The sequence below is a fragment of the Mesoplodon bidens genome, assembly GCF_964165515.1.
Source record: "Mesoplodon bidens genome assembly, chromosome: 2".
Lineage (NCBI taxonomy): Eukaryota > Metazoa > Chordata > Mammalia > Artiodactyla > Ziphiidae > Mesoplodon > Mesoplodon bidens.
In genome coordinates, this window is record NC_138177.1 from 168,221,634 (window position 1) to 168,292,704 (window position 71,071).

At 51.3% G+C, this 71,071-nt stretch overlaps 1 protein-coding gene across 1 annotated transcript; it reads left to right on the forward strand.

Moving 5' to 3' along the window:
- Nucleotides 1-7,375: 7,375 nt before the first annotated feature.
- On the forward strand, nucleotides 7,376-52,961 carry MYOM3 (myomesin 3; the record flags this gene model as incomplete). Its single annotated transcript, XM_081224899.1, has 36 exons — nucleotides 7,376-7,536; nucleotides 7,828-7,908; nucleotides 8,631-8,790; nucleotides 9,495-9,652; nucleotides 13,295-13,390; nucleotides 15,010-15,098; nucleotides 16,812-16,856; nucleotides 17,335-17,475; nucleotides 18,974-19,135; nucleotides 19,767-19,908; nucleotides 20,846-21,045; nucleotides 21,732-21,785; nucleotides 22,170-22,297; nucleotides 25,283-25,466; nucleotides 27,990-28,164; nucleotides 30,376-30,497; nucleotides 30,895-31,082; nucleotides 31,317-31,443; nucleotides 32,548-32,726; nucleotides 36,008-36,122; nucleotides 37,256-37,412; nucleotides 38,116-38,225; nucleotides 39,889-39,933; nucleotides 40,635-40,771; nucleotides 42,138-42,282; nucleotides 42,426-42,485; nucleotides 42,876-42,943; nucleotides 44,018-44,128; nucleotides 46,100-46,187; nucleotides 46,703-46,741; nucleotides 46,988-47,096; nucleotides 48,241-48,404; nucleotides 48,628-48,664; nucleotides 48,841-48,863; nucleotides 50,472-50,527; nucleotides 51,563-52,961. The coding sequence occupies 36 exons, from the start codon at nucleotides 7,376-7,378 to the stop codon at nucleotides 51,821-51,823; spliced, it is 4,317 nt and encodes a 1,438-aa protein (XP_081081025.1). The 3' UTR covers nucleotides 51,824-52,961.
- Between the last annotated feature and the right edge of the window lie 18,110 nt (nucleotides 52,962-71,071).

The following is a 71,071-nucleotide window of genomic DNA, read 5'->3' on the forward strand; positions in this document are numbered from 1 at the left end:
CTGGCTTCCCAGGCAGGCAGCTCAGGCTACCAGCTAGGGGACAGGGTGTCCAAGGCCCCGGAGCTGGGCTGGGACGTTGGCATTCCTGAGGGTCCTAGGCTTTGACTCTACCACCAGGACTCTCCACAGCCTTGCCCCACGTAGTCCAGAGAAAAGTGAGTCTGCAAGGTGTCACCTGCCTCCAAGGCAGGCGGAGCCCAGCCCAGGAGCAAACGAATAGTAGTGCAGCAGTGGCTGCACTAGGAGAAGTCAGAGGAGGAGGAACTCAACCCCGCTGCTGGGAAGGTCCTGCCCTCGATGGCTCATTCTTCCATTCACCTGCCCTGATAGGCCGCTTTACTGATATTTTGCAAAGGAGGAAAATGTGGCTCAGAGGGGTTTCTTGCCCAAGATGGTTTCCTAAACTTGCCTCACCATGAGAATCGCCTGAGGAGCTTACTGAAAATACAGCTTCCTCAGCCCTAGCCCAGACCTGCTGAATCCATAGAGACTGGGGAATCCAGATTCTCAGTAAACTCCTTTGATGATTCCTCTTAGGCAAGTGGAGGGAACCATGCTCTTATACCAATAGTTTTCCTATCCGTTGGCCTCAAATCATCCCCCTAGAGCCACCCCCATCTCCTCCCCTGTATGGGAGCTGGGGAGCTGCAACAACAAGGGGTGGTATTTCAACCTGGGATGGCTACAGATCCCTGGCCTCCCAAACCCCCGGCCCCAAGAGCACACAGGGGTTGCCTGAATTTCCACCCAGAGAATAGGGCCATCAGGGACGAGGGTTCCTCCAGAGTCCTGGAGGGCAAGGCTGGATCCCTCTGTGCCCATCCCCAGTCTGAGTGTCAGCCTGGACAGAGGGACACAGCTCTGAGACCCCATCCCCACACCCTCAGCCCCTCAACTGATTTTCCCTTCCCACTCTAAGGAGGAAGGGGCATAAGGAAGATGCGTTTTTGACCTGCTCATATGAGAAGAACAGTAACTGGAATTAACTGAAGTGTGAGAGCAGCAGAGGGAGGGAAGGGAGACTAAAGCCGGGAGAAAGGAGGTAGTGGGAGAACGCATTGGACCAGACAGTTCTCCACCTGACCACCAGGTGGAGCCATCAGCCAAAGACAGTTTGGTTGCTGTCAGACAATGGTGTGGAGGTTCAGGATGGTGGGCAGGTGGAATAGAGTTCAAATGACCGTCTGTAATATTCAGAAGTCCAGGGAGGGCAACGAAAGGGAAAAGGAGGGGAGAAAGAATGAAATATTTAAGAAGTACTAGCCATGAGTTAAGTACTATACCCGGCATTTCATGCATTTTAACCTCATTTGAATCTCATAAACATTCTGCAAGATAGGTATTCATTCGTTCATTTTTGACAAGCATACACGGGGAATTCCCTGGCGGCCCAGTGGTTAGGACTCCGCACTTCCACTGCAGGGGGCACGCACGGGTTCCATCCCTGGTTGGGGCACTAAGATACTGCATGGTGTGACAAGAAAGAAAGAAAGAGAGAGAGAGAGAGAGAGAGGGAGGGAGGGAAGGAGGGAGGGAGGGAGAGAGAGAGAAAGAAAGAAAGGAAGGAAGGAAGCAAGCAAGCAAGCAAGCAAGCATATATCAAGGACCCAGTTGTATGCCAGGCACTGTTCCTGGGGCTAAGGGTACAGTGAACAAGACAGGCAGGCAAGTTCCCTGTTGTCTTAGAACTTGTATACAATTTGCAGATAAAGAAACAGCCCAGAAAGGAGGCCAAGATCCCCCCATTAGTACAGGTGCCAGAGGTGGGGATTTTTTTTTTTTTTTTAATCTGGCTGTGCCAGGTCTTAGTTGCAGCACGCGGGATCTTCGTTGCAGCATTCAGTCTCTTAGTTGTGACATGCGAGATCTAGTTCCCCAACCAGGGATCGAACCCAGGCCCCCTGCATTGGGTGCGCAGATTCTTAACCACTGGACCACCAGGGAAGTCCTGAGGTTGGGATTTAAACCAAGGTTCCTAGAGCTCCAAGTCTGACCTCTGCTCAGCCTCATGGCCTGAGGGCTAGCTGTGCTCTCACTAAGGCACATCAGGAGGAGGGAGGGCATCATTGGCTTAGGGTACATGGAGTACATGGGAATCCCACACCCAGAAGGAGGGGTAGAGAAAACTCTCAGCACGCCTAGAGTCGTGCAGTCATTGGTGGAGCTCTCACTTAGCTAATATTGCTGGGTGCCAGACATTGTGCCACAGGCTCCACATTCCCTAATTGAATCTTTGCAATCAGACTGCAAGGCAGGCATCATTGACCCCACTGCACAGGTGATAAAACCAAAATGGCTAAGTGACTTGCCCGAGGTCATAGAGCCAGTAAGTGGGGGCACCTCCATCAGGCTGCTTTGGGGGAAAGGGGTTATAGAACCAGTTTAAATGTCTGTCTTGTGCTGGATTGGAAGCCCACACCCCTTGGCTGTAAAACAGATTCACACTCACTCCTCATAATGAATGTATAAATGTGGGTCTTGGAAATCCCTTCCTAGGTTGGGTCAGTATAAAATGGGAGAGAGGGCTTCCCTGGTGGCGCAGTGGTTAAGAATCTGCCTGCCAATGCAGGGGACATGGGTTCAAGCCCTGGTCCGGGAAGATCCCACATGCCACAGAACAACTAAGCCCATGCGCCACAACTACTAAGCCTACGCTCTAGAGTCTGCGAGCCACAACTACTGAGCCCGTGTGCCACAACTACTGAAGCCCATGTGCCTAGAGCCCATGCTCCGCAATAAGAGGAGCCACTGCAATGAGAAGCCTGCGTACCACAACAAAGAGTAGCACCTGACTCGCCGCAACTAGAGAAAAGCCCGTGTGCAACAATGAAGACCCAATGCAGCCAAAAACAAATAAATTTATAAATTAAAAAAAAAAAGGGAGAGAGCCATCAAATGTCCTCCGCCCAAAGATGCTCTTAACGCTGCAGCCAGGGAGGAAGGGAGATGCTTAGGAAGGGGGTTTCAAATAGGGCAGGAGACTGAGATTTTTTTTTATTTTAATATTTTTATTGCGGTATATTTGATGTACAATATTACATAAGTTTCAGGTGTACAACATAGTGATTCACAACTATAAAGGTTATATTCCATTTATAGTTATTATAAAATATTGCATATTCCCTGTGTTATACAATATACCTTTGTAGCTTATTTATTTTATACACAGTAGTTTTTACCTCTTACTCCCCTACCTTTATCTTACCCCTCCCCCCTTCTCTCTCCCCACTGGTAACCACTAGTTTGTTCTCTAAATGTGTGAGTCTTGTTTCTTTTTTGTTATATTCACTAGTTTGTTTTATTTTTTAGATTCCACATATAAGTGATATCATTCAGTATTTTTCTTTCTCTGTCTGACTTATTTCACTTAGCATAATGCCCTCCAAGTCCATCCATGTTGCTGCAAATGGCAAAATTTCATTCTTTGTTATGGCTGAGTAGTATTCCATTGTATGTATACACCACATCTTCTTTATCCTGTCATCTGTTGATGGACACTTAGGTTGCTCCCATATCTTGGCAATTGTAAATAATGCTTCTATGAACACTGGGGTGCATGTATCTTTTCGAATTAATGTTTTCATTTTTAAAATATATTCCCAGGAGTGGAATTGCTGGATCATATGGTAGTTCTATTGAATTTTTCGAGGAACCTCCATACAGTTTTCCATAGTGGCGGCACCAATTTGCATTCTTACCAGTAGTGCACGAGGGTTCCTTTTTAGCAGACTGAGATTTTGTCTGAAGAGCTCCCTTGTGTATTCTCTCCCCAACACCCTCTCCTGAGGGGTCCCCAAGGCACTAGGAAGAATGACAGGCACAGTGCTGCTGGGCCCCCTGAGGCTCCAGGAGGAGGCCCGGAGGGAAGCTGTGTCTCTGCACTGGGGCACAGCCTCCCCCAAACCTGCTCAGCCCCCAAGACCTGGCTCAGGTGTGTCTTCCTCATCACGTCCTATTGTAACTGCCTGTCTCCCCATCTAGATTAGGGCTTATTTCCTAACGTCAGAGGCACCTTATCTTTTCCCTTCTGCATCCTCAGTGCCCACCAGGCCTAGGTATGAATGAACATGAGGGGAAAAAATTGAGATGGGAGCAGGGCGAGCAAAGGTGGGGAAGAAAGTTCCCACAGTGGCCACTCGGGAAGCCTGAGGACTTTGGACAGTGAAGGAGGAAAAGGCTTCCCCTCCTGTCCTGCCTGTGCCACACCCCTGCACACACCCTGGTACATACCCCACTGTGGCCGGGCGGGGCTGGTCAGTAGCTGCTGGAGGGGGCTACGTAGAGAGATGAGAAGAAACCCACTTCCATTTTCGCCAGTGATAACTTATGAGCACTAAAGACTCATGTTTAGGTCACATCCCCTCCAGGTCTTCACAAAGTCTGGGGGCCCAGCCTCACGATCTCCATTTTCAGAAGGGGAATCAGATGAGAGAAGCTGAGGGTCTTCCCCAAAGCACCTGTCACGGTGGTGGGCGGGGCGGGGGGAGGTAGAATTCAGATCAGAGCTCCCAGCAGCTGAGAAAACCTCCCCTGATCTGTTTTCCATACAACCAGGCCTGAGCTATGAGCTCCTTTCCACTGCAGTGGTGGGGCTAGAGTTGGATTGGAAGGGATGGAGCCGAGGGGAGGAGCTGTCTTTGGGAGGGGGTGGGGGTGGGGACAGCTCCACCTGTTGCTGCCGTCTTGGCAATGCTGGACCCAGGGAACGGCCCCTCCCTCTGTCGACTCCCCCCCACCCCATAGTTCTCATCCATTGTCATCACACTGTTTCAGCGCTGCTATATTTAAGGCCCGTGCAGGCTCCAAGATCACATTCTTCTCCCGGTCCCCGCTGAGTCCAGGGCAAGAAGAAATCAAGGACCCTCTCATCCTCTGGAATCTTCTCCCCAGAGACACCTAAACGGGCACGGCTGCTTCTGTGAGTCACCTCCAGGGATCGGGTGGGGAGGGAGACCTCCAGATAATGAGACCCTCAGCTTTCCATTGGCAAGTGGAGTGTGTGTGTGTGTGTGTGTGTGTGTGTGTGTGTGTGTGTTGGGAAAGGATCCTGGGAGACTGGGAAAGCAAAAGTATACATGTGCTTAGGTATCACCCCAAGTGGAAATGAGAGGGGATTCTAGAAAAAAATCTCTGCCCCATCACACTGTTCTGTGTGGCCCCGGGTCTTCTGAGCTGAGCCTTCTGTGATGTGAAAGCTACAAGACACACACACACACACACACACACACACACACACACACACACACACACACACACACACACACACACACACACACACACACACACACACACACACACACACACACACACACACACACACCATTTGGGAATGCCCTGAGAAGTGGAGGCTTTTCTGCAGGAATCAGGCATCAGCAGGGACTGGGGTGGGCTGGCAGGTCCAGCAAACCTAGAGCAGTCCTGGTGGAGCCCTGCTTGGCCGGCCCAGCAGGCAGGGGATGAGAGCAAGCCCAGAGGGCCCGCATGGCAAGGCGGGGAGGACGTTCACCCAGCCTGGGCTCACTGGTACGAAACCGAGGCCAGCACTCCAGCCTCGGAAGCTGGTGGGGAGCATTCAGAGCACATCCCAGCCTGGGCAGGCTGTGTCTCCGCTCCCGCCCACAGGACCCAGCTTTCTGCCATCAGGGCTCTGAGTCACTGTGGCTTGGTGCGTGTCTCTTCCACTCCTGAGGAATAGGAGAGGCTTCCTTGCCCCTTCTCACTGAGGGATGCTGTCAGGGGACCGGGCCGGGCAGGGCTGGGGGTGGGCGGCAGACAGACTGAGGCTTGGGAGGAAAGTGGAGTGGGTGGGGCAAGCCACACAGCAGGACCCCTGGCCTGTGGCCTTGCACCCTCCGGGGAGGGCAAGGGGGACGATTTCCCTTCCAGGCCCACCACACACTGCTGACCCCTCCTCAGCAGGCGCACACAGCACTCTGGAGACAGGACTGGGAAGCTGCGAGCTCCTCCTTGCTGCCTAATCCTTAGCCTCAGTCATTGCTTTAAAAAGAATCGATGGCTCATCCACTAAAGCCAGGGGTCTGGTTGCAGGCGGCCCTGGAGGTCAGGGATGAGCGCCAGGCCCGCCCTGCCGCGCTAATTAGGAACAGAGCATTGGGGGAAGGGAGCCAGCTGCTGATGCCAGGGAACGTTAACCCTCAGCTGCTGGGGCCGGGGCCATGTGTCCCAGGAAAGCCGGGGGCCTCCCTGCGCAGGGTGGTACCCAGCGGCTCTCTCCTTGGGCTGTGAGGATGAAGGAACAGAATGGGCAGGCCAGTCATTCTCTGGGTGCAGGCAGACCCTCCTCCTCAGGAGGAGCCGGATGGGAAGCCCAAGGGGTGACTGTCCCGCTGTGTTCAGCCGAGGTCACTGTAGGAGCCCAGAGAAGCCTCACGGGCAGCCCTTGGCCCCGGCGGACACTGCAGTGACCCACTCTGCCTGGGGTGTCCTTTGTGGACGCCCAAGGGGAGCAAACTTTTAGGAACCGGAAGGATCAAATCCCAATAAAATTGACCCTTGGCAGCCCGAGCCCCCTGACACCCCAAAACAGGCCCTTTTAGTCCAAGGATCTCTGATGAGGTCAGCGGGCCCACCTCCCACATCATGGACTTAGAGAAATGGTCCCCCACGGGAGAGTTCCCACCCAGGTCAGAACACAGTCCTTGCATACACACTCCACCACGGCCAGCAGGCCCCGAGGGAGAGGCACGGACAGGGCAGAGCCGGACCTCATAGAAGCGGACAGGAGAGGGCTGAGGGGGTGGGCCCCCCTTCTGCTTCCGCCTTCATGCCCAGGGTCTACATCAGGGCCTCCCAGGTCAGAGGCCTGGCCCCGAATTCCCACCTGGAGAAGGATTGGAAGCCATTCCAGGGGTTCCACCAGGAATCCTAGAGCTTCAGCATCAGAGGGCCCTCAGAGGCCTGGTGGTGACACCGCACCCCAGATCTGGGAAAGAATGTAGTGCAAGAACCCAGAGCTAGCTAGCTGGGGGTCCCCCACTCTCCTCACCTGCCTCTCCATGTCCTGGACATCAGAGCGCTCAATCCCTCACCGCCTGGGAAGCTGAGACCCGGAGAAGGGAGGGCCTTGCCCAGGTCATGTGGTGGGGCGGGGAGGGGGCAGGTGCCACTGGAAGCCAGGGGCCGCTGGGGCAGCACATGGAGTGGTGGACAAGCCAGGCTGAGAGCACAAAGCCTGCCTCTGTCACCTGGGGCGGGTCCCCCCCATCGGGCCTGAGCTCCCCTGTCTGCCCATGGGAGAGAGAACCCCTACCAGCAAACCTCCAGAGATGCTGGCGGACCCCACGGGGAAGGTGTGGGTGGACACCTGGTGGAGTGACCGTGTACCCTGGCTCGGCAGGTTGTCGCTCTTGCAGCCATGACTCTGCCTCAGAGCTCGGGAGGTATGGGGGAGCCCCGGGCACCCCAGGCCGTGGCGGTGCACAGGCTGGAGCACCGCCGGGAAGAAGAGCAGAAAGCGGAACAGAAGCACAGCCTGCAGATGGGCTCCTCCACGCGGAAACGGACCTTCCGCAGCAGGTGGGAGCCTCGGGGACCCGCCCCAGCCCCTGCCCTTCCCCCAGGGCCCTCGGTCTGACGGGGAGGCACAGCCCTGCTCTCTGGAGGCCCCAGTCTGCGGGGGGAGGCATAGCCTTGACCTCTGTGTACTTCAGTTTGAGGAGACAGGCACAGCCCTGCTTTCTGAGAGCGCGGTGTGAGCAACGAGGCACAGCTGTGCCTGCTAGCACCCTGAGGTAGGAAGATGGATTCCCCCAGCCAGACCCCCAGCCAAACCTGCAGGAGCCATGAACTCTCTTTTCCCGGAGGCAGCGAGGAAGAGTATCAGTTCAGCGCAGCAGACTACGCCCTCGCAGCAGCCCTGGCTCTGACGGCCTCCTCAGAGACATCGTGGTAAGTCAGGTGACCTTGCCAGAGAGCCCTGGGCTGGGAAGAGGTCATCCTGTCCAGTCCTCTGCCTCCCCACTGGGCTCCCACACTCAGCTTAAAGAACCTGCCCGAAGTTACACATCTAGAGTAAGCGGCTAGTCAGAGGTTTAAGCCCGGGCTGACTGACCACAAAGCCCAATGCACCACCCTCTGGATGAGCCCTCAGGCAGTAGTGAGGGAACATTCCCGAGGGAGAGGCTGGTGGGGGTCTGTACTTCACCTACCGGCTTCCATGGCGGGGAAGGAGGCCGGGGATGGGGAAAGGAGGAGCAAGGAAAGCAGCCCAAATTTTGGACACAAGGCCTGAGATGGGAAGGCCTCTGAGCCTGAGAGCATCAGGAGGCCTGGGTCCTGGTCCTGGCTGGCCTGGAGCAGGTTACCTAACCTCAGGTCCCTACCCTGTAGAATGGGGAGACTAAGACCTGTCCACCTGCTTGTAGTGAAAACAAGAAGAACAATGGTTTGTGAAAGAGCCTTACGAACTGTATCAATAATATTCATTACGCACCTTCTAAAAGCTGGACCCACTCAGGGTATTTTGGAGGCAAGAGAGGATTAAAAGTTGCCTTTGTCCTCAAGAAGCTTTAAGTGTGGCCTGCAGTGCTGGGCGTGGGGAAGGCAGGGCCGGGGCGTCCCCACATCACCACCCCCAGGGTCTCCACCCCTGATGGCCTCCGTCACCGCAGGGAGGCCCAGCTGAGGCGCCAGACCAGCACCGTGCAGCTGGAGGAGCGAGGGCAGAAGCGGGTGGGCTTCGGCAATGAGTGGGAGAAGACGGAGATCGCCTTCCTACGGACCCAGTGGCTGCTGCGCCAGAGGCGAGACCGGAAGGCGCTGAGATGGCGGGTGAGAGGGATGGGCTGGGGCCTCCAGGGCCCTGGAAACTGCGACCCATCACACGCCATCCAACTCGACCTACCCCCTTCTCGAGAAGAGCTGGACATCCCAGTGCCCCTACCCTCTAGCTGCGTGACCTTGGTCAAGCAATAATTCTAACTGAGCCTTGGTTTTCTCATCTGTAAAATGGGTGTGTGTGGTACCATTGCTTGGTGTCGAGGTGGGAAGTAAATGAGATCAGGCTGGTAAAGTTACTTTCCCAGTGCCTAGAACACAGAAGACCTTCAGGGAAGGCTACTCCTGACAAATGTCAGGGATCTGAAGCCACTTCCATACCCCCTCCCTGGGCAGGACAACAATAGCTGTAATACTTACATGGGTGTTATCAGTGCCTATGTTTTTCACATATTAACTCGTTTAATCCTCACTGCAACCCCACAGGAGGGTGGGGGAATATTATTATCATCCCCATTTTATAGATAAGGAAATGGAGGACTGGCCTATGGTCTCACAGCTAGTAAGTGGCAGCGTTTGGCCTTGACCCCACGCCCTGCCCTCTGTGGCACGCTGCCTCTCAGCCGCTGGGGTGGGGGGTGCTCTAGCCCATGTGGGCCCGACTCCAGAGCCTGGGTGTCGGGGGAAAGCTAACAGCAAAGACGGGGGAGAGGTGGTGCCCCGGCTCATAGAAGTCACAGGCCCCCTCCTGCCTCCAGACAGAGAAGAAGGTCCGGGAAGCCAAGGAGCTGAGGGAGCTGTGTTCTGGACGCGGGCCCTGGTTCTGGATCCCGCTGCGCTCCCACGCTGTCTGGGAGCACGCCACAGTCCTACTGACCTGCACCGTCCAGGCCTCGCCTCCACCCCAGGTCACCTGGTAAGCCCCCGGGGGGCAGGAGAGAAGGGGTCCTTGCCCTGCCCCCACGCTCTGGGCCTCTGGGGGTTCCCTGAGTGTGAGGTCCTTACACCCAACACCTCCCTTCCAGGGGCCCGGCCCCTCCGCTAGAAGTTCCTGCCGCCTTAGAAAAGCTGCAGACCCACAGACCCTAAGCTCTGCCCGCCCCAAACAGAGCAGCAGCTGCTGGGGAGGCTCAAGAGGGGTTATTCTTAGCTGCCTCCCAGCCAGCCTGGAGCTAGAAGTCTGGGCCGCCCGGGGAGCCAGCGCTTGTAAAAATATGATTCTGGTGGCATGTGAAGGCAGCTGCTCTGAGCTGGACATCTCTGGGGCTGCAGGAAGATGGGGGTAGGCAGGGAGGGCGGGGGCCCTGCAGTGAGAAGGAGCCCAGGCCTCGCGCTCTCTCTGCCAACGTGGTGTGTGGTCTCAACTATGCCTCTTAACCTCTCTGGTCCTGCCTCCATTTCCTGTTCTGTAAAATGGGTTGAAGACCTCCTGTCCGGCTTGCACGTGGTGAGGATTTAATGCCACGACAACGCGGAAGCCCTCAGAACTTGAAAGGTGCTGGGAAAGCAGGAGGTGCCATTCCTGGGAATGAACCCGTAACAGAACCACAGAGTCGAAGCCTCGCTGGCGAAGGCAGGCAGAGGCCGGAGCCTCCTGAATGCGCCTGGTGGAGGTGGGGGTGGAGAGTAGGAGAGAGTAGGAAAGTGATCCTTACAGTTGGTTTTTCTTTTTTTTTTTTCCTTAAAGCATATATAATGCCTCAGAAGTCAGAGAAAGAAAAAGAGCTTAGGCCAAGAGCAATCAAGAAAAGTGTTCTGAGGGAGGTGGCCTTGGGGCTGGTCATTGCCAGATGGCATTCATTCAAATTCCTTGGGGACCAAGGCAGTGCGGTAGGAAGACCGCTCCCAACAGCCAGCCTGGGCTAAGTGGGGGTCAGCTGCTCAGCTGGCCTGGCCTGGCAGCCAAGCCCTGCCCTGCCCTGGCACTGAGGCCCACATCTAAGCCATTCCATGGGTGCCCCTTGGGAGGGAGTCTTGTTTCCACCCTTGCCAGCAAGGTTGCCACAACCAGGAGCTGAACATTCCTTGTAAGTGGCAGAGGCCAAGGCCAGGCCCACCTCCAGCCAGAGGGACTCAGGTGGCCCCCGGGGCTCCTGGCTTTGGGATCTGGTTTCCCATCATCAATCACCTCCGGCAGGGCCACATATCCTCCTGGGATTGGCCTCCAGAGCTCTGCCCAGGCCCTGGTAGAGACCCAGCCCCCCGGTCAGCAGGAAGATGCTGGCTGCCCAGGCTTGTCAGGCGAGTCCATTCATTCACCAATTATTGAGCACTTCCTGAATTCAGGGGCAACTTCAGGGCGAGTTAGGCAAGGCCCAGGCTGGCTATGTTTATACTGCAGAAGTGGGTCCTGGCCACAATTCATTAATGTCAGAATCACTCTCCCAGGCCAAGTAGCCTTCAAAAGTAAAATCTCACACCAAAATATGGGGAATTCCCTGGTGGTCCAGTGGTTAGGACTCGGCGCTTTCACTGCCAGGGGCATAGTTTCGATCCCTGGTGGGGGAACTAAGATCCCACAAGCCACATGGCCAAAAAATTAAAAATTAAAAAAATAAAGGGGGGGAGGGGGTAAAAAACACCAGAATATGTAGGGGAAAAATAAACCTAGAAAAATAATAAAAATCTCACTCTTTTATGTGGGCCTCTCTGGGCCAGGCTCTAGGCTGGGTGCCTCGCCTTAGCTGTCTCACTTAATGCTGTTTTATGATTGGCTGCCATTCAGCCTCATCCTTCAAGGGCCTGCCGTACAGGCAGGAGACTGAAGCCCAGAGCGGGGCAAAATGAGACCTCAGGTCTCTGGCTGCCCAGGTTGTGCCCAGAGCTGCAGCTGCTGCTTTTTCTGGGAAAGGCAGAAAGCTGGCCAGGCCGAGTTGTCTGGAATGTTCCTGACAGCTGGCGGGTGGGGGGGCTGACCTTGGCCCCCAGGCCTGGGAGATGTGGAAAGATTGGGCACGCAGATTAGGCACCATCCTCCCCACAGGAGACTTAGTTGGGCTCCTTTCAGAAGAGGTCACAGCCTGGGGGCTGTGTAGTGGTGCGTGGGCACAGCACTGTTTGGTTGCCATGGAGACAAACGTGGGGGGGTCTGTCCAAGGAAGGTGATGTACTGAGGTTGGGGTGCCCTCTCTTGGCCAAGGCCTACTCTTTGAACTCAACCACCCCTGATCCTGTCTTTTCATGCAAAGTTCTCATGGACACAGAGGCCCAGAGAGGGGGACTGATTTGCCCAAGGTCACACAGCAAGCTAATTTTCACAGACATTCACTCGCCAGCCCCGACTCCTCAGGCCTCCAGAACATACTCCAGTGGGCTGTGGACAGACACAAGGCCACCTCATTGTCCAGTGCCTGTGGCAGAGAATGGCAGAGAAAACCAGACCCCAGAGTTCACAGGAAACAAAAGGAAGTATCCAGGGTATAGCAGGGCAGGGCGATCTGCGGGGCCATGCTCGGGAGTCACCTGGGAAATTTTAAAAATTACTGATACCCAGGTCCCATGCCCAGAAACTCTGATTTCATTGATCTGGGCTTCAGACTGGGCATGGAGATTTCTTTAAAGGCTTAAATAAGATAGATCTTTTTTCTCTTTCATGTAAATGTCTGATGTAGACAGGGTAGGGCTGCTATGGCAACTCCACCCACAGATTCCTCAGGGACGCAGGCCTGTTCCCTCACACTGCTTCAGGGCACAGGCCTTCCTGGTTCGAGATGCAGCCCTCATGGCCATATTCTTGCCGCAGAATGGAGGGAAAGATGATGGGAAAAGGGGTAAAGGATGTCATCAGAAGCTTGTACTTACTTTCTGCTGACAAGACTTAGTTTAGTCACATGGCCACACCTAGCAGAAAGAGAGGCTAAGAAACATGTTATATTTACTTTAGAATAAGAGGGAGAATGGTTACTGGAGAACAATGAGCAGTTTCTGGTGCAAATTCTCAAAGGCTTACGTTCGGACTCTGAGCATGGAGATTGTTAAAGCTTCCTCTAGTGATTTTAACAAGAACTGAGATCAAGAACTGCTGTCTTGGGGTTGACGAGAAGGTAGGGATGGGGAACTTTCCTTGGTACCCCCTTCAGAGAGGAAGGAAAAGCTGGGGCCTGGTCCTTGGGGGGTACCACTGGTAGGGGGAGGGGCAGATACCCCTAATTACAGCTCCCTCTTCTCACCCTCCAGAAGAGAATGAACACTTAAGCATCTACAGCAGGGGTTCCCAACCCCTGAACCATCCCCTTCCCCACCCCTCCCAGTCTGTGGAAAAATTGTCTTCCACGAAACCGGTCCCTGGTGCCAAAAAGGTTGGGGACCAGTGATATGTACAGCCTTCAAGCTTTACATATCTTATCCCATTTAATCATCACAACAACCCTACAAGGTCAGTGAAATTATTATTCCCATTTCACAGATGAGGAAAACTGAGGTTCAGAGCAGTGAAAGTGCTGCCCTGGGTCACACAGGTAAGCAGCACAAAGCCGAGGTTGGAATCCAGGTCTGAGAGGCTCAGGATCCTTCCCACATGGAATCACACTGCCTTCCACAAACCACTGTGTCTCTACAGGTACAAAAATGACATGCGAATTGATCTCCGCCTCTTCCCTGCTGGAAAGTACCGAATCACCAATAACTATGGGCTGCTGACACTGGAGATTAGGAGGTAGGACCATGAGCCCTAGAGACCCACGGCCCCCAGTCCTAGCACTACCACGACCAGAGCAATGAGTCCAGACCCTCCCTCGGAGCTATGAACCAAGTCAGCCTCGTCTTCAGAAGTATCTGGGGTGCTTGTTAAAGTACTGATTTGTGGGATGAATATGCCCCTTTTGCCCCCAGAGAGTCAGATTAAATAGGTCTGGAGTGGGGCCCAGGCATTTGTATTTAACAGACACCCCCATGTGATTCTAAAGCCTTGGAATACACGGTGAGAAATCTGGACTCAGAGGCTAGCAGCAAGGACTGAATGAATGCTGAGCTAGGCATGCGGGGACAGCTCGTTGCTGGAGGAGAGAAAACACACATATACACACACACACACACAAAAGGGGAAGCAGCTGGAAGGAGAGAGGTAGGTAGGCCTTTCAGGAGGTGGTGAGTCTTAAGCATGGTTTTAAAAGAAGAGGCAGGATGTATGGAGGGAGAATATGAGCACAATCTGCCCCAAAGCGTGCATTATGCGTATGAGCTGCCAGGTGTTGAATTCCTCCGGGTGCTAAGCCCTGTGCTTGCTGCTTTACACGTATGGTTGATAATGCCCACCACCATTCTCAACAATGCAGGGAAGCATTGTTCTGTCCGTGTTACAGATGAGAAAACTGAGGCTCTGAAAGATTAAGTGTCTTGCGCAGCCTGTACAGGGCAGGGCCTGGGTTTGAGTCAGTTCTCTCCATCTGGGTTCTTTCCAATACACCAAACCCTCCACCTCAAGCAACTCGGGCTTCAGAGACACAAATATGAACAGGACCCTCGAGAAGCAAAGTGAGGCTACATGGACATAAATACCTGACCATCCAAGGCTACAAAGAGAGGTGCCCCGTGGCCTGCACAGTCAGGGAGAGCATGCAGGGCTGGGCAGCCTGGAGGGACACATGGAACCGGCCCTTGAAACGAGAGGGATTCCTGCCCCGAGCAGCCAGGGGCGGTGAGGGGGCACCAAGGGGCCTCTCTGCTTGCTGATGGGGCTGGATGTGTGACTTGTGTCCTACCATCTACCCTCTTTGTCACCATGGTGCCCTGGGATGGAGCTGGCCCAAGCTTCCACTGGGAACAAGACAAGGCTGCCCTGGCTGGTGGTGAAAACCAGGCCGACGGTTGAGAGCCCCTGGGCATCCGGCCCAGTTCTGGCACAGACTGGCAGTGTACCTGGGGCAACTCTGGCTCCAGGGTTCTGCTCTGGAGGTGTTGATAGGGCCAGAGGCCGTGCCTGGGGGAGGGCTCGTCACCTCGGTTGAATTCCAGTTGCTCTGGGACTCTGGACAAGTCACTTAGCTTAAGTGTTCTGATAACAATCATATTTTCAAAGCACTTTCACCTGAGATGACTTAGGCTGCTGTTACGTCCCGAGATTTTCAGAGGAGGACTTGGAGGCGTGGAGAGGGACAGTGGCAGCCCAAAGGCCCCCAGCTTCTCAGAGGCAGGCCCTGACCTAGAGCCTAAAGTCCTCCCCCAGGCCTTCCTGTTAACCCCCGCCTTCCCCCCACAACCCACCTGCACGGGGACTTGAGTTTCCCATGGAGCTCAGCCATCTCGGAGGGGAACATCTCCCTCCCTCCTTTTCAGATGCACCATTGAGGATGCAGCCACCTACACAGTGATGGTCAAGAACGCCTACGGCCAGGCCTCCTCCTTCGCCAAAGTCCTTGTCCGCAGTGAGTCCGGCCGTCACCAACAGGCCAGAAAGCCCACAGCAAACCCCAGATGAGCAGATGAGGACATGAGTCTGCGTCAGACTCGGGGAGGGACCCCCAGCCCAGGGGTATTTGGTCTGGGATCAGGTGACCAGGGCAGCCACCGGGATTCCCGCTCCCTGGGGCCTTCAGAGCAAGTGAGAGTCTCCGCCCTCAGACTGTACAACCTACATCCCTGTTCAAGGGGACCCCACCTGCCTGTCCCCAAAGAGTATGCTCATCCCACGGAGCTGGGCTTGGGTCCAGATCCAGCTCAGGGCCTCTGGGAGGGCGGTCTGGCTACCAGCGGTCCTCAGGGGCAAAGGCCGAGTCCTACCAGGTCCCCTCCTGACCCCCACTGCCCCTTTTGGCTTCCGGTGCATATTCCCCAGTTGGCTCAGGTCCCTCCTGGAGGGACACATGAGGCAGAGGAGACACTCAGGACTCTGCCGGGCCCCCGTCCACATGCTGCCTCTGGCGCTGACTGGCCGTGTGAGCCTGGCTGCCATCTCACTTACTGACCTCCCCACCTGCAAAGGGGGAATCCTACCGCCTTCCTCAGATACTCCTGTGGATTAAATGAGATGGTTTAGGTAAAACTTGGCTGGATCAGGCTCTTGGGGGAAGGCTAACCCTCCCTCCCCCGACCCCATGGCCAGGGCCGAGCCCAGCCCAGAAGGCCACACCTTTGAGCCCAAGGCTTTGCCCTCAGGGCCCTGAGAGAGAAGCTTCACGTGTGTTGGTTCATGCAAACACACACACACACACACACACACACACACACACACACACTGAGCAGCAGACAGGCCGGAGTCTAGTCCCCACCTCCCAGCCTCTCATCGGACCTTCTTAAACTGTCCTTCACAGCCTCTCCACCCCTCTGCCCTGTTCCCCAAATCACTCTTGGTAGGCAGCTATCCCCGCTGCCAGGCCAGGCTCTCTGGGTGGAATCTGAGCCGTCCCTATAGGCAGTGCCCAGAGTCAATTGCAAGGTCAGGCATCGGGCCCTTGGCCCCTGCCTTCCTCTGTCCGCCCATCCTTCCCATCATTTCATCCACATCCCCATCCCTCCTCCATCAAGGCCATCCCAGGGACCAGTGTCATGTCCTGGCTTCAGGCTGCTGGGGTGCTCGCTAGGTGATTATGCCTCAGTTTCCTCATTTGTATGAGAGAATAATAATGACAGCAACAGACAAGGCTGCTGTGGATTAAACGAGTTAATAAGCGGCACGTGGTACACGCTATGTGAATAAAAACTGTTCTCACTATCCCCTGGTGCTCCGTGTCCACACCACCTTGGACTTCACCCTGAAGCCTCCCGGAGGCTCTCTTAGCGCTGCCCTGGACCCACCAGAAATCCCAGTCTGACCAGGCTCCACCTGTAGGACTGTGATTCTGGCGGTGGATTTGGGTAAAGGAAGGAAACCACCGTTTATTGAGCACTGACTGTATGCCAGGCCCCTGCTGAGGGCTTTGTTCATGTGAACTCATGTATTCAGAACCCCACCACCACCACCATCAGGGAGGAATCAGGAAGGAACTGAGGCACAGAAAGGCTAGGGAACTTTCCCCAAGCTGAAGGGGGAGCCACTGCCAGATCAGGATTCAAACCCGTGACCAAAGGCCATGCCTCCAAAATCCAGTAGGAACGTGGGCTCTGAGCCTTCTCCAACTCCATTTGCTCTGGATTTTCAGCTTACCTGGGGAAGGATGCTGGCTTCGATTCAGAGATCTTTAAAAGTAAGGAGGCTGGGGGAAGGATGGGCCTTCAGGGAGGAGGGTGTCTGGGGCTCCTCATCAGGGCCCCCAACAGTCCCCTTTAGAATATAGCCATCCGCTGCCCACAAAGGGATGTCCACGTGTGGTTTGCCTATAAACTGTTAATACCTGTAGACTGGTTTCTGGGGTCCCTAGGCACCCCAGAGCTGCCTCCAGCTGCTGCACTCTCAGTGGCCAAAACTGAACGAGAAAGGCAAATCCAAAAAGACAAACCAGTATTTGCCATTTCAGCTCATCTGGTCCCCTCTAGAGAAATCCCTTCCCCACCCCTGGCCCCCAGGATCAGGCCCCCTCTTCTCCTTGTTAATACCACCTGCAAAGCTGTGAATCCTGACCCGAGGAGTGGGGACACCCCAGAAGGGTCCCCACTTGCATCTAAGCCCCAGGCTAGGCTGGCAGCCTCAGAAGACTTCTGCCCTAAATTTCTGTTCCCACCCAGGACTGATGTTTGGCCGCAACGTGGAATTCACATCGGTGCTGAAACCGGTCTTCGCCCGTGAGAAGGAATCCTTCTCCCTGTCCTGCCTATTTTCTGAAGATGTATTAGACGCCGAGCAGAACATCCAGTGGTTCCGAGATGGTGAGGACCCCTAGTCCTGGCCCCTAACCTGCAGAGGCAGAGGTGGAAGCCAGAGAGGGACTAGAGCCCTGGCTCCATCCCCACCCCTGGGACCCCCGGTGGAGAGAGGAACTCAGCTATGCCCGCCCCCTAACTGGTACAAGCTGGGCGATGGGTGCCGATGAGGTAGACGGAAGCAGAGCACAGCCAGGTGGGTTCAGATCAAGTCACCCTGCAAAGTGTCACCGAGCGCCCGTGGTACCAGGCCCTGTGCTGGGTGCCGGGGCAGGGTTAGGAACAGACATGCATGAGCTCAAGGGGCTCTCCATCCGGGAGGAAGCAGGAAGCCAAAACACAATTGCACACGGCCCGTTGAGAGCCTGTGGCTGGCCAGGCACCAGCCCAGCCCTTTACATCTATGCGCTTGACATCAGCACCCTAGGGGTAGGTGATGACATTTGAAGCAACAAGAACAGAGACCAAGGCCAGGAGCAGGTCATCCTGAGGAGGGTCAGGGCAGGTTGTGACAATTGCCTCGGGCTTTTCAGAGTCAGGGTTGTAGCTGCAGGTACATAACTGCTACTCGTGAGCTCGAAGATGCGGGGGGTGGGGGGTCATGGGCCAGGGCTGGGGAAGGCCGGTCAGCCAGGGAGGAGAGGAAGAGCTGGACCTCCTGCCCCATTCGTGACCAGGCCTGCAGCCAAGGGCCAGGAGCACAGCCCCCTGACACCCCAGAGCTTGAGCCTAGGGAAGCTGCCCCTGCTGGGGGCTGGAGTGGAGGAGTGGAAAAGCCACGAACCCTGAGAAACAGCTGCGATAACAGGCCAAGAGGTTTCCCGAACCTGCAGGTCTTCCAGAACAGAGGTGCTGACAGGAGGGAGGGGCCTTTGCGTGGCACGAAGAGCAGGATGGTGCAACAGCAGGACCGCAGGGCGAGGCCCTGGAGCCCCAGAGCCCCTTCCCCTTCCCCTCACTAAGGTCCCGCCTGCCCAGTCCCCACCCACCTCACTGACACCCCAACTTTTTCAGTCAGTCCCCTACCCCTTTCCTGAGTCCCCATCCCCCCCAACAGGCCCCCCTCCCTCCATTAAGCTCACACCCCCTGCCCACCGAGCCCCACCTCCTTTCTCGAGCCCCCAGCATCCCAAAGAGCCCCTGACCCTCACACAGGGCCCCATCTCTCTTGTTCCCACTTCTTCACAGGGCCTCCGACTCCTTACTGAGCCGCTCACCCAGCCGCTGACCACTTCCCTGAGCCCTCATTACCTCACTGAAGCCCCAGCCCCTTCCCTGGGCCCGACCCTGCCACCCCCCGCCCGCCTCAAGCCTTCTGCAGAGGAGAGTTCAGAGGCCACCTTGGCAGAGTCTTGGAGGTCACCACCCCCTCCCCAACTGCCCAGCAGAGCCTCAGGCTCTAGCCAGGCCAAGCTCACCTCTGCCTAGACCCCCAGAGCATCTGTGGGTTCCCAGGTGAGGCCCAGATTCCCCACGAGCTCACCCTGGACCCCTCCCTCTGCAGGGAGGCTGCTGAAGTCCTCCAGTCGCCGGCAGATCCTCTACGCAGACCGCCAGGCGTCCCTGAAGGTGTCCTGCGCCTACAAGGAGGACGAGGGTCTCTACGCGGTCCAGGTGCCCTCGCCCTTTGGGCTCCGGGAGCAGAGCGCCTATGTGTTTGTGAGAGGTGAGGGCGGCGAGGGGCCGGGGCTCTGCCTTGACGGATGTGCTGCGGGACATTTGGGCGAGTCCCTGCTCCTCGAGGCCTCGGTTTCCATGCTATATATCGGGGGTGCTGGGGTAGAGTCTCTCTAAGAATCCCTGTGCATCCCATGACCCTCCAAAGGGACACAGCCTGAGAGTCTCAGACGCGGAGACAGCTGGAGAGGGAGGGCTGATCGTGGGCTGGGATCATTCTAGTCCTGGTTGATTTCTGTCTCCTGGCTTGGCCACTTCACTAGCTGGGTGATTTTGGGTAATTCACTTCTCCTCTATGAGACTCAGTTTTCCCACCTGCAAGATGCGGGGTTGCGCCGGGACTCAGAGATTAATTATGCCAGTTGTTCAGGTGTGTGGCGTAGAATGGGCCCCTAATAAACGGTACTCCTACCCCCTACCCCCTACCCCCAGATGCTGTTGTTTGAAAGGAAGAGGCTGTTATTCAGGTCCTGCTCCTCGAGATCAAACTGAGCCCCTGGGGGGTGGTGAATGAGAAGAGGATGAGGGGTGAGAATGGGAGGGGGTCTGTCGCCAAGTGGACATTGACTGGAAGAGCCTCCCCCCACTCTCTTCCCACCCCCGCCCACCCCGGGCTTCAGATGCTGCAGCTGAGAAGCCCGGGGCTCCAGGGTCCCCCCTGAATGTTCGATGCCTGAACGTGAACAGGGACTGCCTCATCCTGATGTGGACCCCGCCCAGCGACACCCGTGGCCACCCCATCACCAGCTACTCCATTGAGCTGTGAGTCGGTCTCTTCTTCAGTGGCAGAGCCCATGGGGGTAGATGGCTCTGTGAGGGTAAGCGTGGGGGCCACAGGAAAGAGGGACCCCCATGCCTGTCCTTGGAACAGGGCAGGAGGTAAATGTGTTATTTAGGGGCAATAGAAGGGTGTCCGCCCCTGGAGTCAGCCGCTGCCCTCTAGACCCTTTACAGCAGGAGCTGCCACTGGGAGGGGCAAACATCAGTGCTTGAAACCTGAGCACATGTGGATGCTGTCCTCCCTGAGTGACGGAGACAGAGTAGCACTGACGCGGAAGGGAGGGGGCACACCAGGAAAGGGAAGGCCTAGAACATCCCACCTCCTCCACCTGCCGCCGGCTCCGAGGCCCTAGCTGGAGGTAACCCAATCCAGCCACTCGAATCCTTACAGCAATACCTATCTAAGGGGGAGGGGGACTCTCTAGTGCCCCATTCTACAGATGAGGAAACTGAGGTACACGGCCCCATCCAGCCAGTACTGAGGACAGTGGCACCCAGCGGGGTGCAGAGACCCCAGACTCCGAGGGTCACTCTGGAAGGCACTCCGACAGGGAGCGGACAGCCCTCTGGGGAAAGGCTAACTCACCCACTCACAAGCCACGTGACCTTGGGCAAGTCATCTCACTCTCTAAACGCGGATCCCATCAGGATGAAACGAGATAACAGGTATGGAGGGACACAGCACAGCTCCAGGCACACAGGAAAGCTCCATGAAAGGCACTAGCTATTTTGATTAGCATCGTGCTTGGTGGAGGATGGTGAGAAGGCCTCCTGGGGCCCGAGGTTGGAGCCAGGCTTTTAAATGGAGAGAGATGAGCTGGGCCGGCAGCCCAGGGCGGGGGAAGGGCCCTGGAAGAGGCTCACACTGGGAAGATGTGACTCATGGGCAGGGGCTGCAGCCGGGGCCTCTCTCCCACAGGTGCCAGGGCGAGTCCGAACAATGGGTGCCCTGCCACCAGGCCCCCGGCGGGACCTGTCGGTACCCAATCCAAGGCCTCATCGAGGGCCAGAGCTATCGGTTCCGGGTGAGAGCCATCAGCAGAGCGGGCAGCAGCATCCCCTCCAAGGCTTCAGAACCGGTTGCCATGGGCGACCCTGAGGAAGCCCGGAAGAAGACAGGTGGGCACAGAGGCCCTGCAGGGACATTCCAGAGCATCAGTCAGGGCATACTCAGGACTGCCTCACGCAGGAGACAGGCGCACAGCCCCCATGCCAAGCCCTGATGCAGGAGGGGAGACACAGCCCAGCCCTCAGGAGCCCCTAACCTGATGGAGGAGACACAGTGCTGTCCTTAGCAACCCCTAGCTGGAGGGGGAAGGTACAGCTCGTCTGATGGAAGAAACACAAACCTGTCCACACAAGATGCTAATCTGGGGTAAAACCACAGCACCCTCTTCAGATGCCCTTAATCTGAAGGAGGAAAACCGTCCTGCCTCAGAAGCCCCCAGCCTGGACGGCGGGGGGACACAGCCCTCTCAGCTCTGAGGAGTCAGCCTGATTTGGGTTTGCTGTGTCCTAGGGATCTGACCCCATCACTTCTCTCTGTCCCTCTTTGTCCCGAGAGAACAGAGTATCTTTGGGGTCCAAGAGCAGCAGTGCTGCACTTTGGACCCCTGAGATCGCTGGGGCCCAGATGGACCTGCTTGAGGACACACAGTGAGGGGCCGGAAGGCCAGGACCGGGAGCGGGGGGGGAATCAGCACCCAGAGTGGGGCAGGCCCTTCCCTGTCGCCTGCTGAGCCCGCCCACCACACACACCCTGCACCCCTTAGCTCTCCCCTAACATGTTCCCTTCTCCCCACTAGAGATCCCCTTTGATACAGGAAAAACGATCACGGTCAGTACAGATGATTCTGAAGGTATGTGTGAACCTCCTGACACTTTGCCTCAAGACTCCAGCCCCCTTTGCGGTTCTGGAAACTCTGGGCCACAAACTGAACCCAGAGGCAGAAGCTGTCATGTGCAGGGTGAGGGGAGGCGAGCGCGGGTAGGATCCAGGCTGAGGGGCCAGGCTCTCTGGTGGGCAACTGCGCCCCTCGCGGAGGAAGTAGACGTCGGGGAAAGTCCCGGCAGGATGTGGGGAGACCTGGGTTCTGGCCCTGGCTCTGCCCGGCCTTGCTGGGTGACTGGAGCAAGTTCCTGCCCCTCTCTGGGCCCCAGTTCCCTCCTCAATGAAGTGAGGGGCTGAGATCTGGGGTCTCCGACGGCCCACACAACTCCCCCCTGGATGGCTCTGATTCCAGACTTCGTGACCATCCCCTCGCCCCCAACCAATGTCCACGCCAGCGAGATCCGCGAGGCCTATGTGGTTCTGGGCTGGGAGAAGCCAAGACCCCCGGGCAAAGCCCCACTGACGTACTTCCTGGAGAAGGTATGGAGACCCCAAGGGCCCCAACCCCAGGCCGGCCTGAGAAACAGAAGCGCTGTGTTACCAGGACGTTGGGGGGGGTTGTTCAGGGAGGTGCTGGGAGACCCCGGCAGTGTCCCCTGGGGAGGCCTGAAGAGAAGAGAATTTCCTGCCTGGAAGGCTTGAGCATAGCCCTGCACAGAGGCAGGGGGGTGGATTAAATGACCTTTCGAGGTTACCTCCAGCCCTGAGAGGCCAGTTACTGATGGCAGTTCCGGAAGCTGTTCACAGAAATACACAAAATTAAGAGACACAGACAATAACAACAGTAGGTCCACCATGTCCTGCGTACACCCACACCCCAAGTCTGTCTGGAACCTGGTCACACATTGGGTCAAACACCTAACCTTGGCCAGGGCCAGGATGGGAGGGAAGCCAGGATGGTGCCCACCTGCCAGGGTCATTGACGGACAGCACATACAGGACATGGGGGGTGGAGGTGGGTAGCACCAGGAGGTGGTTCTCCCTGGGGGCAGAGTAGGGGCCGGAGGCTGGGGAGGGGGGCAGCTCATGTGAAATGGATTTCACAGTGGAGGGGAGGCATCGTGGCAGAGTAAAAAACAGCCTGGTGTTAAGGTCCATTCCATTCCTGACTTCTGCTGTGTGAGCTACTTTGCTAAGTTCTCTGAGCCTCAGTTTCCTTCAGCATAGAATGGAGACCCTACCCTGTGAGGATGAAATAAAAGCAGCACATAGCCAGGGCCTGCAGCCCTGGGACTGTAAACCCTTCCCAAGGAGGTGCTCTTGCCTCTGAACCCCTCAAAGGAAGACACCAGGTTTACCTCCTCATTCCTCGCTGGGTCCAGCACGGTGCCTGGCACATGGCAGGTGGACAGTACAGGTTTAGTGAATCAAGGAATAAAAATGTTCCAGGGAGGGCTTCCCTGGTGGCGCAGTGGTTGAGGGTCCGCCTGCCGATGCAGGGGACACGGGTTCGTGCCCCGGTCTGAGAAGATCCCACATGCCGCGGAGCGGCTGGGCCCGTGAGCCATGGCTGCTGGGCCTGCGCGTCCGGAGCCTGTGCTCCGCAACGGGAGAGGCCACAACAGTGAGAGGCCCGCGTACCGCAAAAAAAAAAAAAATTCCAGGGAAGAGTCTGTGGCTCTCGTTGTCCAGATGGGCCTCTCTGCACATTCACAGGTGATCCTATTTCTCTGACATGGGAAAGCTATGGATAATGGAGGATTTGTTTTGTGAGACTATGGAGTATAATGGTTAAGACCTTGGAGTCAGACTGCCTGGGTTCTAATCTTGTCTCTGCTACTTACTAGCTGTGTGACCTTGGGCAAGAAATTTAACCTCTCTGTGCCTCAGTTTCTTCTTCCATAAAATAGATATAATAATTGTACATCTTATAGAGTTGATATGAGAATCAAATTAACTAAAGCACGTCAAGACTTAGAACAAACTTGGCACACAGTGGGTGCTCAGCCATGTTCCTTGGTTTTTGTAGCGATTTCTTAGCCTACCTGGGTTCTAGGCTACTGACAGCCAGGTGGGCCTTGGGAGGGAAAAGCACAGAGAGGGCAGGGTCAGTGGGTCCCCCCAGGGCTTCTAGGTTTTAACTCTCACACCCAGACTCAGCAGGTGGCCTCTGGGTGCCTTATTAACCTGCATCACCCTCGGCTCTTCACCCTCTATCTACCCAGAGACACAGGATTTATAGCTGCCTTTGGGGCCCCTGATGCTGTGTAGAATGATCAGGTTTGGGGGTACCCACACCTGAGCTTAAATACCAAATATGCCAGCTATTAGATGCGTGACTTTTGGCCAAGTTACCAAAACTTCCTGAACCTGAATTTCCCCATTGGTGGGGAAATTAACCCTTACTTTGCAGAGTTATTGTGAGAATTCATCCATTTACTCATGTATTCATCCCACAAACATAGACTGAGCACCTCTCATGCGTCAGTACTGTTCTCAGTGGTGGATAAAACAGACGAACTCCTGCCTCCAGAGCTGAGATTGGAGTAGGGGGTGGGGGATGGATGACAAAGAAGATGAATCCGAAAAGTATTTGGCACATTTGCTAATGTAGGAGCTTAGGAGAAAGACAGACAGCATGGAGGGGATTCGGAGTGTTGAGGGAGGGGCTGCTGACCTTTCATATGGGGGGCGGTGCTGGGGAGGCCACCCTGAGAAGGTGAGTTTTGAGTAAAGACCCAAAGGAAATGAGGGGCAAACCAGAGATTTCTGGGGGAAGAACATTCCAAGAAAAGAGACCAGCAACTGCAAAGGCCCAGAGGCAGGGATTGGGCCTGTGGCACCGTCAAGGAACAGCAGGGGGACACAGAGCCTGGCGAGTGGGCAAAGGGGGGCATGGAATGTGGCCAGACAGGTGGCAGGAGTCAAGCCATGGAGAATTTCGCTCTGAGGGAGATGTGGGGCTTGGCAGGGTTCTGGGCAGACACTGATGTGATCTGACTTGTAAAAGGATGCCTCTGCCTGTCATTTGGAGAAAAGACTGAAGGGAGTTCAAGGTAGAAACAGGCAGACCAGTTAGGAGGCTATTGAGATAAATGAGGTGAGAGACGATGGTGGCTTGGATCAAGGTTGTAGAGGAGAGCATGAGGGTGATCAGCCATGGTTGGACTCTGGATAAATTTTGAAGGTAGAGCCAACTGGGTTTGTTGACAGAGCATCTTCGGGGGATGAGAAAGAAATGAGAGAAAGAGTCCAGGATAGCTCCCAGGGTTCTGGCCTGAGCAGTTGAAAGGACGAGTGCCACTAACTAACTCGATGTGGGCTGCATTGGCAGGGGGGCAAGTTCCAGGGTCAGTTCTGTTGAATGTGAGATGCTCGATGGGCATCCAGGTAGAGACGTCACGGAGGCAGGTGGATCCAGAGTTCAGGTGTTGAGGGGCAGCCTGGGCCGAGGATAGAAGTAGTGAGAGCACATGTGGGAAGGCAACCACTTCACCAAAGGCAAGTTTCTCTCCCTTGTCACAGTCGGTCATAGGTAGTGGCGCCTGGGAGGCCATCAACTCAGAAACGCCTGTGAAATCCCCGAGATTCGCCCTTTTGGATCTGGAGAAAGGGAAGTCGTATGTCTTCAGAGTGCGAGCGGTAAACCAGTACGGCATGAGCGATCCCTCGGAACCCAGCGAGCCCATCGCCTTGAGGGGGAAGCCAGGTACCTGTGTGATGCAGGAGATGGGGCCAGGCCAGGCCAGGCTGTCAGCCTCCAGGGCTCGGGACCCCATGGCTGCCGGGACAGAGCCGTGCCCATTTCTCTGTCCTTGACCACTTCTACCTATCACAAAGCTGAAAAGCAACATGATCACAGGCCTGTAAAGTTTTAGACCATCAAGAATTATTGATACATTTCTCTGGGCAGGAGGCTCTTGAAAGTATAGACATTTTTTCTAGATCAACAATTCACAGGTTGCAGGATCCAGCCAGGTCCAGCACAGGATCTGAGTGTGACCAAGTGGTCCCTCAGTTCTAAACGTCTCCAACCAGGGCCTGACCCCACCTTGTGCAGCCAGGAGTGAGCCCCTGGGCAGGCCTCCGGCCCTCTCCCTGGTCCCACCCCAAGCTCCGCCTCACCAGGTGGGACCCCTCTCATCTGCAGCACAGCGTGGGCCTGGGCAGGTCATTTCTGAGCTGCGAACCTTGGTGTCCTCACCTGCCAAACCCATTGTTCTGAAGGCCTGGTAATCGCCCCCACCTGTGGCTCCTTCCTGAGTCTCCCAGCGGCAGCTCCACACTGGTCCTGACTTCCCGGGGTTCCCTCTCTCCTCTCAGGCCTCTGGATTCTGATAAGATCAGAAGGTTCCCTGCAGCTGCCATCACCAATTAGTCCTTTAAGGAACCCAGCTGTAGCACTGCCCATCTGAGAAGAGCCTGATATGCTGCAAGGCCTGTTTGGGGAAGATTTCAAAGTCCTAGATTTGTACTGTTTCAATAATGTAGAAAAAAGAAATATATATATATATATATATATATATTCATAGTAAGTATAAATAGGTTGGTGGGCAAATAGAGTTTTTCTTTAATTCTGGTCTGGTTAACATTTAGTCTTGACTCAGGGGCCTGGCCAATGACTGGTTTGTGATTGGATGTGGGCAGTCTCTGGACCACAAGGCAGCCTTAGGGCAAGGTTCTGGTACAGTTCGGAGAAGTAAAGGAGGGGAAAAGAAGAGAGAGGAGGGGAGGAGAGGAAAAAAGAAAAGGCATTTACTTGTATGATGAAAGCGAAGTTATTGTACAAAAATGGGAAAATACAAAAGAAGCGAGAGAGAGAGAAAGAGGAAGGGAAGGAGGGAGGGAGGGAAGAGAATTCCCTCCACCCCAGGATCCCGCTGACCAACGGTAACCAGTGTGAACATCTAGGTTCTTGGGCCTCTGGCCTTTGACGCCTGCACGCTAGTGCATCTTTCTGAAAGTCCAATCAAACCACGTGTAGAGCTTTGCATTCTACCTTTTACAATTAACATTATACCACAAACATATCCTCAGGTCTTGAAATCATGATTTTAGTGTGTGAGTACTACTCCATACATGGATGCCCTCAGCTCAAGTTCTTGCCTACGGGTAGAATCAGGTCTCTTGGACACATGGGGCCCCTGAGTGCCCTCCTCCTACCCTCTCCCGCCACCCAGCCTTCATCCACTCTCACACTGTCTTCAACCGGAGAGGCTGAAGTTGCTGACAGGAACTTCCTGAGCCCAGGACCCCAAGTCTGTTTCTCAATACTTCCCCTGGGCCAAATGCAGAGCCTGGCTCAGAGTAGGCACTCAGTAGTTACTGGACTTATGTTGGATTGATGCTGAGTTCAGCCTTTGCCTGTTGACTTTGAGGCACCACCAGAACACAAGGAGAGGTGTCCAGGGAAAAATGGAAGATGAGGCTCTAGAATTCAGGAGAGAGAGCAGGCCTGGAGGTAAAGCCTGGGGAGTCACCTGCAGAGAGGTGAGGGTTGAAGACATGGGAATAGGTGGACACTTGAGATGAGACAAGAGGGGAAAAATGGAGCAAGTCAAGGAACAGACACTTGGAGGAGTCCCACATATGGGGACAAAAGAAAGAGGGGGAGCCACAAAAGGATGTGTAAGGAGTTTGAGAAGGAAAAAGAGAACTAGGAAGGTCCTGTATCTGACATCCATCCATCCATCCTTTCATCCATCTATCCATCTATTCATCCATCTATCCATCCATTAGTCTATTGATCCATTCATCCATCCATCCATCTGTCCATCCATCCATTCTTCCATCCATCCATCCATCCAAATCTGTCCATTTAACACACCATGGCAGACCCTACCTCAAGGAGCATAGACTCAGGGAGCCATGAAAGTTAAAGTTTCAAGGGAAATAAAATGAAGTTTCCTAGAGGTCAAAGATAAGGCTGAGGAAAATTGTCAAATCTGGTGACTTCTAAGAGAGAGAGAGCGACAGTAAAGATTAATGAATGGGGATTTTAGTGAGGAAGCGGAGGTGTTTGGAGGTAAGATGACAGAAGGCTTTCAGAATACAAGAGTCTGGAGGACACCTCTGGGACTAGGAAAGAGCTGCCCAAAGCCCCAGGGCATGTCTGCAACGCACATGCCCCCCTTGATTGCCATGTGCGCACCTCCCCGCCTCCCCCACACGCCTCCCCCTCCCCAGCCATGTAACTCAGCATCTTCACTCAGTCCACACTTCTGATTTTTAGCCACTCTCCCTCCTCCAACTCAAGTTCAAGCTTTCCGAGACACACAGACCTCTGTCTCCCTGACCTGGGATCCTGTGAAAGACAGCCCAGAGCTCCTGGGTTATTACATCTACTCCCGGGAGGCAGGATCATCCGAGTGGAAAACAGTTAACAACAAACCCATCCAGGGCAACAGGTGAGTTTGCCCCCACCCCCTTCCTGCACTAGGGCAGGGCCGTACTAATAATGAAGCCTGCCATTCATGGTACAGTTGGGTGTTGGGCACTGTTCTAAGTTCTTTTCATATATTAGGTCATTTAGTTCTGGCTGCAATCCTATGAACTTAGGACTATTATTTCTTTTTTATTTTTATTTATTTATTTATTTTTTGCGGTACACGGACCTCTCATTGTTGTGGCCTCTCCCGTTGCGGAGCACAGGCTCCGGACGTGCAGGCTCAGCAGCCATGGCTCACGGGGCTAGCCGCTCCGCGGCATGTGGGATCTTCCCGGACCGGGGCACGAACCTGTGTCCCCTGCATCGGCAGGTGGACTCTCAACCACTGCGCCACCAGGGAAGCCCCGTATTAGTTCTATTATCATTGCACAGATGAAGAAACCGAGGCACAGAGCAGTTAAGGAGTTTGCCAAAGCTTAGCTAGTAAGTGGAGTTTGCCGAAGCTCACTTAGCTAGTAAGTGGACTTGACCCAGACAGCCTCTTTTTCGGCAAGCACTCACTAGGAGCACGCTGTTTGCAGGTAGTGGTGACTGGCTAGGTCTTGTCTTTCCAGGAACTTAGAGACAGAGAGGCAGAGAGTGCAGCCAGGGCGGCTGGGGTTCAGGCTCCACACCCGCTCCTCCCTCACCGGGCACCCCTGCACAGAGACTCGCCCTCTCTGAACCCGGCTCAGACTCCTGTACTTTTGCCTATCTCACTTGCACTCCCCTCTGAGTCTCCCTCCTCACTCGGTGGCCCTGGTCCTTGCAGGCAGAAGCCTCGAGGCTTCTGGACTCATGACTTCTCTCCGTTTTGAGGCTCTGTCGGGGCAGGGGCTCAGGTAGGGACACCCACCCCCCTTCCCTTTCCATCAGACAACCGGCTGGGCCCTGAGCACACCTGTGGGCTCCCCTTACCCTGGGCTGCGAGCCCCAAGATGATCTCACCCAGAAAAGGGGACAGAACCTGGTGCCCCTCTGGCACATGGTGCCTCACGGTCACTCATGCTTTGTCACTGCTAAAGTTCTCCAGTTGGAGAATAATCGGGTTTGGGACAAATGAGCTTTGAGTCCAGGTTACCCCTAGGATGACATCTCTCCCCTGACTTGCATTCAGATGTGCGTCCCTGAAGGGGAGGACAGGGGCTGAGGGAGAGTCATGTGATGAAAGTGGCATGTCAGAAGAACGTGTCACACATGGGGCGTGGCGTGGTCCTCTGGTACATCCAGAGACCTCGTCACATGTGTGCATGTCATCGGTTACATGTGTCAGGGCTGGGAAGAGGCTAAACACTGCTGCCCAGGAGTGCTGCCTGGGGTGATGGTGTGAAGGGAGCTCAGCTGGGACGTAGGGTCTGGTCCACCACCGTTCCATGAGCTCCTTAGAACCTGGCTCACAGGAGATGCTCAAAAAAGACCTGAATGAATGAATACTGAACAGGCAGGCGTTGCGCTGGGATTCGGGAGACCGGGGCTCGGTCCAGGTCGTGTTCCTAACTGGCTCTGTGCTCTTGGCTCACTCCACTCCTTCTGGGGGAGCCCTTCCCTACCTGTAAAATGAAGAGACTGGATGGTTTGATCCATAAAGGCCCCTCTGACATTCCAACATTCAACTCCTCGGGGTCAACTGGCCAAGGGAAGCTCCCTGTGGAACAAGATTTGCTACAGGAAAATGTTTATAAGTGAAAAGGGAAAAAAATGTTCACAGTTTGGGTCTTATCAAGAAGAGACAGGATGGGAGGACATTTTTCTCTAAGCCAGAGTGTCCTTGTATGTCTCTGGCTGATTATTCAGAGGTCTTTAAAAGGACTCTGTGCTTTAGTCACAGCATCCGTACAGATAAGAAGAGCCATTTGTTGTGTTTCCAGGATGAGGCCCAAAGTCCTAGAGATGTACCAAGTTGCTCAGTTTAGGGGTTGGCTACCTGGGCCTTCAACTGGTAACTTTCCCAGAGTATTCGCATCTTAATGATGGGCTCTGGAAGCTACATCCTTTAAAACCTTAAGGACCTCATCCTCCAGGGGACAGGCATCACTCTGGGGGCAGGGGCAAGGTCTTTAGGCAAGAACTGAGGCCTCAAATCCTACCATGCTGGTGGCCACTTATCCCCACAAAGTTGTTCTAGAAAGTTCAGGAATGTCTCCATGCTGCTGGTTTGGCCTTTCCTGAAGGCTGTACATTTCTCTCCCAGGTTTACAGTTCCCGGGCTGAGGACAGGGAAGGAGTATGAGTTTTGTATCAGGTCAGTCAGCGAGGCTGGAGTTGGGGAGAGCTCAGCTGTCACTGAACCCATCAAGGTCAAGCAGGCTCTGGGTAAGTCCAAGGGGCAGGTGCAGCCTGCACACCTCTGGGGACAGACCTGGGCTGAGCAGAGAGCAGGGGGCTTCTCGACCACCACTTGGAGGGTCCAACTCCAGAGGCCATGGGGCAGAAGCCTTCTCAGGGGATCTGTTGCTGACCCCGACCACCCCTTCCTTTGGGGAGGAAGTAGCAATGGCCTGAGGCCATGGGGTGAAGTCTGGCCAGCTCGGAGGCCCAGGTGCCCTGCACATAGCTGAGTCAGCATTACCAATGGACGCTACTGGCTAAGTCCGTGCCCCAGAGCAGTGTGGGCACCCACTGGGGGAGGCTCGCTGCCTCCCTCGGGCCCCACTGCCCAGTCCGGCTGCCCCTCGGGAGCAGTGGCCCTCACCCCCTTGCCTCCCCGTAGCTACACCATCTGCTCCATATGACTTCGCCCTCCTGAACTGTGGGGAAAATTATATGGTCATTGGGTGGAAACCCCCTAAGCGGCGTGGAGGGGGCAAGATCCTGGGCTACTTCCTAGACCAACACGACTCAGAGCAACTGAACTGGCACTCGGTCAACCAGCAGCCCATCCCCACCCAGATGTGCAAGGTGAGGCTGGAATGCGGCCACTGGCCGGGTGTCCTGATTTGTGTGGGTGGAGAGTGGGGGTCAGGGTTGGAGGTCCTAAGGCTGAGAGAGGCCTCAGGTTTGGTGCCTCGATAATCCAGCTGATTGCCAAGTGCAGACCAATCTTATGTGAAGCTCCTATAGACCTCCTGCTGTGAACCTCGTCCCCTGTCTCCCCAGCCTCAGCCTTCACGGTCTGTGTTTTTCCTCTTCAAGGTCAGTGACCTTCATGAAGGCCACTTCTATGAGTTCCGGGCCCGGGCAGTAAACTGGGCTGGTGTTGGAGAGCTGTCGGCACCCAGCAGCCTGTTTGAGTGCAAAAAGTGGACGATGCCTCAGCCAGGTGAGCGGCTGGGAGGTGCCAAAGCCCAGCACCTGCCCTCCCCTCCCCTCCCCCAAACTAACAAACAAGATGACCGCTACCGCCGGGCTCGCTGTGCATTCAAGCTTGCTCTGTTGCTCCCAAACCCCAGACCCCTGCCCCCTGTAACCTCTGACACAGTCTTAGCTCTGCCAAGTCAAGAGCCCTGACCTTGGCCATTGACTGGCCCTGTACCCACATCCAAATTATCCTCTAGCTCAACACCCCATCTAAGCTCCGATTCTCAACACAGACCAATGTCAAACCCCAAAGGCACACTGCTAGGTGATCAACTCGTCCCAGTTTGCCCAGGACTTTCCCAGTATTACCACCGCAAGTCCTGTGTCCCAATCCTGGACAAACAGGGCGGGTTGGTCACCCTCTGCACCACTCCCGCAGTGCCATCAGCCTTCTCACAAACTAGCCCTTCATCTCCCCCTTAGGAAGGAGGGATGACAACCTTCCATCCTTCTGTTCAGCTCAGTTCTGTTTTCAGCACAAAACCTTTACCTGAATGGCAGATAATCACTATGTGATAAACAACTGATATCTGTTGGGTACTTACTATGTATTGACACTTTGCATAAGTTATGTCATTAATGCTCACGACAGCACTATTTTATAAGAACTATTATTATCCCCATTTTACCGACGAGGAGATAGGAACATAGAGGCTAAGTAACTTGCCCAGAGTCCCCATAGCCTGAAAAAGGGTGTTCGCTGGGACATGAACCCCGGTGATCTGACTCTGGAGTCCACACCCTGAGCTTCTACATTAAACACTGAAGTGGCAAAGAGGTTAGAAAGATTAATGCTGTCTGGGACAGGGCTGGGGAGGGTCAAGGATGTTTCCCAGAGGAAGTGATACTGAGCACACTTTGAAGAGTTAACTCTAGTTCAGACACAGACCAAGCTTTGCCATGAAGCCAAGGCCGGCCAGGTCCCCACCATGTCCAGAGCAGGCACTTCCAGGCCTGGCTGGGACTGAAAGATTGATAAGCTTGCTGACTCGCCACCCGCCCACTGGCTGACTGGCTGGCTGGCCATTTGGCTATCCATCTCCTTCTCTACCCTGTCTTCCCCCAGGACCCCCGTATGGCGTGCGGGTGTTTGAAGTGCGGGCCACTTCCCTGATGCTGACGTGGGAGCCCCCACTGTACCAAGGGGCCGGACCGGTCACGGGCTACTGCATCAGTGTCCAGGAGGAAGGCTCTGAGCAATGGAAGCCGGTCACTCCAGGCCCCATCTCTGGCACCCACCTGAGGGTGAGTCCCTGCCCCTTCATCCTCTGACCCACCCTAAGCCTTCCCTGCCACAGGATATGGCAGGACTATGGAACGCCAAAGCTGGAATGACCCTCAGAGATCACTGCCCTCACTTAATGGCAGCAGAGGACCAGAGAGGGGGAGTGGCTTAGCCAGGGTCACACAGCGAGTCGGTAGTAGGTCTGGCCGGCAGTTGGTCTTAACCTGCTCCATGCTGCGCAGACTCCCCCTTAAAACCTCACTTATAATCAGCAAGGTATATTAGCATTTGGATATGCACATCCCTTGAGCTAGGAATTCTGCTTCTGGGATTGAACTGTAGAGAAATAATTAGTCAAGTGTGCAAAGACCTAAGGACAGTGATGCTCGCTGTAGCGTTGTTTATAAAGGCAAAATTTGGAAACAGCTTAAATGGCCATCAGTAGAGGGTTTGCTTAAATAAATCACAATGTATCCTTAATGTGGACTCAGTGTCAGGGAGCGTAAAGGCTACAGTAGCTGAAGGAGTGGCAATACTATAAAGAATGAGGTAGAGCTAAAAAAATAAAAAATAAAAATTGAAAAATTGAAAAGAAAAGAATGAGGTAGAACTATGTGTATGTTGTGACATAAAAACATATCCACCATATGTGGCTAAGAAGAAAAATGCACAATACAGAGCAGGATACGTATATGTTAGATAACATTTAGAACATGTATATCATATTGTATATTAATGAACATGGAGGCATATATGCGTTTCTTAATTTAAATGAGAAGCAAACTCTAAACTCTTTGGATAAATAAGAAATCTAGCAGAATCATTGGTTTTATTCACCTGCGGTGGTTGTTTTCACTGGCACTCGTGTAGAAGGGGAAGCGCAAACAATGCTTTCCTGGCATAACAAAGACAACTCACACATATTTGTCATGTCAGAAAACAAAGGTGTCCGTTGAAGCATTCTTAGCAGACACAAATTACTAACAGACAATCCATCAGGATCACAGACTTCACAGCATCCATCTCTGAAGCCAGCATGTCTCAGAGGCCTTCTTTGTTTAAGGAAAGTTTGTAAGGAAAGTTCTGTGATGTGTATTAGATTTCATCTTCTGCAGCTCTAGGGAGAGAGGGAGTATTTTCTCCACCTCATTTTCCTGAGGCATCTTTCACCAGCAGGCAGGAGGGTGTGTGGGTTTCAAGACCACACGTTAGCACTCTGTTAGCACCAAGAGGAAAGAAAGCAGGCTTGAGAGGCCCAAAACAATGTGGAAAGAAGATACTAACAAGCAGAATATGGCACATGTCACGTTTCTGCGTGGTTTACGTGCATCTGCAAGTCTAAATGGATTTTTACAAAATTGTCAATTCTGGTCATCTCTGGGAATGGGGCTGCCAGGAGAGCCTTACCCCTTCATTTTATATTCTTTTCTATTGCTTTAATATTTCCTCCAACAAACATAAATTTCTTTCATAATCAGAAAAAAATAAAAATATTTCCTTTTGAAACAATAACATTAAGGCTATCTAAGACCAGATGAAGAAGGGCTTCCCTGGTGGCGCAGTGGTTGAGAGTCCGCCTGCCAATGCAGGGGACATGGGTTCGAGCCCTGGTCTGAGAAGATCCCACATGCTGTGGAGCAACTAGGCCCGGGAGCCATAACTACTGAGCCTGCGCGTCTGGAGCCTGTGCTCCGCAACAAGAGAGGCTGCGACAGTGAGAGGCCCGCGCACCGCGATGAAGAGTGGCCCCTGCTTGCCGCAACTAGAGAAAGCCCTTGCACCGAAACGAAGACCCAACACAGCCAAAAATAAATAAATAAATAAATTTATTAAAAAAAAAAAAAAAAAGACCAAATGAAGAAGGGCAAGCTTCAGCCCATGGAATGCTCTGAGATTTCCGCCCCCACGGGGCCCGGCTCCCTACATTAGAGTCGGCCAGTGCTGGACAGCTGGCCCGAGAGCCACGCAAGATGGATGGTCCCTCTGCTCCTCAGGCAGGCTGGCCCAGGGTGGGGGAGCCTCGGTGAGTCGGCACCGTTTCTGCACGTGGATGCTTGGCCGGCATTCACTCTCTCAGTCATTCACTCAGCACTTCTGGACACCTACTTAGTGCCAGATCTGGAACTAGATTGCAGATGTACAAAGCTACAGTCACAGTCCTTAGGGAACAGGCGATTACAGTACTGTGTGTCATACAATCAAGGAGGGTCCGAGGGATTCTGGGAGCTACAAGGAGGAAGATAAGAGGCCTCTCCTGGCCTCATCCCATCTGTCCAAGCTGAGTGGCCAAGGGTGAGCTGTTGTTGCTAGACCAAGAGAAAGGGAGGGCGTTCCAGGCAGAGGGCTCAGCAAGGGCAAAGGCAGGGAGGTGTGAAGCGATGTGATGCGTGGGGGACCCTGAGGAGTCAGGGAGTGAAGGGGGCGCAGAGAAGAGGACAGAAGGCTGAGGATGGACGGGTGAGGAAGGCTTTAGGTACCAAGCCTCGAAATCTGGACTTTACCCTGAAGGCCACTGAAAGAGTTACGTGTACTCAGACTGCCATCTTGGAAACATTGGCAGAGGGAAAGATAGACTGGGAAGAAGGGTCTAGAGGCAGAGGCTCCATTTAGGAAACTGTTGGACTAATCCAGAAGAGAAGAAATAAAGCTGCAGTCAAAGGCGTGGCTGGGACACAGGCCACATTCAAGAAACGTTAGGGAAATAAAATGGGAACTTCGGTGATTAGATGTGTAGGGCTCAAGAAGAAGCTGTCAAAGATGATGATCACTGGGCTTCCCTGGTGGCGCAGTGGTTGAGAGTCCGCCTGCCGATGCAGGGGACGCGGGTTTGTGCCCCGGTCCGGGAAGATCCCACATGCCGCGGAGCGGCTGGGCCCGTGAGCCATGGCCGCTGAGCCTGCACGTCCGGAGCCTGTGCTCCGCAATGGGAGAGGCCACAGCAGTGAGAGGCCCGCGTACTGCAAAAAAAAAAAAAGATGATGATCACCAAGCTTCTTTCTAGGGTGACAGATGGAGGAGAGGCAGGGGGCGCAGGAAGAGAAAGGGTTTTCTTGTTGAGAGGCTGATGATGCGTTAAGTTCTGAGCAGGTGGAGTTCCAGGCATCCCAAGCATGGGAGGTAATCTCAGGGGAGAAGCTCACCTGAAGCTGGAACTCAGGAGAGCAATGTGCCCTTAGCCTGCCCCCCACCCCCAGGGCAGCCTGGCCCTCCTGGGGGTCCTCTGCAGCCCGCGGCCAAGGCTGCAGGAAGGGTGGGTCTTTGCCGTCCTCCGTGCTCACTCTTGCCCCCTCCCTTCCCCCAGATTTCTGACTTACAGCCGGGGAAGACCTACGTGTTCCACGTACAGGCTGTGAATTCAGCGGGCCCAGGGCAGCCATCCATGCCCACCGACCCAGTACTCCTGGAGGACAAGCCAGGTAGGGGCAGGGGGAGGGCGCTGGTCTGCAGCAGGAGGACAGAACCTGCTGGGCCCTCACCCCGCCTCACCCCCCTGCCCCTCATTCCTTCCTGCCTGTTTCTCTCCCATCCACACTCTCATTTATTTCTATGGGATCCCAAGATATGAACATATGGTTTCCTTCCATGTGCTGGGTCTTCCGTTCTTTATATGCCACATTCTTTTTTTTTTTTTGCGGTACGCGGGCCTCTCTCTGCTGTGGCCTCTCCCGTTGCGGAGCACAGGCTCCGGACACGCAGGCTCAGCGGCCGTGGCTCACAGGCCCAGCCGCTCCGCGGCATGTGGGATCTTCCCGGACCGGGGCACGAACCCGTGTCCCCTGCATCGGCAGGCGGACCCTCAACCACTGCGCCACCAGGGAAGCCCCATATGCCACATTCTTAAACTCATACAAGTCTTCGTGGATATTTAAAAGAATAGCCAACTTTATTTCAGATATGCCGTGTGGCTTTGCCTGCCTTGCAGTCACGGCTCCCGAGGTCCGCTCCTACCACATACGCCAGATGCTGCGCTGGGTCCTTACACGGTCTGGCCCTCCCAATAAGCCCCTGAGGGAGCTGTCACTGTCTCCACTTTAGAGCTGATTTTATTGTAGCTCAGAGAAGTTAAATGACCAGGTCACGCAGCTAGTATACGATGGAATCACTCAGCTCTCCTCGCTATAAAGTGTGTTCTTTTTCCATTCTTTTAATTATTCATTCATTCAGCAAGTATTTGGTGACACCCACACTGCACTGGGGACATGGCAGTGATGAGAAAGCAAGGTTCCTGTGCTGGTGGGAGGAGGGGCAGGACGAATGGACAGTAAACAAGTAAATGATGAAAAAGTCAGTGATAAGTGCTATAAAGGAAGTGAAACAGGGTGATAGGGTGGGGTGGGCTTTCCTTTAGCCTCAGTAGTCTGAGGAGGTGACATTTGAGCTGAGAAGGAGCCTGATCACACGAGGCCTTGGAGGCCACAGCAAGGAGTCTGGGCTTTATTATTTTATTCAAGAGCCATGGGCAGCCACTGGAGGGGTTAAGCAGGGGAGCGACCTGACCCGGTTTATCGTTTCTAAATGTCTGTTGCCCTCCGTTGGATCCTGCCCCCAGATGCTCGGGAGATCGAGGTCGGTGTGGATGATGAGGGCTTTATCTACATGGCCTTCGAAGCCCCCGAGGCCCCCGACTCCTCGGAGTTTCAGTGGTCCAAGGACTACAAGGGCCCACCGGACCCACAGAGGGTCAAGGTCGAGGAGGAAGTTAACAAGTAAGTGAGGGGAGGGGGCAGCACGACTCGTCCACGGGTCCCAGACGTTGTCGGATGAGTGGGCAGAAGGTCATGGGTGAGACCATCCCACAGGACCCCCAGATAACGAGCTTGAGAGGACTGCTTGGTCTCTCATGAAGGATGCTGACCGCCACCTGGGGAGAAGTGAGGGAGAGTGCATTGGAGAGGCTGAAACGGTGCCATGCATTTGCAGATCCTTTTTCTGTAAGGAATGTGTGTGCCTCTGAGGAGACGCTCAAGACTTGGTTTCTAGCCTGAGTGCCAGTGACTTGCTCTTGCAAGTTCTCTGGGCTGAGCTTCCTCATCAGTAAAAGAGCGGTTAGGATGTCAAGTGCCCCCAGGTCTCCCTCCTCCACCCCCAGCAGCTCTGGCCTTGGCCCTGTCCAGCAGGAGGCAAAGCTGATGACTTGAGCCCTGTGGAGAGAGGCAGGCCTGGGAGATGTGGCCAGTATGAAGACTGCTCCAGAGAGCCTGGCTAGTGAGGACCATTGAAAGTGGCAGGCCAGATGTGCCTTGGGCAGGGGACCCCAAAGAGGTGTAAGGAGGCTGCCACCCCTGCTTACTGGCTTGGCCGGGGTCTGGGCTGGGGTGCAGGGATTGCAAAGCCGACCGAGACTCCCCAGCTCCCAGGCCTCCAGGGCACACGGCCCCTCTCAGAGCCTCTGCCCTCCTGTCTCTGCAGGTCCAAGATCATCCTGAAAGAACCTGGCCTCGAGGATTTGGGCACCTACTCGGTGGTGGTCACCGACGCTGATGAGGAAATCTCAGCAAGCCACACACTGACGGAGGAAGGTGATGCCCCTGTTCCACTGCCACCTCCCCAGAGAGATGACCCAGACATGGAGTCCCAAACACAAATACCCCAGAGGCCAGCAAGAAGCAATAAAAATGAGTAAAGCAGAGATTTCCAGGGAAGTAGGCCCTCACCCACCCATTCAGTCAGTCAGCCAATGAATAAGTATCTGCTGAGCACTGACCATATGACAGAGACTGTCCTCGGCACTGAATTACATCAGTGAACTCAACAGGCAGAAATCCCTGCCTGATGGAGTTCACGCTCTTCTTGTCTTTCTCTTTACTTTATCTACTTTTGATAAAAAGCAAAGGTACCAGTGAATTATTTCACTGCCTTCCGTAGCCTAAGAAAAACAACAGCATAAGTAGAATGATAAACTGCAAATGGCAGTCGGTCTGAGTAATGAGGATGGCAAAAGGGAGCAGTGGGGACTGTGGTAAACCAGAGAGGGGATGCCGGGCCTCAGCGGTCATCTATGAGACTCACCCTCTGCTGTCTCCATAGCAACTGGGACAGCCCATTGTCCTCCCTGATGATTGCACTGGAGGCCCTTTGATTTTGTTAAGAAGCAGAAGGCAGGCAGGTCCAGAGTGCAATTCCAGTTCCACAATTTCCTGGCTGCTTGACCTTGGATAAGTCATGAAACCTCTCTGGGCCTCCGTTTCCTCATCTGTAAAGGGGGATTATAATCCCTGCTGTCCTAAGTGAAACAATGTTGTTATGCAGATATACTTAGATGATTCCATGCAAACTAAAGCCATCCACAAAAGTAATGGGGTTTGCTTTTTGTTTTTGGAATGGATGCTTGCCATGTGTCCAGACTCATCATGCTAAGGACTCTGGAGCTTATAAGAGGAAATGAGATATGAGCCCTGCCCCTGCCAATTCATTCATGCAACACGTATTTATTGAGCACATACTGTGTGCCAGATACCATGCAGCTCCAGAGCTCAGCTTAGCAGAAGAGACAAACCTAACACAAAAAAGCAGTTAGCAGTGGGACAGCACTCTGCCGGCCTGCCCTAGACACGTGCAGACTGAAATGCTCAGTGGGAAGAGCAGACCCTCAGATACTAGGACAGTATGGCTCAGTGGGGAGAACAGACCCTCAGATACTAGGACAGTATGGCTCAGTGGGGAGAACAGACCCTCAGATACTAGGACAGTATGGCTCAGTGGGGAGAACAGACCCTCAGATACTAGGACAGTATGGCTCAGTGGGGAGAACAGACCCTCAGATACTAGGACAGTATGGCTCAGTGGGGAGAACAGACCCTCAGATGCTGGGACAGTATGGCTCAGTGGGTTAACAAGGGGCCTCAGGAGGCAGAGAGTAATGCTCACCCCACAGCATGGTGTGAGGACTGCTGAGATCATGCAGAGCCTGGCACACAGTAGGTGCTTCTCTGGGGAGGTGGCACTTGATCAGGTCTTGAAGGACAGGAGAATAAGCAACCTCAGGATGGCCTGCGGCAGCGCCCACAGCCCCCTCAGTGCCCCAGAGCCAAGGCCCACAGTGGTCATCAATCAACCCCTCAGTAGCCAAGTCGAGTCTCTTGGGACTTTCACCCAGTGTGGACGCTAGGACGGCTTCCACGGACCCCACTGGCCCGGGTATGTCATTCTCTTTGGTTTCTTCCTTGCTTCTCCCTGTCCCAGAGCTGAACAAGCTGAAGAAGTTGAGCCATGAGATTAGAAACCCAGGTAAGCGGTACAAGCCACCAGCCTTGGGCAGTCCCGCCAGGCCCACTGGGGTGTTCTGAGCAGGGCTGAGTCAGCCAAGAGCCAGAAACTAGCCGGGGGGGGGGCGGGGGGGGCAAAGGATGGGGACGTCTTGGGGCTGGAAGGTCAGAGACCCAGGGAGTCCTCAGTCCATGAAGGGAACAGAGCGGCCAGCAGAGAGCACATGGGATGCAAGGGAGGGCAGAGTGGCTGGTTTTTTCTTCTTCTTGGATTGTGGATCATCTAAACCCCTGTTTCCCTCCATTGGCCAGGAGTAGCTTTTGCAGTCCCTGGGGCAGGGGTCACAAATTTGGGTGCATATTGGAATCACCCCCGGAGTTTTTCAAAATCCCAATGCCCAGGCCACACCCCAAACAAATCAGAACCTCTGGGTCTGGAGCCAGACACTGGTGTTTTAGAAAGTCCTTGGGGATCCAGTGTCCAGCCAGGGTGAGAAGCTCGACCTCAAAGCTGTGGGAAGAGGATGAATTCCCTGAGATGAATTCAATCTAGGGGGACTCAATGTGGGAAACCCTCCCCAGCCCCTCACCCCAGTCGTGTCTGCGTCAGACTCTGAAACATTTTGCACATTAAATGCCCACAGTGTGCTCAAGGTGGGGCTGTCGGGAGTGGGGAGGGGAGAAGGGTTCCCTGCCCACCCTTTCCTGTCGTCTGTCTCCCAGTGATCAAGCTGATCTCCGGCTGGAACGTTGACATCCTCGAGCAAGGAGACGTGCGGCTTTGGCTGGAAGTAGAAAAGTTGTCTCCAGCCGCTGAGCTGCATCTAATCTTCAACGAGAAGGAAATCTTCAGCTCACCGGTAATTGGGGGCTCAGAATCCCTAAGTGAGGTTCCTGGCCCAGGAAGTGGTCTCACAGGCAGTGGTCTCCACTGGCTGCACCTTCCCCTACCAGACATTTCAGAAATGGCCACCAGCTTTGGCTGTCACAGTGATAGGGTTGGGGGGTGAGGACACCTGGATTTTAGTACCTGGGGGATGGGTGGTAGGGATGCTAGACACTTGCCAACGCAGGGAACACTCCCACAAAGAACTTCCCATGCCTCCCACAATTCTTCACTGTCCTGTCAAACATTTGTAAGGTGAAAAACCTACATTCATGCTTATAATTATCCAAGCCTAGACCCTAACTCTGAGATACAATCACAAAGAATTTTTTTTGCAGTGTAATTTTTTTTGCAGTGCAATTTTTTTTACACTGAATAGAGAGTTTTTATTCTATTAGCCACATTACCTATGCTCTTTCATTCATTTTCCTGTTCTTCTTGTACTCATGAGAATGTACATGAGTACAATCTCTCATGACAGATTCAATCATGAGAAGATCTTATTTGTGAATTTCATCTCCAGATGGCCATCAAAAATTATGTGTTATAAAGAGGGAAGCTGGTTCTGACAGAGGAGAAAGAGCTCGGGGCTAAATGTCAGAAGACTCATATTCATCTCCTGTGGGTTGTGTGCCCTTGGGCAGGTCTCTTCACCTCTCTGTGCCTCAGTTTCTGCATCGGTAAAATGGGGTTGGTTGCCCCAGAATCAGGAGGAGCAATTGGGAAAAAAATAGATTTGAAAGTTCTGCACAGAGATTAAGCGTGACCTTGGCTCATGGTAGAGGCAGGGTAACAAAGTCTGGACTCTTGGTACACAGCGCTGATACTAGCAGGTGCCGCTATAGAAAAATCGAACTAGACGATTCTCTCAAATCATACATACACCCTAAATGCGCAAAATAAAACGTTAGAAAACTGTTAGAATGTGACAAAATGTAAGTAAGTGTTCATTCTGGGTAGCAGGTACACAGGCCTTTTAATATTATCCTTTATAGTTTTATGTGGGTTTTTTTTATATTAAATTGCAAAAGAAGTAGAAAATAACCAAAAAACATGGCACAGTAGGAGGTTGGGGATTATTATTAATTGCAACTGATGCAAGCACGCAAGACGGTTTCCAGTGTCTGCCGGGCCCCGGGGTGTTCTCGGGGGCCGGGTGTGGGAAAAGCCCAGTCTATACACAGGAGAGGGGTACCTAGGGCCCCCTCCCCAGTCTCTGAAGGCTTCTAACTCTGCATATATTACCCCCAAGTCCAACCACGCCCCGATTTGCACCCTACAGCACAAATTCCCTGTGATTGGAAAAGGGCAGAAAGACTTTCGGGTTTTGTTCTCCCCAGAACCGCAAAATCAATTTTGTCCGAGAGAAGGGCCTGGTGGAAGTTATCATCCAAAACTTGACTGAGGACGACAAAGGGTCGTATACTGCTCAGCTCCAAGACGGAAAAGCCAAGAACCAGATCACCCTGGCTCTGGTGGATGACGGTCAGCTGTGCCCTGACCCCCGCCCTGCCCCATGCACCCGGCCTCAGCTCTCAGCCTGGGCGTCTCTTTCGATACATCCTGACGCCCTCCTCTGGACCTGCGCTCCTTCTGATTCACACCCGTTCCCCCTTCTGTGTTCACAGAGTTCGACAAACTTCTAAGGGAGGCAGATGCTAAGAGAAGAGACTGGAAGAGAAAGCAGGGTAAGAACTGCTGGGGCGAACTTCAAACACCTCGGCCAGCAGGCCAGCAGACAGCGCCGGGGAACCGCTGGGCAAGTGGATTAATAGATCCCTCCGCCCTGCTGGACCCCCCGAGGGAGGGCCACTGCCATTTGACCTAGTGCTGTCCTCGTGCCAGAAAGAAACAGCACTTGCCCAACCCCGAGAGTGAGCGCCCTAAACTTTGCACCCTAGATGCCTCCCAGATGCCTCACCCCAGTCCCCTCCCTCGTGGGGGAGAAATCCCAGAATCCGAGGGGCCAGTAGTCATTAGGTGCCCCTCCCCAGCTGCCTTCCCCTATCTCACCACCAGGTGGCGCCCAGGCCGAGCCCGGCGCTCTGACCGCTGGGCGTGCTGTTTTGCCCTCACAGGTCCGTATTTCGAGGAGCCTTTGCAGTGGAAGGTCACCGAGGACTGCCAAGTGCTGCTGATATGCAAGGCAAAGCCCCGCCCCCGCCTCCAGCCCTGCCCCCAGGGCCCGTGGGGCAAGACCTGTGGTTGTCCCCAAGCCCCGTGGTTGTCTTTTGCCCCATTCCCTGCAACTCCACACCCTGTGCTGCTGTGATCCCAAGCAGAGGAAGTAGCCCCAGGGATTTTGCATTTAACTGGAAAACAAAAGCCCAGGGAGCAGAGTTAGTGTGAATTAGTGTGCGCTGAGTCAGGCTTGAGCTAGATCTCCCAGCTGCTCTGGGAGGGGTTCTGGGGGTCAGGGGTCTGGGAGCAAGTGAGGGCTCTATATTTTGAGCGGTAGTCCCTGTGTCTGTTAGTGGCTCTGCCAGACACTGTTCTCAGCACTTCAGAGCATTATTTTATTTCATCTGCCTCACAATCATCTGTGAGAGAGGTGTTACCATCCTCACTTTAGGATGAAAAACCAAGTGGGGAACTAGCTCAAGACTACATGGTAACAGGCAGAGTCTAGAGCCCAGGTTTTAACCGGATGTGCCTGACTCCAAAGCGGGAGTTCTTTCTCAGCACCCTGCAGCCTTTTAGATAACTGGGGGAGGGCAGGGGAGGGGAGGGCACACTCCCAGAAGCCTATCCATTCAGCAAACCTAAGTACCTACTCTGTGTAACACACTCTGCAAGCACTGGGCATACAAGGGTGAAGAAGTGGTCTCCTTAGGCCTGTAAGATCCCACAGTCCAAAGCAAGATCGTGGAGAAAACAGCGTAGCTCCTGCTGTGATGGAGATATGCAGGAAATTGATTACTCACGATGGGGCACACTCTGGGGTGCATAAAGGAAGGCTTCCTGGAGGAGGTGACACAGGCATTTACAAGAAAAAATAGGGTAGGAAAGGGATCAAGAAGCAGAGGGAATAGCATTAGCACAAGTCCCAAGTCCAGAAACCATCAGAGGAGACATATGGTGTGAGGAAGGGGTTGGCTGAGATTTAGCCTGGGGGCAGGGGGGAGCCATGTTTGTAAAAAAAAAAAAAGGTTCTGATGAACTGAGTCTTCATTTAAAAGAGAAAGCCTGAAGGAGTCTTCTCACTCCCCACCTTCTTCAGGTGACCAACACCAAGAAAGAAACCCGCTTCCAGTGGTTCTTCCAGAAGAAAGAGTTCCCAGATGGTCAGTACGACCCGCAGACTGGAGCAGGGCTTCTCTGCATCGAAGAGGTAAGTGCAGCTCTGACTTCAGGGCTCACAGCCTCCAGGCAGTGCCAGGAGCACTGGGCAGGGAGTCAGGACCAGGGTGAGGCAAGTGAGGCACTGACCTCACGCACAAACTTTCAGGAAGCACTGAAAGGCTCAGTACTCAAGATAAATAATATTTCATGCAATATATATATATTTTTTTAATTGCGGTACGTGGGCCTCTCACTGTTGTGGCCTCTCCCGTTGCGGAGCACAGGCTCCGGACACACAGGCTCAGCGGCCATGGCTCACGGGCCCAGCCGCTCCGCGGCATGTGGGATCTTCCCGGACCGGGGCACGAACCCGTGTCTCCTGCATCGGCAGGCGGACTCTCAACCACTGCGCCACCAGGGAAGCCCCTCATGCAATATTTTTAAGGATCAAAATTCATGCCCAAAAAAAAAGACCATGAGGGAAAACAATACCAAAACTTTAAATAAAGACAGCTCAGTAATACTGATTTTTCCTTTTAGTTGGATTCCAGTCCTGGCCCTGCCACTGACTGCATGGCCCTGAGCTAGTCACTGTCTCTCTCTGACCTCAGTTTTCATCTGTTACACGAGCAGGTCAGAGGGATGCTCTCTCAGAGATTCCTTCCTGCCCCCACAGCCTGAGATTCAGGACAGGAAGACAGTCTCCATGTGAGGCAGGTCTGGGCAGAGCAAAACAGGGCCTGGAGCTCACTTCTCCCACCCACGACCTCCCCGTGGCCCTCGGAGGAGTGTGACCTGGTTAAGGTAGAAATGCAAGGCTTATTCTTAAATATTCAATGTTTTTCTGCCTTGCCCCTGATTTCTGTGGCCTCACCGTGTGCCAAGCAGGACTGCGGCAGATGCAGGTTTGCAGACTAGGAAGGAAATAATGATTTCAGGGTCCTCTCCCAAATCCTGGCCAAGATGATGGCAAGTTGGCCTTTGTCATCACAGTGCAAACTCCTCACACAGGGCTTGGCATCAAGTGGGTGCTTAATAGCTACTGAGTCTTGTCATAATCATCCAGCCTATTGGTGCAGAACTTTCTGGCTTCCGAAGAGTTATCTCCCTTGATCCTCACAGCAACTATAGTACGTAGCCAGGGCAAGGATTATGCCACCATTTTACAGGTGAGTAAACTGAGGATCAGAGGGTTTAAATACCAAGATACAAAGCTTGAGAGTGGGGCCGGAAGTTTCTCCAATCACTCTTACCGGAATTTGGCTGGGACTTTGGAGCCTTCACTGAGGGAGGGGGCAGGGGACATGGGAGAAGACTGTTGGGGTTTACAGCCCTTTGATACCCCAGTTAAGAGATGCTTCTGCCTTGAATCCTGCCTCAAAGCACACTATGTAGAGATGGTTGGGGTGAGAGGGGCCCTTTGAGGGGACAGGGAGGCAGATATCACGCCCCCACCCCCGCAGCCCCTGGAGGAGATGCTGTGTAATGAGAGGGGACAGCTGACTTCTGACCTTGCTTTCAAAGCATGACCCAAGTTCTTGCTTTGCTGAGTGTTGACCCAGGCTTCACTTGGGGTTGACAAGCATGTGCCAGGAAGGACCCCCTTGTCCTGAGCAAAAGAAAGCACACTTCCTTCTGAGAGATGCAGAGAGGTCCCTCTATCCAGGGCCCCTGGAAAGCAGGGCAGTGCTGCTGGAGGGTGCGCCCTGCTCGGCCCACCTCTGCTAGGAGGGCTCGCTTTGCTCTGCTCAGAGCAGCTGCCTGAGAATCACATGCGGGGCGTCTGTTTCTGCCCTCAGTTCCCCCTCTCGCCCCACCTCCAGGCCCAGACAAGCCCTGGGCTTGGGATCAAAGGGCTCTGGAGCTGGAAGGAGCCTCAGAGATCACCCATCGCAGGGGGTAAACTGAGGCCCAGGGAGGAGAGTCAGGGGCAGGCCTAGAGCCCAGGCCTCCTGATTTGCTGTCCATCGCTCCTCCTGGAACTCATGCTGACATCGCCTTCTCACATCCTTCTTTGCAGCTTTCCAAAGAGGACAAGGGTGTTTACAGAGCAGAGGTTTCCGACGAGCGAGGGGAGGACGACAGCATCCTGAACCTCACAAGTGAAGGTAGGAGCCGGCGACATCAGAGACGGGCCAGGAGGGCCTCACACTGAACCAAGAGATGCAGTGTGACCTGTGGGGAAACTGTCTGGGATCCTCACTTGGGGCAACTGAGGCCCAGGGAAGTTAAGTGACCTGCCCATGGCTGCACAGCTGGTCAGTGGCAGGGCCTGGTCTGTGTGACGCTGGTGCCCACGTTCACTGCACTATCCCACAGCGAGCCCAGGCTTCAAGACCTGGAGCCTGAGTTCTCTGCTCTGCGCCCCCAGTGGGCCCCAGGCTCCTCACCAGGCTGGCCGTCTCAGCCTGCAGGAAGACTGTCGTGTCGGCCCATTCGTCCTCCATGTGCGTTGCCCCCCTGCCCCATCGGTCACGCAGTGCCCCAGATCCCCTCCCCACCCCTAAGCCTGTGTTCTGAGAGCTGCTCATAAGGTCCACCAGCCTCTTCCAAGGACGGCCCCACCTAGTGCATCCCTAGGGGAGCCCCACATCAGCTGACCATGCCCTCTGTCTCCCTCCAGCCCTGGATGCCATCTTCACTGAGCTGGGCAGGATTGGTGGTAAGCAAGCCCCCTCTTTGCTCAGCACTGCCATGATGCCACATAGCCTCCGGGGGACCTCTAGCCATCCTTGGCTGCCAGGGGTGGGTTTAGTTTCCAGCCTCAAAGACTGGGGGAGACGCTCCTCCCTCTTCACCACACTGTGCTCCCCCCACCACACCCCAAAGCAGGGGCGAGCTGGCTGACCCCAGATGTGCCGCCCAAAGGGCCTTGGGGAAGACTCACCCTTCTCCCATGCCTCCCCAGCCCTCTCTGCGACCCCACTGAAAATCCAGGGGACCGAGGAGGGGATCCGGCTCTTCAGCAGGGTCAAGTACTACAACGTGAACTACATGAAAACCACCTGGTTCCACAAGTAGGTTGGCCTTGCCCTGGAGCCCTAGCCAGGCTGGAGGGGGCCCAGCACCCGCCTCAGAGCCCAGTCCTCAGGGCTTGGCAGAGACAGAGTATCTCACCGGTCCTGCTGTCCACAGAGGGAGTCTGGGACCGGGAACAGCTGTTAGAGGCAGAGAAGGGAGGCTCCCCAGGAAAGGTGGGAACCCTGGCACTAAGATCACTTTCCCAGAATATCCATGGCCAGGGAAGGACCATTGTCTTAGACCACCATCTGGGAACTGGGGGAGAGAAGGATGCAGGGACGATGGAGAACCAGATGGTCAAATGCCCTTGTGGGTCTTTGCAGCCTTAGCAAACTCAGGCAGACAGGCTGAGGGGAGAGGTGCAGGCAGAGGGACCTGGGGGTGCTGACGACTAACTGAGGGCCAGGCCTTGAAGGCAGGATCAGGTAGCAGAGACTCAGCCAGGAGCTAAGTGACCCCAGAGAGTTTGGGAGCAGAATTTTCCCAGTGCTTCTTACTTGCAAACCTCAGCCTTGTGGAGCAGACATTACTGCACCCATTCTATGGAGAAGGGTAGACGGACTTAGTCAAATTTGTCATGTGAGTGAGACCAAGGCCAAGCTGAATTTCAGAACAGTGAAGCTCCTTCTCTAGAGTTTCTGAGCCCCGTGACTAAGCCCAGAGGTGTCACTTCTGTGACAAAATACTGACATGGGCCAGGTGTCTTTAGGAATGAAATTTAAGTCAAGAAGGAAAGGAGTTTATATAGTTTATAAGAATCGCATAAGAGTGATTGTGGAAAGAAACGCTGGGAGGTTTTAAGATGAGGAAAAGGATGAAGTGAGGAAGTGGCTCCCACTGGTGGGGTGTGGGGAGGTGGTCACTGACCCTGGAGCACCATTTCCTCAAAGTCCCAGCCTGCAGGACATGTCACAAATATAGATTCAGCGCTGCCACAAGGTTTGATGAATGAATGAATGATGAATGGATGAGTGGATAGATATTTATCAAATATGTCATGGATGGTCACCACTTTCAGCTCACACATCTGGGAACAAAACCCCGTGAGAGGAGTTTGGGGCAGGGGTACCTGTAGATGGGCAGACAGACAGCCCGTCCCGGACTGAGCTGTGTTAACCATTTCTTTGCCCTCACATTCAGAGAGAAACGCCTGGAGAGTGGTGATCGGGTGAGGGCTGGCACCACACTGGATGAGATCTGGCTCCACATCCTGGACCCCAAAGACTCAGACAAGGGCAAATACACCCTAGAGATAGCGGCCGGGAAGGAAGTCCGGCAGCTGTCAGCTGATCTCTCGGGGCGAGGTGAGCGCTCCGCCTGTCTGACCTCAGTGAAACCTGTTTAGAAAACCCCATGGTCTTTTGGGGGGGCTCCCATCTCCCCACCCAATCCTAGCACTGCCCCAAGAGAATGCTGGAACAGAGTGGAGGAACAGTCAGCACTGAGCTCTATACCTGTGGGTTGCAGGAGGTGGGGATATTGGGGGTAGATGCCCTGACGCACCTTTTCCCCTTTTCCTTCTCGTAGCTTTTGAGGACGCCCTGGCTGAGCACCAGAGACTGAAGTAAGTTTCCTCGGCGTTTCTCAGTGTGATCAAGGCCCCTGGGGTGCACAAGCACAGGACCCTTCCTGGGAGGCTGGACAGCTCCACCTTTCCCCCGTCCCCACCTTCCCCCTACCCGGGCAGGACTGTCCTTTAACAAATGAAACACCAGGCTTTTTCCCATTTCCGTTTTTCAGAGCCTTGGCCATCATCGAGAAGAGTAAGTCCAGCCATATTTCTGTTGTTTCCACTTCTGAGTTTGGGGCGGCTTCCCAGCTGCTCATGCCTCCTGGCAGGTAGCTGGAGTCCCAGTTTCCCATGGGGTCTGTGTGGCTCTGGGCCGTCACAGAGCTGCCGGGAGACCCGGATGGTGGCAGCGTGAAGACAGGTGGATGAGGAGTCCGAGGATACCTGAGACCGTGGATGCGCCTGGTGCGGGCCTGGTGGCGAGTAGGCACATGGCCGATGTCGGTGGGACTCCAAAGGCAGGGCAGACAGGACTGAGGCTGGGCTGATCTTCCCAAGCGAGGCCTGGGAGGGGATGACTTTAAAGCTGAAGCTGGTTCCGGCTGTCGGGGCCCTAGGGCCTCACCTAATCCAGGACACAGCCTCTGAGTTGCCCAGGGGGACCACCAGGTCCACGCACTGGAGCTTCTCTGGGTCCCCGCAACCAGTTCTAAAGCACCCAGTTCCAGGAGGCTGGCTTTCTGGTCTCAGTGAGCCAGCCGGTCAGTGTAGGACCTTCCATGAGGGGAAGCCTCCTGGCAGCAGAGCAAAGCAGCCCCGTTCAACCTGACAGTGAGGAGGGAAACTGACCGTTTGGGGCCATTGGTAGGAGGGGGCATGAGCCCTATATGGCGTCTTGTCCCTGAGTGTCCCCACTTGGCGGGAAGTGCAGGCCATTCATAACTGCCATCTGGAAGGGGGCCATCTGGGGTCTAAGAGCAGTGAGGAGCCCTCGCAGCGGGCGGCCATCTTGGTGGGCGGAGCGCAGCCTGCAGACCCGACTCAGCCCGTCACACCTCCTAATCACCTGCCCCCGCATCCTGGAATGCCGAGTCTCTGCACAGGACACCCCTCCAGGACCCTCACAGAGGGGCCTGAACTCACCACCTGTGGTTGCTAGGGCTGGCCGAGTTGAGCGTCCAGGGAAGTGGATTGTTTCGCCCGCCATGATGGGCCTGGTGAACGTTCCTCCCACAACAGTGTCCATCTCTGGGCCCATCCTTCCCCTCCCCCCTCAACCCTGATTCAGGCTCCTCCTCCCCTACATCTGTTGCACAGACACCAGCCACTTTAGGCTCTTTGCACATCCCTGATCGTGGTCTAGGGTCCGTTCCCACAGCCTCGATTGCGACATGTTGGCTTTCTGCTTAGTGATTTACAACCACAGTCTCTTCCTGCCCAGCGCCATGGCCACCAGATCCCCTCCCTTGACCAGAGTCAGTGTCCTGAAAACTCCCTTCCTATTCACTCCCTGAGCTGGTTCGTCACACCAGTTGTGTGCATTTTGCCAGTTTAAGGCTCAGAGCAATCTTATCACCTTCTCTCCCAGTCCTCAGGGGAGGGGCACCTCACTGTCACCTCCAGGTACCACCAGCCATGATAATAACCTCAAGTCAATGACAGAAACACATTACGTCCCCTATCTTGTGTTTATAAAGGCGAGGAAATAACATAATACAAGTTTAAGGATGTCCTCCCAAAATGATACAAATAAGAAAAAGAAGAATTGCTTAAAAATAAACCTCAACTTCGTGGAACCTGCTGCTGGGAAGCAGCTGTCAGGAAAACATTCATCACTGGGGGTCTCGTTTTTCCCTTCCAGATCGTGCCAAAGTGGTAAGGGGCCTGCCGGACGTGGCCACGATCATGGAAGATAAGGTATTGACTGTTCCCCAGCCCACAGCCGGCAGTCCCACCCTGGGTTCCCTCCTGTATCCATCAAAGAGCACGAAGCAACGCAGCACCGCGGATTCCAGAGCCGAAGGGGCTGGATGCACCAGAGTCTGGCCGAGTGACCACACCTCATTGGTCACATGTAGTATAAAGGAAAGACACTGAGCCTGGTGTCAGGCCCGTGGGGGGGGCGGGTGACAGGCCTGTGCTCACCCCAGTTCTACCCCATCTCTCCAGGTGGCCCTGGGTGTCACAGACTTCTCCGTGTGAACTTCAGTTTCCACAGGAGCTTGACTAGATGATACCTAAAAAGCCCTTTCAGGACTGAAGTTTTTCAAGTCTAATGTTCTAGAAAATGATAGCTAACGTTTTCATGTTGCTTACTTTGTGCCAGGAGGCACTATTCCATTATTTAGCCATCAAGGCAACCACATGAAATAGTGTGTTATTACTAGTCATACTTTATAGCTGAGGAAACTGAGGCCCAGAAAGGTTAAGGGACTTACCTAAGGTCATACAGCTTAAAGGAGCCGAGCTGAGATTCACAGCCTGGCAGCCCAGCTCCAGACCCTGAGTGTTTGGCCATTACACTAGAGTGCCTCTGCAGTAAGAATTGCTCTGTTGAGAATTTTCAAACTTAATCCTTAAATCTTTATGTTAAAGCAATCTAGCCTTATTGGCATGGTAAAATCATAATGAAATATACAATAAAAAGCAATAAAGCAAAGTCCAGGCCATTCTGGGGCAGGTAATTGCTAAAGTAATAACGGCCTGACAGTCTAACTAGTTAAGTGTTCCTGTAGAAATGTTGAGAATGGAGGATGTGGGGTTAGAGTAAAACATCTCCCTTTACTGTTATTACTTTATGGGTCACAAAAAAACACACATAATGAACTTATGTTCAAGGAGCAGCTTGTACTGGGAGCTCCATGGGAGTGTGAAGGTTTATAACCTTCACACTTTACCAAGGGTTATTCCAAGCGGGTGGACTGAGCGTTCCCTTCCTGTCCTTTCCAACAGACCCTGTGCCTGACCTGCATCGTCTCAGGAGATCCTATCCCTGAAATCTCTTGGCTGAAGAATGATCAGCCTGTTGCCTTCCTTGACCGCTACCACATGGAGGTGAAGGGGTTGGAGGTCACCATCACCATTGAGAGGGTCAACAGTGAGGACAGCGGGCGCTACGGTGTCTTCGTCAAGAACAAGTATGGCTCCGAGACGGGCCAGGTCACCATCAGTGTGTTCAAGCACGGGGAGGAGGGCAAGGCGCTGAAGATGTGACGGTCGGATTCACGCACAGCCTGAGGTCTGGTCTGCATGGACTCTGAGGGTCAACCAGTGGCTCACAGCCTGGCACAAGCCACGGAGGTGGGGTGGGGGGGATTGGACATTGTGGAACCTGGGACATGGGAGGGGAGTAGCTACACCGAAGTGGAGAAGCATAGACCTTGCTGGGGTTCTGGGAGGCCTCCAGGATAACGGGATCAGCACTGGACTCGGAATGGGAGACGTACGTGCAAAACTGTTTCAACACTAAACTCTCCATGAGCCTTGCCTTTCTCATCTATCAAATGGGAATTCCTACTCCTACGGATTGTTTATGAAAACCCCTTGAAACCATACACCAGTGATTCTCAACAGGAGGCAGTTTTGTCCCCCAGGGGACATTTGGCAGTGTCCAAATTTTGGGTTGTCACAACTGGGGATGTCCACTAGCGTCTAGTAGGTAGCAGCCAGGGATGCTGCTAAACACAACAGCTCCCCACCACATAGAATTCAACCCTAAATGACAATAGTTCCAAGGTTGATGTACCCACCCCAAAAATGGATTTATCACAATACCTCCTTTTGGATACTGTATTTTCAATTCACTTACGTTCAACGAACATTCATTTGAAGTCTAGCGTGTGCCAGGCTGCAGATGGCATTGGGAGCACAAAGATACATAATATGCAGGCCCCGCCCCCAAGGACACCTCAGCCCAGGAGGAGAGTCAGACCTGGCTGCAAATGACTCCAGGACAAGTCAGATGATCAGGATTATAAAACAGGTCCACATAAAGTTCCACTGGTGGTCAGAGGAGGGAGAGAGGTGTTCATCCCAATTAGGGAAGGTGAGCTTTAAAACACCTTCATGGAACTAGCAGAATTGGTTGTTGGGCCCTGAAAAAATAAGTTGGATTTGGTGATGGTCATGGGAGGAGATTTCAGGAGCAGGGGATGGTGAGAGCAAAGGTGCGGCGTGGGGGTGATGCTGCCTGGGTGGCCTTGGATGCCAGGCTGGAGAGTTGGATGACCTTCAGGACTTCCAGCTCAGGGCCTCTGCCTGGCGGGACAGATACTGGCTGGCCTTGCTTGCTGGACCTCTGTACGGAGCTGGGCATTTCACCTCCAGTTTCCTTCTTTTGAAAAATCAGATTGGGAGGGGTGGGGTTTATAAAGTTAGAGATGTTTGTTGTAAAATTTTGGAAAACCTTGAAAATGTTGAAGGAGAAAATAAAACTCATCTGTACTCCCAACACCAAAACAAAACACCCACCTCTGATTTCTGAAATGATTTCTGAATTTAAAGGTAGAATAAATCACTCCTACGTTTACCACCTACACACACATCAAGGCATGATGGGTAACATATCCACAGCAGCTACAGGTGCAGTCAGGCCAGGTGTTCAGTGAGGGGGGCGAGGGGGCCAGGTGTCCTGCCGTGCCCTGGCTGGGAAGGAGTATGGAGGATTATGCAGGTGTTGGAGGCAAACACACCCAGGCTTGAAGCCAAGCACTCACTGTGTGATCTTGGGCATTTTTTTTTTCCTTTGTCTGGGCCTCAATTTCCCATCTATAAAGCAAGAAGTCTGAAAGGTCATTTTTGAGGGTCCTTTCAGCTGACACTACCTCTTACCTAGGAAGACTGTGGACAGGGCAGCTCCAGGGTGGGGCAGTGGGGGTGGAGGTCCCTGAGACCTTTCGCTGTTCTCTGTCTTAATCCCAAGTAAACCCCAAGTGCCACTCAGGTGGGAGAAAGGACCTTGCTAAAGGATATTGTGATAAAATTTTAAAAATTTATATCTGGTCTTTGTTCTTGGTTTGGGACACACGGCTCCTAAAACCCTTCGGATCTCCAGGGTGAAAAGAGCGTCTTTTGTACACTAATAAGATGGCTGGTGACTGGGGGGCCTTTGATAGCTTCAGGATGGGAGCTGGTCACCAGAAAGACCAAGGCAGGACTAAAGGGTTGGAACTTTCTGCCCCCAGCCACCTCCACTTACCTCTGGAGAGGGGAGAGAGACTAGAGGTTGAGTTAATCACCAGTGGCCAATGATTTAATGAATCATGCCTAAGCACTGAAAGCTCCATTAAAAATTGCTAAGCGACAGGACTCCACGGGCTTCTGGGTTTGTGGACACATCAAGGTGCCAGGAGCGTGGTGCACTTAGAGAGGGCGTGGGAGCTCCCTCCACACTCCCCAACTCCTTGCTCTGTGGACCTATGCATCTGACTGTCCATTTGTATCCTTCATAATAAACCAGAAACTGTAAGTAAAGTGTTTCCCTGAGTTTTGTGAACCATTCCAGCAAATTATCGACTGAGCAGGGAGTCATGGGAACCCTCGACTTATTGCCAGTTGGTCAGAAGTACAGGTGACAACCTGTGGAGTCTGACTCTACCTCTGGGTGGTTAGTGTCAAAATTGAATTGAATTGTAGGACACCCAGTTGGTGTCTGGATATTTGGAGAACTGGTTGTTGGTGTTAAAATAACCCACGCATTTGGTGTCCCAAGTGTTGTGAGCCAAACCATCTCAGAGTTATGAATCAACCACCTCCCCAGGGGTCTTTCCCATCTTCATCTATATTTCCTGAGCCCAGGGTAGGTAGCGGTAGCACACCGTCATCCAACAAATCCAGACTCCGCAGCTTCACGTCTTTCACACTCTGCAGCCTGAACCACTGGCCTTGACTTTATTCTCCTCTCCTTAGCCTGTTCCCAATGGCCTCCACTCCTGCCCCTGGCCTGGGCCACTTCCAGCATCCCAATTTCTGAACCCCTTTGATTCTTCCATATTTACAATTCCCACTTGCTCCTTGTGTTATTCTTTTTTTTTTTTTTTTTTGCCGTATGCGGGCCTCTCACTGTTGTGGCCTCTCCCGTTGAGGAGCACTGGCTCCGGGCACGCAGGCTCAGCGGCCATGGCTCATGGGCCCAGCCGCTCCGCGGCATGTGGGATCTTCCCGGACCGGGGCACAAACCCGTGTCCCCTGCATTGGCAGGCGGACTCTCAACCACTGCGCCACCAGGGAAGCCCAACTCCTTGTGTTATTCTTTACTGGCTCATCCTGCGAAGCATCTCACTTGGTCCAGCCTGATCCCTGGTACCCTACATGGGACTCAGAAAGTCAGAAACTTTGTCTCTTATCTGGTGAAACCCATCAGCGAACACATGGTCCTGGCATTCTCCAGGAGCCCTCCGTGGATCTCTTGGCACGCTGGACTTCCAGGGAGCCAGGCAGGGCGTGCAGGCTGAAGGAAGGCCAGCCAGCCAGTGTGTTCCCCCTTTATCATACCAGCGGCCCCTCCCCACACCCGTTCTGCCACCTTTCACATACCAACCCCAGTGCCATCCTTGGCCTAAAGAATTGAGAGCCGAAAAGAGGGAGAGAATGAGGAATAAGAACCCTGATGGGAAATGCCTGGCCTGTGTAATAATTAACCTCTACCCACTTGGCCTCCGCCACCGCTCATCAGATGCTTTCAATACCTCAAAACTTCCAAATCACTTCCAGCAGCTCGGGGTGACATTTTCATGCCAAAAATAGTTTCAGAAGCATCACTTCCCAGATGTCTCTAGCTAGAGGAAGCCAGATAGTTTATTTTCAGCATTTGAGAAAAGTTTCAATTCTGAGGCGGGAGGAGTTTCAGCCAAGAAGTGCCCTGGGTTGAGAGCAAAACAAATTGCACAGCCTGTGAGGAATGTGCCCCTCCTCTCCTGGGCCTCCCAGAAACCCTTGTGCCCCTGGGCCGACTTTTATATCACCGCTTCCTGTGCTATAGCAGATCTAAAGAAAGAGAAACACGGGGCCACACAAAAGCCTTTTCATTCCAATTATAGAAATGTTCATGGCGAAATGAGACTTTGGGTTTGCTTGAAAATACTCCAGTTTAAAAAAAGGAAAAAAAGTAAGAGGAAGAGAAATAAATGAAATAAAGAGAAATAAATGAAAAAGTTAGCAAAACATTGTTGATTCTTGAAGCTGGTGATGGGTATATGGTTACCATGCTCTCTACTTTTGAATGTGTTTGGAATTTTTTTCATAATAAAAATATTTAAAGACTCCAAGGGAGACAAACCCTTGGCAGTCTTTTCATCTGGAGTCATATGAGTTACTTATCCAGCAATTAGTCAAGGACATTAGTTACAGGCGAGTGAGCACAGGGTTCCTCTCTGGCAGGCAGTGTATACAGCCTGCTATTTTTCAATCACACTAATTAAAATTAATGGTAACAGAGATGTTCTACAAGAAATAATTATCAAGTCATGGCTGTAGTTTAAAAAAAACATTATACATCCAATTGATTCGTTGACTCTGTATTCATTCAGCACAAGTTTGCTGAGCTTACTATGTGGCAGGAATATACAGATTTACAGCTTGGTGCTATAATCTGAGATCCAGCTTTGCTTTCCTTGGTGTGTGTGCCTTAATTAAGTAATTTAAAGTTCCTGTGTCTCGTCTGTAAAGGAGGGCTGCTGTGAGAATTAAATGAGGGGATGCTTGCCGAGTAACTAGCGTGGTGCCCGAGAGGATGGAAATAAATGGAAGATTTCCCCACCCACCCATTCCCTGTAGTCTCAGTTGCTGGGGAAGATAGACGGGCTAATCCAGCTCCCACAGAATTCAACAGTTCCTTCTGCACTTTTTTGACTGATGACAGTACAGACACTTCCAGAGACAGGAGTCCACAAACCTCAGAAGGGATTTTTAAAGTAGCATCTGTTGTATTCTTCCAATGATAGAAGTGATAAATGGTTGCTGTAGAAAAATTGGACGAGACAGAAAAGAACCAAGAAGAAAAGTAAAAATATCCATAAACTGAACAGACTTGTGGTTGCCAGGGAGGGAGGGAAGGATTGGGAGTTTGGGATTAGCAGACAGAAACTATTATATATAGGATGGATAAACAACAAGGTCCCGCTGTATAGCACAGGGAACTATATTCAATATCCTGTGATAAACCATAATGGAAAAGAATGTGAAAAATAACATAGACATGTATAACCAAATCACTTTTCTGTACAGCAGAAATTAACACAACATTGTAAGTCAACTATACTTCAATAAAATTTTTTAAAAATATATCCATAGGGCTTCCCTGGTGGCGCAGTGGTTGAGAGTCCGCCTGCCGATGCAGGGGACACGGGTTTGTGCCCTGGTCCGGGAAGATCCCACATGCCGCAGAGCGCCTGGGCCCATGAGCCATGGCCGCTGAGCCTGCGCATCCGGAGCCTGCGCTCTGCAACGGGAGAGGCCACAACAGTGAGAGGCCCGCGTACCACACACACACAAAAATATATATATATATATATATCCATAAACCCTCCAACCAGAAATAAATACAATGTAAGACACTGTTTATTAACTAGCCTAACAAATATTCCCAGCCCTTCCCCATTGCCACCTCCACTCTCAAGACTGGAAAGCAAAATATTCACTTTCCCAGGCTCCCTTGTAGCTGGGGGCAGCCACAGGACACAGTTCTGGTCAGAGAGACATAAACAGAAATCTGCTGGGGCTCTTTGGTAGGCTCATGTTCTCAATAGAAGGGACAGACACTGCAGGCACCAGACTACCCCCTTTCCTCCTTCCTGCCTCAAATGTGGACACGGTACCTGGAGCTGGGCAGCCATCTTGTGACCATAAAAAGCAGATTGCAGAGATGCCAGCCCAACATCACCATGCTGCTGATGCCAGGCCTTCAGACCCCCAGACAACTTATGAAAGAAAAATAAATCCCTCTATGCTTAAGGCACCATAAGTCAGGTTTTCCGATCTTTTGAGCTAAAAGCATTCCCAATTCACACACCACTTGTTAACATTTTTTTGATGTATTTCCTACCAGTCTTAACAGAACTGAGAAGTCTTACATATAATTTTACATTCTGAGTTTTTTTCCTATGATATGACATCATACAAATTTTCTCACATCACCAAAAAGCATTCCAAAACCCTATGTTAGTGTTTATCTATCATGTAACTTATATCATTTCCATGTTCCCAGAAATAGTTTCCAATTTTTCACTAGTAAATGAGCCTGGGATGAACATACTCATATATAAATCTTTGCTTGCATCTCTGAAAAATTCTCTTGTGTAGATTCTAGAAGAGGAATTACTGAGTCAAAGGACATGAATTACTGGGTCAAAAGCAGACTAGCTACATGGCAGGAGTGAAAGGGAACTAATTGATTGTACCCTGGCCTTCCCCTCAGGGACACAAATCAGAAGTTAGTCAATCATCCAACACATATTTATTGAGTAGCTATTTCACTCCAGGCACTATGCTAGATCCTGGCTATACAATGATGACTGAAATAGACATGAGCCCTGCCCACATGGGAAATACCATTTCTCAAATGGCCACCCAGAAAGATGGTGACTGGTTTTTATTGAACCATGGCCAACTGATGAAAGGAGAGGCTCACCATAAAGCTAAAAAGCAAAAACCAAATGAGAAAAATATTTGTGATCTCTATGGAAAACATAAGGCTAATATGCTTAATATACAATTGCAATCCAATCATATCATGACTGGTATGCTATCATCAAAAATGATGCAAACAAATATTTAGAGGCATGGAAAGATGTACAGGATAGGTTTTAAAAATCAAAAGGCAGGGCTTCCCTGGTGGCGCAGTGGTTAAGAATCCGCCTGCGGTGTCCTGGCCCGGCCCCACGCCGGCCACGCGGTGGTCAGGCGCTGCTCTTGGGAGCCCAGGGAGCCGGGAGAGAAAGGGAAACAGATGCTGGAAGATCCTCCTGAGGGCAGAGAACTAGATTCTGCTGCTGATTTTAAATTGGGAAATGTTTTCCACCACCTTGTGATGCCAAAGTCCCTATCATTTGACACTAAAGAAGAGAGTGAACATCAGTAGGAAAACTCTGATGAAGAGAAAGAGGATGGAAATGAAAAACCAGAAGAAGGACCCAAACTGGATATGGTCTCAGCAGAGGGCAGCTCTGGAAAATACAGTTGGAAGGTATAAAAAGAAGTGGACAGCGAAAGAAAAGAAGAATTTGTTCTTCACGGATATTCTAGTTTTCATTAGCCCACAATACAAATGTTGTTTCAAAGTTCAACATCCCAAAATGATATTAACTGACATCTGACTTTATTCTTACCTTTTACAGATAAATTTGACAGTATTGTTCACATTGAAAATAAAAGCTTGTTTGACATGAAGAAAAAAAAAAAGAATCCGCCTGCAAACGCAGGGGACATGGGTTTGAGCCGTGGTCTGGGAAGATCCCACATGCAGCAGAGCAACTAAACCTGTGTGCCACAACTACTGAGCCTGCACTCTAGAGCCCACGGGCCACAACTACTGAAGCCCATGTGCTACAACTACTGAAGCCCGCCCACCTAGAGCCCATGCTTTGCAACAAGAGAAGCCACCACAATGAGAAGCCCAAGAACCTCAACAAAGAGAGCCCCCACTCACCTCAACTAGAGAAAGCCTGTGGGCAGCAACGAAGACTCAAAGCAGCCAAAAATAAATAAATTAAATTAAATCAATTTTTTAAAAAATCAAAAGGCAGATTTCAAACAGTATATAAAGTATAAACTTATTTAATGAAAATTAAAATTGTATATATTTTAGAAGACTAGAAGTTAAACATCAAAATATTGACAGTGAATTCTCTAGTGGTGGGATTATAATTGATGTTTCTTTTCTCATCTGCATTTTCAAAATCTCTATAAACTTGCATTATATTTTAAACAGAGGAGAGAAAAAAAATTTTTCTGAATGTTTTAAAAGTTACCACAGATATGCACCCTGTTTCTGCTGAACTAGCCTCTCCTTATTCTGTTTTCCTGGTTCCAAGATGCTGTTTATTTTGCTTTTGTAATTCACTCATCAACGTTACCTAACACCCTCACTTCATGATCCTTTGAGACTTAAGCCTACCCAATGCCTTTTTAAATTTCAGATATTGCATTTTACAGTTTTGGAATTTCCATTTGGTTCTTTTTTTATAGTTTCTATTTCTCTATCAAGCTTTTCCTATCTTTTCCTTCATTATGAGCATACCTTCCTTTACAGCAAAAAGCACAGCTATAATAGCTACTTTAAAATCATTAACCAGTCACCTCAGGGTCAGTCTCTTTTGACTGTCTTTTCTCTTGAAAAAGGATCACATCTTCCTTTTCTTTGCATGTCAAATAACTCTGGATTTCGTTTTGAATATTATGTTATGAAGACCCTGGATTATGTTATATTTCCACTACAGAGTGTTGATTTTTGTGCTCATTTTGTCAGGTAATCAACTTGGTTGGACTAAAAATATAAACACTGTCTTTTGGCAAGCTGCTCAAACGTCCGTTCACTTCTTTTATCCTTAGCTGATCTGCTTGTAGTCTGTCCTATGTATGTGTAATTTAGAGGCTGGCCAGAGATTTGTACAGAGTTTATAAAGAAGTCTTCCCTCTGACTCTCACCTTTCCAGGATTTCCGCCTCACTTTCCAGGGGCTATGATTGCCCTCAACTCTGTCCTCTGAGTTTTCAGGCCAGAAATACTGCAGGTGTTCTACTGAACACCTCAAATGGTGCTGACTGCAGTATACTGAAAGGCATTTTAAAAATGAGAAACTCATCCTGTGCCATTCCCTTCCTCCAGGTGTTGACTCCTCTCTGGAATCTGTCTGCCTTTGTTTATTCTCCAGTGCTTCAGGTAAGATTTTTAGTTTTTTGTTTTGGTTTGGTTTTTTTTGTGGTACGCAGGCCTCTCACTGTTGTGGCCTCTCCCGTTGCGGAGCACAGGCTCCGGACGCACAGGCTCAGTGGCCATGGCTCACGGGCCCAGCTGCTCCGCGGCATGTGGGATCTTCCCGGACTGGGGCACGAACCCGTGTCCCCTGCATTGGCAAGCAGACTGTCAACCACTGCGCCACCAGGGAAGCCCTAGTTTATTTTTTATTTAAAAAAAATTTTTTATCTTTTTATGTTTTGTCCAGAGGTTAATATCTGCAGTCTGCAGGAGGATCAGTCTAGCTGGAGCTTACTTGGGCATACTGTAATTGGAACTCATTGTGACTTACTCTCTTGGCTTCAATATTCAGTAGCCCCTTCTAGGTGAGGAGTCCCCATGGCCAAGAGGATGTGCTGCTCAGAGCATTCCTTCCTCCTGGGAAATGCCTCAGCGATTTCTGGCATCTGCCTCTGATCAGATTTTGGATAGGGTTGGGCACCCTTTGCCTTGGCACTCCAGAGACTGTCCGGAAGGTTTGACCCTTACGTGGTTGCCCACAACCGGACAGTCAGAACTCGTTACATTTTTTTGAATCATCTCAGTGGTAGCAAATCACTGAGCTTTGAGGATGAGTTTACTTTCAAAAGCTGCTAAAAGCCACTTGGAGGGACTTCCCTGGTGGCGCAGTGGTTAAGAATCCGCCTGCCAATGCAGGGGAATGGGTTCAATCCCTGGCCCAGGAAGATCCCACATGCTATGGAGCAACTAAGCCCATGTGCCACAACAAGAGAAGCCACTGCAGTGAGAAGCCCGAGCACCGCAACGAAGAGTAGCCGCCAATCACCGCAACTAGAGAAAGCCCGAGTGCAGCAACAAAGACCCAACACAGCCAAAAATAAAAATAGATAAATAAAATAAAACAAAAACCACTTGGAGAAAACAGTATTGGCCTTAGACCCAGGCCAGAGGGTCTTCTTCTCTGGGCCCCATGCTATAGTGGGCACTGTGACCCTCTGCTGGCTGCACCCCTCTCCATGGGCCAAGGAGTCTTTGGAACCAAGGGAACATGGTAACACAGTCTGTGACATCTCCCCTTTCCAAACCATGCATGCAATACCCAGCACCCAGAACTCTCTGGCCAAATGGTCCCAACTCACTTCCAGGACCTGCATAGACCTCTTCCACAGATGTGGAAGGCAAAATAATGGCCCTTCAAACATGCCCATTTAAAATAAACTTTAATAGTTGGACAAGAAAGACGTGGTCAAAATGTAAAGAAACAGATCTAAATTAGAACAGGGGAGCAATACACAGAGTGAGTAGGGAGCTAGAATGGATTAGGAATGTGGTGAAGATGACTCATGTCCCTTTTGAGAAGAGTATAGTAGCTAAGCATGTGGACATGGGCACCAGGCACGGTCTGCATTAAACCCCAACTCCACCACCTAACCTCTCTGTGGTTCAATTTCCTCGTCCATAAAATGGGGATACTCTTGTACTTTCCTCTTTGGGTAGTTATAAGGATTAAATTAATTATTATGTGTAAAGCACTCTGTAATGTGCCCAGCATGTGGCAGTTGCTCAAAAAAGATTAGCAATTTTTATTAGCTTCTCCCAACTTCGAGGCTCAGAAATGCCAGGAGAGGGAGAGGAATTGTATGGGAAAGACATAATCCAAAAATAAAATATGTCATGATTTTAAACAATCAGTGATGTGTATTAAAGAAGAATCCATTTGAAATTGACTCTGGGGACATTCTCCGTGAATGGCATTGAATGAGCAGAGAAGAAAATGCCATCCTAGCACATTACTTGGCTCTATTTACATAATGATAAATATGTAAACTCTGTTTCTTGGAGATCAAAAGATAACTGTGGAAAGTTGACAGAAAAGATGTTTATGAAGCTCAAAGGCCCATAACGTATCCAAACTTTGTTATATAGCAGAAACTAACACAACATTGAAAAGCAATTATACTCCAATAAAGATGTTAAAAAACAAATGAGAACAGGAAGAGGTTGGAGGTTGTATAACCCACAAGGAGAAGTCAGTAGAAATGTCTAAAATCAATGCATTGAGAAGTAACCACACAAATCTATCTTTAGAGGTGTAGGGTGACCAGTAGAAGAACTAAAAACAGAACCATTTCAAGTGGTAGATTCCAGATTGCTTTCTGAAGATGGGAAGGCAATTAACAGCATTTAGTTTACTTGGTATTTTTCCAATAACAATCTCTAGTCCCTAAAGCAGCCTCAGGGGGCGGGCTATGTGGGTTCAAATCTCAGCTCACTTATCTTGGTCCAATCACTTCACCTTTCCAAAATTCAGTTTTTTCATCTGCCAAGTGATGAAAACAAGTGTGCCTTCCTACGCAGGTGATTGTGAGCCTCTCCATTCTCAGGGGATTGGTTGGAGCTGGGTTGTGAGGCAATTCAGCTTCCAGCAGAGCCTTTGCCTATTTAATTCCGAATCCGAAATTGAAGTGAATATGTTAACAGAGCAGATTACAAAAGCATGCAGCTTGCTGGCCAAAGAGCTCCGATCTCTCCAGCAGCTGTCAGCTGGGGTTGGGCCCCCTGGGCAAAGGGACTGGCAGCTCAGCAAGATTTGCTCCTCCTGACTTTGACCAGATGAGCTGGCTTTCCCAGCTCTAACATCCTGTGACATCTTTAGTGGCTTCCCACTTGCTTTTGTACCAATCTCACAGGATACTCAACATGTTTAATAAGGTTGTCTCACCCATCTGGTGCTCAGCACTTGACAATATTCCCAAGTCATTTGTATTCTCAGGAACAAGAATAATACTTTGAGCACCAGATGCTATACTAGTAAATCATTTTCATACATACATACAAACATGTACATATATACATCCATACATATTTACATATAATTCATAAATATATTTTATATATTCTGCTCAGCTGATCTCTACAACTGTCCTTTGGTAGATGTAAACCAAAGGAAGATCAGGGAGGTTAGTTGATTTGCCAGAAACTACACAGTTAGTAAAAGGTTGAACCAAGATTCAAAGCCCAGGCTGCCAACTCTAAGACTCTTTTGACTGTAGACCACGATGTCTGTATGACACCTTTAGCATTCTTCAAGATTTCCCCTGAACATCTGGCGCATACATCATTCAATTCAAAGAGCTAGCTGGCCCTGGTCAATTCAGCAGCCACCAACCACATGTGACCAGTGAACCCTTGAAATGTGGCCGGTCCAAACTGAAATGTGCTGAAGTATAAAATATACACCAATTTCTAAGACTCAGTACAATGAGAAAAATATGAAATAGCTCATTAATAATTTTTATATTGTCTACATGATGAAGTCATAATATTCCAGATATACTGAGTTAAATACAATCTTATTAGAATTAATCTCACCTGTTTCTTTTTGTTGTTTCAGTGTGACTATTAGAAATTTTTAAAATTCTATATATGGTTCATGTTACAGAATTTCATCTATCTATTGGACAGAGCCAAGTTAGACTGTTCAATCAACAGAGACATCTGTGGATCAATAGAAAAAACACTGGTGGAGAAGTCAGGAAACCTGAGTTCAAGTCCTAGCTTTGACATCAGCTAGCTGTGTGGTCTTAAGCAAACCCCTCACCCTCTCTGAGCCTCAGTTTCTCCTCTCTAAAATGAGGGACTAGATCAGATTATTTCAATGAGCCCTTCCACGCTGACAGTCTAAGTTGGTACCAGCAAATCTCTCGGCACTTACTAACATCTTTGTCTTGTGGGAATTTCTCAGCCAGGAGTTCTATCTGCCCCATCTTGGTCATAAACTCCTTGAGGATAGAACAACAGTAAATTATCACCTCTCTGTCCCCCAGCCCCAGTCTCACTGCACTGTAGCAAGCACACAGTGGGCACTTAATCATAACTTGTTGGTTTGAAACTTATTTAAAGTCTATTATTAACAGTCCCTGCTTCCTTTTCCTTCATCTCTCCATTCCCTCCTCCCCCTGCCACTCAGGATTTCCCCAAAGATTGACATATTACAATTCCAAGGAGCGTGAAATAAGAGTGTAGTTTGGCAAAAGTTTAAGCAACTTCTTGTCATCCTATATGCATCGGCGAAGTGTAAAGCTGAAGGGTGGGTGTTACCTTCCAGCCCAGGACTTGGGATCCTACTAGGGTCATCAGAGGTTGCAGAATACAAACAGTGGACAACTTTTTGTTCTGAGTCTGTTTTCACCCATGTTGAATAGGCCTCCCAAGTCACATTGTTAATTATGAAACTAATTTGATTAAAATTAAAACGCAAGTGAATTCACTTCCTGAGCAGTTCCTCTAGTTTCTGCTTTTAAGACTATGTTCTGAATTTAGTTAGATTATGAATTGCCTGAGAACAGGTGCAGGGCCTTGAGCATCTCGATATTTGGTGCCCTCATGGCACTGGGCAAATTGGAGAATGTCAAAAAAAAAACCTTTGCTGGCAACAGAGAGTTAAATAGAAGCTGTCATCAACTTCAGGAACTTGGGCTGAGTGAAGTCTTCATTTAGAGCTAATGTAAACTGAACTGTGACCAAATGCTAGCACCCTGTGCTAGGACATGTGGCATTTAATCCTCTTAACCATGACGCAGGTTACTATTATAATGCCCTGTTCAGTTTACCTGGGAAGTTTGTTCATTTCAAAAATGCGTTTTGAGCTCCTACTGTGAGTCAGACACTTCTAGGCATTGGGGTCTGTAGTCTAATGAAAGGGAGATAATAAACAAATGAACAAAAAAACAAGATCAATTCTACTCCTAGATATATACCCAAAACAATAGAAAACAAGGACCCAAACAGAAACTTGTACACTTCACAGCAGCACTATTCACAATAGCCAAATGGTAGAAACAACTCTGAAGTGTCCATCAATCAATGAATGGATAAGCAAAATGTAATACCTACATACAATGGAATGTTATTTATCCTTTAAAAAGAATGAAATTCTGACACATGCTGCAACATAAATGTATCCTGAAAGCCAGACACAAAAGGACAAATGTTATATGATACCACTTATATGAGGAACCTAGAAATAGGCAAATTCATAGAAACAAAAAGTGAGATAGATGGACTTCCCTGGCGGCCCAGTAGTTAAGACTCTGCGCTTCCACTGCAGGGCCCATGGGTTCAATCCCTGGTCGGGAAACTAAGATCCTGCATGCCGGCCAGAAAAGAAAAGGTGGGATAGGGGTTACCCAGGGCTGAGAGGAGGCGGGAAGGGGGAGTTATTATTTAATGGGTGTAGAGTTTCTGTGTGAGATGAGGAAAAGTTCTGGAAATAGATAGTGGTGACGGTTACACAACACTGTGAATGTACAATGGCATTGCATCATACACTTAAAAGTGGTTAAAATGGTAAATTTTACTTTATGCATATTTTTACCACAATAAAAAGATCAATTAAAAAAACTAACAATTTCAGATAGCAGCATGTAAATGGGGTAAGGTGATAGAGATTAAAGGTGAAGATGGAGCTATTTTAGGGGGCATTATCAAGGCAAGTCTCTTTGAGAAGCTGACATTTGAACTGAGACTTGAAATGTGAGAAGGGGCCAGCCATGTGGAGAATGTCCCCGGGGGAAGGATGCTGCAGGCAGAGACAACAGCCAGGGAGGAGCTCTTCAGCAGTTGAAGGAGCCCAGTGTAGCAGACTTGTTCAAAAATATTCATATCTACATGGTTCATTATAGCTAAAAACTTTGAACAACTCTGTTGTCCATCACCAGTAAGATGGATACATTAGATGTTATACGTTCACACAAGGAAGTGCTATAAGCAATAAGTTAGGACTATACACAATGACATGGATGAATCTCACAAACATAAGTTAGAAAAGAACACATCCAGGGAATTCCCTGGTGGTCCAGTGGTTAGGACTTGGAGCTTTCACTGCCAAGGGCGCGGGTCCAATCCCTGGTTGGGGAACTAAGATTCTGTAAACCTCCAGGGGGCAGCCAAAAAAAAAAAAAAAAGGACACATCCAGTAGGACTGTATTCATATAGAACTAAAAATAAACATAATTACATTGTTTGAGGATGCATACTGCTGGAGGACAAAGAGAATGAAAAGTGCCCACTGAACTGAGAGTATCTTGAGACTGAAAAACGAGGCAGGCAGCTCCATACACTCAATGGGTCAGTGTATTATAGGGTAACTTGCTCACAGAGTGGGATCAGGCAGATGACAATCTGGAAGCATTCACGGCTGCGCTCTACAGCACAGAGGGGCCACTGGGACAATTTTATAGTGAACCTAGTGAACAGGGGTACATGCTTGGAAACACAGGGTGCTCTCCTGTCAAGATTTATGAATGAGTAACTAGTCTCCTGAGCACTGGGAGTAAGTCAGCCAAGGTCTTCATCATTGTTTGGGAACTAAGAGCATAGAGGCCACCTGGACCTAACAATCATTAAACTACAAACTACATTAAACTACATTAAACTACAAACTACAAAGCCCTGGACAGAGAAGAGATTTGCTACATAGTACAGCCCAAGGTAGGGTCAGTGGAAGGACAGGAGGAACAAAAGGGGCCCAAGATTGTGTCAGTTATGCTAACATCCAGACACATAGAGATGTACTAAAACTAAAGTAAAGTAAAGTAAAGCAAGGATAGTATTATTATAAAAGCCAGGATAGTAGTTACCTGGAGTGGGAGGAGGGGAGGTGAAGATGGAATTGTGATTGGCAGTTGGGGGGTGGGCGGGCTGGGACTTGCAGGATGTTTACAGTGTTCTACTTCTTGACCTTGGGAGGGAGAATACATAAGTGTCCTCTTTATAATTATTAGTTAAATTATACATATGTGTACTTTTTAAATTTTATTTATTTATTTATTTATTTTTAATTTTGGCTGCGCCGGGTTTTAGTCACGGCAGGCGGGATCTTTTAGTTGTGGCATGCGGACTCTTAGTTGTCGAATGCATGCAGGATCTAGTTCCCCAACCAGGGATCCAACCCGGTCCCACCCCCACCCCACCCCCACCCCCACCCCCACCCCCCGCATTGGGAGCCCCAAGTGTTACCCCCTGGACCACCAGGGAAATCCCCATATGTGTACTTTTTATATAAGTAAGAGTCTAGGGAAAGATATGTAACAAATACATAACATAGTATTAAGATTCAGAATATACAAAGAATTACCAAAAATCAATAAGAAAAAGACAAATGTATTAGTCAAGGTCCAGTCAGGTGACAGAAACCACACAGTAATTTGAACTGGGAAAGCTTAATGTGAAGTATTGTTATCTAATAATAGGGGACTCTTAGGGTAATTAATGACTAAGGTGTAAAGAGAATGCCCAAGAATGAAGCAATAGCTGATATAGGGAACAGGCCTTACCTATAGGACTGAAGCAGAGCGCCCAAGGAAAGAACAAATCTGGAAGAGATTCAGACCTCATGAGAGAAGATGTCGCTCCACTAGATGGTGGAGAGGTTTGCTGAGATGCCATAGGCCAGGGCTGACAAGCAGAAAACCGCCCATTTGGGTGAGAACAAAATTCACTAGGAAACTACTTAATGGAGAAGAATAGCTGGGAAGCCACCCAGTGGGTGCCAACAGAACTCACTTAGAAGATGCCCATGTGGTGCCCCTGAAACTCACTGGGAAGCTGCCCACAAGGGTGACTCTAAAACTCACTAGCATGAGCATGACTGTTTGTCCCACATACCACTGGTCACTGAAAATTGCTAGCCACTACGCATCACAGGAGCAAGAAAAGAAGAACACGGAAATCCTGAAGAGAAGCCCCCTTCTTCCTGCAGTTTCCCCCAAGCATGCTCTACAGACAAGGCTGATTATCATGCCAGCTGGCAAAGGGAAATATTTACAGGGATCCATCTTAACTATCAAAAGCAGGGCAATGAATAGTGGCTTTAATGCTGAGACACAATAAATTGTTAACTGACACCACAAACAAATAACCCAGACTATCCTTAGAAGGATAGAAAAGAAACTGGTAAAATATCTATCTCCAGGGAGAAGTTTGACCGACAGAAAGGTAAAGGTGCATGCTTTCCATGGGCAGACCCCAGGGGAACTGCCAGGAATGAGACACCCACAAAGAAATCTGCCCCAGAGAGTCAGATGTCATCTGCCAGAAGTCAGACGACATCACCTGTAAAAGGCTGGATTTCAGAGCATCAAACACAGAACTGAGATGGGGTGGCCAACCAGAGGAGGCATTGCCCACTCTGTGGAACTGCAGGGGGGTCCCCAGAGAGGGGATCGCAAAAATAATCCACAAAATCACCTCACAGGACAGTCATCCTTAGATTTCCACGACTCCAGTAGTAATCTGGCACCAACGTCAGATTAGTAGTGAAGCCACCAAAAATGATCTTTCCCTCCCCCTGCCCCAGCCCTAGAGGGACCCAAAACAGGGCCCGGGGAGTGGGGAGGGAGGGAAAGGAGAAAAAGAGAAGACGCCAACCATGTGTCCTCCCCACTCTGCAGGCTTCTGAGCCTGGGAAAAGGGAAACTTTATATTGGATGAAAGTCTGAAGGTTTTACATCAGACTGGACTGGGGCTTTTTATTACCTTGTCTGCCAAACCCACCAGTTTTTTTTTTTTAAGTTTTTTTTTTTTTTTTTTTTTAATAAATTTATTTATTTATTTTTTGGCTGTGTTGGGTCTTTGTTTCTGTATCAGGGCTTTCTCTAGTTGCGGCGAGCGGGGGCCACTCTTCATCGCGGTGCGCGTACCTCTCACTGTCACGGCCTCTCTTGTTGCGGAGCACGGGCTCCAGACGCGCAGGCTCAGTAGTTATGGAGCACAGGCTTAGTTGCTCCGCAGCATGTGGGATCCTCCCAGACCAGGGCTCGAACCCGTGTCCCCTGCATTGGCAGGCGGATTCTCAACCACTGCGCCACCAGGGAAGCCCCTTAAGTTTTTTAACTTTTGTTTTATATACAAAGAGGTAATATTGTTTCTGCATAAGGTAGATTCCTGGATGACCCATTCAAGGAAGTTCACTTAGTCCAACTTAGTCCACCATGAGGCCAGCCCATAAAGATGGAGAATGATGAGGTAAGCCCTCCTGCACCTCCAAATGGTGTTCATTCAGTTTCCCAAGGCTGATTTCTATCAGTCCTCTTTCATAATTAAATAAAGTGTTTTGTGGGTTTTTTTCCTGGAAGAATTAAGGCCTTCCTATGCACAAATATTATTTCTGCCACTGTTGCTAAAAAACTCCTTTGTGATATTAATCCCCACTGGAGACCACCCCTCTCCATGTCAAACAGAGGTGCTCATTTCACTTGAAAGATTGTTTTTAAAAACCTCCAAATTCTTCCCAATTCAAGACAGTTTATATTGTCTCAGTGATCCCCAGAGTTCAGAAGCATTGAAACTTTTTTTTCTATCAATAAAAGACAAATTTAGCTAAAATACGTGCCACTACAAACATTAAGCGGCCTGAATCGCTCCCCTTTGGCTAATCAACATTGCAGAAATTCCGTCAGGTAAACTAATCTGAGCTCCTACTGTTTTGTCAGGAGAAGATGCATAAAAAATAATCCTGATTTACCCCTATTATTGAAAAAAGAGAAAGAAAGAAAACAAGCCCAAAAAAGATCTTCAAAAGCACTCATAAAGCTGTAAGTTTCTGCCAAGCTCTTATGGGTTTTGTGAAATCTTATCATTCACAGCACCGCAAAACAAACAATTCTGCATACACTTTCCTGTTTCTGCCATCAATTTGCACCTGGGTTGGTGGATCCGCTTTCAAGACCAACAAAGGAAAACTTCTTTAGATTCATGCTGGAAAAGACCTTACCTTGTTCCAGTGAGCTCATAAACTGCTGGGAAGCATCGGGGTTTCACAGTGTAGGTTCACAAGTCATTCTCTAAGAAGATATCTATCTACCCCATGCAAACACCCAGTGAACCAGACTCTTTTCTTAAAGTAGATGAACAGCACTAGTAATATTGATAAAATGAATGCACCAAACCCCTCTCTATGCAATATCACTATGAGTTAAAGCTTCAGACACACACATTAACAAAGTGACCAAAATTACTCAATGATCCCATTTTCTTCACAAGAAGCCAAAACTTAAAGAAGCAACTCCATGACCCGCGCTGCAGGTAAGTAATATATTTTCAGTCTAAACTCTCCTGGAGGCCTGTGACAATGTTTACAGCTCTGTAAAAATGGACAATAAAATCTTTAAAAGAATTTTCCAAGGTCAAACTAAAAATTTAGCACTATCTAAACGGCTCTTGATGAACTAAAATTCTAGTTTAAAAAAAAAGGTTATTTTAATGAACAGTGACTTTCTGAGTCACTGGTGTCTCCAAGATACTTTTGCGGGGGGGGGTTTTGTTTTGTTTTGTTCTGGGCTTAAAGAACAAACATTCATTTCCCAAAGATCTGGAGGCTGGGAAGTCCAAGGTCAAGATGCCTGCAGATGAGGTGTCTGGTGAGAACCCACTTCCTGAGTCTTAGAGGACTGTCTTCTGCTGTGTTTGAGTGAGGGAGCTGAAAAATATGGAACACTTCACGAATTTTCATCTCATCCTAGTGCAGGGGCCATGCTAATCTTCTCCGTT